General features: G+C 46.8%; 1 protein-coding gene and 1 pseudogene across 5 annotated transcripts; one reads left to right on the top strand and one right to left on the bottom strand.

Moving 5' to 3' along the window:
• Positions 1 to 544: 544 nt before the first annotated feature.
• PGPEP1 (pyroglutamyl-peptidase I) lies at positions 545 to 48,732 on the bottom strand. 5 transcript variants are annotated; one of them, XM_068536725.1, is made up of 5 exons: positions 48,615 to 48,732; positions 46,496 to 46,548; positions 27,857 to 27,973; positions 19,382 to 19,614; positions 545 to 1,471 (listed from the first exon to the last, which is right to left on the bottom strand). In XM_068536725.1, exons 1-5 carry the CDS (start codon positions 48,646 to 48,648, stop codon positions 808 to 810), a joined length of 1,101 nt encoding a protein of 366 aa, XP_068392826.1. In that variant the 5' UTR covers positions 48,649 to 48,732; the 3' UTR covers positions 545 to 807. The 5 variants fall into 5 exon arrangements, with proteins under 5 accessions (XP_068392826.1, XP_068392827.1, XP_068392828.1 ...); XM_068536727.1 differs by lacking the exon at positions 545 to 1,471 and adding an exon at positions 11,919 to 14,206; XM_068536729.1 differs by lacking the exon at positions 545 to 1,471 and adding an exon at positions 13,910 to 14,166.
• LOC137758733 (COMM domain-containing protein 10 pseudogene) lies at positions 25,580 to 26,211 on the top strand (annotated as a pseudogene).
• Positions 48,733 to 64,505: the final 15,773 nt, after the last annotated feature.

Consider the following 64,505-nt stretch of genomic DNA (forward strand, 5'->3'; position numbering starts at 1 on the left):
AAAAAAAAAAAAAAAAAAAAAGAGAAGGAAAGAAAAAGGGAGAAATCAAGCCATTCTCAGGTAAGCAAAAGTTGAGGGAGTTTGTTACCATTATACTTGCCATGCAAGAAATGCTAAAGGGAGTCCTGCCAGTTAAAATGAAAGGACCCTAAACAGTAACTCAAAGCTGTATCTAAGACTTGAAGGGAGAAGTAAATAGTTCTACAGTAACAGTTGGAGACTTCAATACCCCACTTTTAATAATGGATAGAACATCTAGACAGAAGATTAAAGATATGGAGGATTGAGCAACTCTCTAAACCAACTAGACCAAACAGACATCTATAGAACACTCCAACAGCACAATACACATCTCTATCAAATGCACATGGAACACGCTCCAGTATAGATCAGCTATTAGGCAAAAAAGCAACTCTCAATACATTCTTTGGCATCATTTAATTTTAGTTTTTATTGAAGTATAGTTGATGTACAATATTGTATAAGTTACAGGTGTACTCTCAAGAAATTTTAAAAGGCTGAAATCATCTCCAGCTACAATGGAATAAAGCTAGAAATCAATAACAGAAGGAAAGCTGGAATGTTCACAAATATGTGGATATTAAACGACACACTCTTCTTTTTTCCGCTGCAGAAAGTTTTATTGTATCCATTTGGTCCAAGGCTTGGGAGAGGGCTCCAGGGTGGTTAGAAAGCTGCCTAGTGGCTGCAGAGACGGGCTTCAAGCAGAAGCCCTGACACCAGAGGGGCTCCTCAAAGGCCACTGGGCTCCAAAGGCTCCTAGTCATGCTTGAGCGTGAGTATTTCCTAGAGATACTTGCCCAGCCCAGCCTGGGGACCAGCCAGCCTGTGGAGGTTGGTCAGGTGGTCACCCATCTTCTTGATGAGTTTCACCTCCTCATCTAGGAAGTGGCTCTCCAGGAAGTCACAGAGGTGGGGGTCTGCATGGGCAGAACCCAGGGAATGCAGACCCAAAAGGGCCTGGTTCAGGTTCTTCTCAGTGAGAATGGCGTCTTCCATAGCGTCCTGGGTTTTACCCCACTCATCCTGAGGTGGCTTCTGCACATCCTGGAAGAGGGCGCGGCCGCCGCGCTGGTTTTGCATTTTCAAGAGACACTCGGAGCCCTCGCACTTCTCTTCGGCCAATTCGAGGAAAAAGTGGCCCACGCCCTCCAGAGCCACATCGTCGGGATCAAAATAGAAGCCCAGAGAGAGGTAGGTGTAGGAGACCCACAGATGCGTGTTGACCAGGCGGTTGATGGCGGCCTCCACCTCAGTGGAATAATTCTGATGAATCTGGGAGCTCATGGTTGATCGGTAATAAGGAGTTAATCTCGAAAAACGGTGTTGGCTGGTCCCGGTGACCGAGGATAACTGAGTGGCTGATTCTGAAGATTGCGACTGGAAAAAATGTTGGAGGGTGGTCAGAGGCTGGAGCAAAGGGTGTCCCTGGGTCTGTTCCATCCAAACACTGTTAAAGCAAGAGACAGATGCACGGGACTGCTGAGCACACTGCTAACACACTCTTTTTTTAAAAAAAATTATTATTTATTTATTTATTTATTTATTTATTTATTTGGCTGTGTTGGGCCTTCGTTTCTGTGCGAGGGCTTTCTCTAGTTGCGGCAAGCCGGGGCCGCTCTTCATCGCAGTGTGCGGGCCTCTCACTATCGTGGCCTCTCTTGTTGCGGAGCACAGGCTCCAGATGCGCAGGCTCAGTAGTTGTGGCTCACGGGCCTAGTTGCTCCGCGGCATGTGGGATCCTCCCAGACCAGGGCTCGAACCCGTGTCCCCTGCATTGGCAGGCAGATTCTCAACCACTCTGCCACCAGGGAAGCCCCTTACACTCTTAAAGAAACGATGGATCAAAGAAGAAATCACGAAAGAAATTGGAAAATACTTGGGGCTGAATGAAAACAAAAATACAACACGTTAACGAACCAAACTTGGGTCCGCTCGCCCACGTGCAGTAAAGCCAATCTATTGACACCAGGTTGTAGTGAAGGACAGTGCAGTATTTGTTGCAGGTACCAAGCAAGGTGTCCAGGTAGCTAGTGTTCAAAACACCTGAACTCCCTGGTGGCTTTCAGGGAAAGGTTTTTAAGGACAAGGTGAGGGAGGGGGGTTGTGGGTGTGTGATCAGCTCATGGACATTCTTCTGATTGGCTGGTGGTGAGGTAATCGGGAGTCAACATCATCAACCTTCTGGTTCCAACTGGCCTGAGGTCTACGTGCTTGTGGGCAGCATACGGTTACCCTCTTCCACCTGGTGGAGGTTTCAAGTATCTGAAAAACAGCTCAAAGGACGTGGCTCAGAATATTATCTATAGCCCTTGAGATGGAACTAAATGTTCTTGACTTTGCTTAATGGCTAAACTAGTATTATTTTGCCTTGCTTGACTGTTTTCCCTCCTTTCTGCATTTTCTCACTTCTCTGATTAAATTTATGCTTTGGAACTTGAGGAAGGCCTAGGAGCCTAATGTTCTTCTACAGACAAGAGGCAGGCGGAAGACATGGTGGGGTCATGGGGGGAGGGGTCTGTCCCAGGAAGGCCCCATAGGGTCCTGGTCAATTATAAACATACTAAAAGTTATCAAGAACCTAACTTTATACTTTGAAGAAGTAGGAAAAGAGGAGTAAACTAAAATCAAAGGTAGTAGAAGTTAGGAAATCATAAAGATTAGAGCAGACAAAAATTAGAGCATAAAGATATAATAGAGGGACCTCCCTGGTGGTGCAGTGCTTAAGACTCTGCCTGCCAATGCAGTGGACACAGGTTCGAGCCCTGGTCCAGGAAGATCCCACAGGCCGTGAAGCAACTAAGCCCGTGCGCCACAACTACTGAGCCTGCGCTCTAAAGCCCGCAAGCCACAACTACTGAGCCTGTGTGCCACAGCTACTGAAGCCCATGCGCCTAGAGCCCGTGCTCTGCAGCAAGAGAAGCCACAGCCATGAGAAGCCCGCGTGCTGCAGCGAAGAGTAGCCCTCCCGCTCGCCGCAACTAGAGAAAAGCCCGCAAGCAGTCATGAAGACCCAACTCAGCCAAAAATAAAAATTAATTAATTAATTAAAAAACAAAAAGAACCAAAAAACTTCGGGATTTCCCTGGTGGTCTAGTGGCTAAGACTCTGCGCTTCCAACGCAGGGGACGCGAGTTTGATCCTTGGTCAGGGAGCTAGGATCCCATATGCCACGCTGTGTGACCAATAATAATAATAATAATAAACCTTCCAACAGAGAAGTCCAAGACCAGATGGCTTCACTGGTGAATTCTGAATCATTTATGGAATAATACCAATTTTTATCTAATTCTTCCAAAAAATAGAAGGGGAAGTGACAGTTCTAACGAGGCCAGAATTACTCTGATAGTAATGACAGGTAAACATGTCGCAAGAAAAGAAAATTACACACTGTGAGATAATAGGGAAAAAAAAAAATGTATATATATTGGTCTCTGCCCCCGGTTCCTGGCACAGAGCTCCTGAAAACCTTGTAACTTCCTACGTGATAAGAACACTAAGAGCATCTTTTGTTCTAATATTTGGTCTTTGACCCTAGTTCCTGACACAGAGTTCCTAGATCCTCTGGAATTTCCTGGGTGATAGGAGTGTCTTTCGTGGTAATGACGGGACTCTGGGTGGGCTTGTGGATGGCTCCTGGATTGGGGCTGGTCACCAGAAGGGCCAAGCCATGAATAGGAGTTTGGAATTTTCAGCCACACTCCCTCCCCCACCATTCTCCAGAGAGGGGGGATGGCCTGAAAATGGAGTTAATGATTGATCATGCCTACGTGATGATGCCTCCATAAAAATCCCAAAAGTACCGGGTTCAGAGAGCTTCCGGGATGGTGAACACGTGGAGGTGCTGCAAGAGGGCATGGAAGCCTTGCGCCCCTTCCCGGATGCCTTGCCTTCCGTATCTCTGTATCCTTCTCATGTTCTTCTTCTTCTTCTTTTTTTTTTCTTTTTTGGCTTAAAACAGGAGCAATTTATTTTCTCATAGTTCTGGAGGATACAAGCCTGAAATCAGGGTATTGATAGGGCCATGCTCTTTCTGAGATCTATAGGGAAGAATCCTTTCTTGCCTCTTCTAACCTCAGGTGTTTGCCGGCAATCCTTGGTGTTCCTCGGCTGGTAGATGCATCACTCCAATTTCTTTTTAAATTTAATTTAATTTAATTTAATTTAATTAATTTATTTATTTTTGGCTGCGTTGGGTCTTCGTTGCCGCGCGTGGGCTTTCTCTAGTTGCGGTGAACGGGGGCTACTCTTCGTAGCGGTGCACAGGCTTCTCATTGCCGTGGCCCTCATTGCGGAGCACGGGCTCTAGGCGCCCGGGCTTCAGTAGTTGCGGCGCACGTGCTTAGTTGCTCCGCAGCATGTGGGATCTTCCTGGACCAGGGCTCAAACCCCTGTCCCTGCATTGGCAAGGGGATTCTTCACCATTGTGCCATCAAGGAAGTCCCGAGATACCATTTTATACCCATTAGCATGGCTATTAGCAAAATAACAAGTGTTGGTGTGGAGAAATTGGAACCCTCTTGGACCTCTGGGGGAAATGTGAAATGGTGCAGCTGCCGTGGAAAAGTCTGGCATTTCCTCAAAAAGCTAAACACAGAATGACCATATGATCCAGCAACTCACTTCTGGATATGTATTCAAAAGAATTGAAAGCAGGGACTCAAACTGAGCTTGTACACTAATGTACACAGCAGCACTATTCACAATAGCCAAAAGGTGGAAACAATGCAAATGTCCACCAATAACTGAATGGATAAACAAAATTTGGTATATCCACACAATGGACTATTACTCAGCCATAAAAATAGAATGATGTTCTGATCCATGCTACAACGTGGATGAACCTTGAAACATTATGCTGAGTGAAATAAGCCAGTCACAAAAGGACAAACATTATATGATTCCACTGATATGAAATGTCTAGAATATGCAAATTCATAGAGACAGGAAGTCGATTTTAGGTTACCAGGGGCTGGAGGAAGAGGGGGGAGAAATGAGGAATTATTGCTTAACAGTTACAGAGTTTCTGTTTGGGGGGTGATGGAAAAGTTTTGGAAGTAGATAGTGGTGACGTACTATGTGTACGCTCAACATTTCAGATGTACTTAATGTCACTAACAGTCCACTTAAAAATGGTTAAAATGGCAAATTCTATGTATGTTACATATATTTTACCACAATACAAAAATGCAAATTAAAAAAACTTTATAAAAATGGTATCACACTGTTACAATTATTTTCACTCAAGGGTCTAGATTGGAGATTTTTGCCTGCAAGTCTGGCTCATCTTTTTTCACTGCTGTGTAGTACTCCACCGTAAGAACACACCCTAACATTTCCCTAGTTTCCAGCTCCTTCTTATTATGAACCATGCTGCTGGGAAGGCATGCACATGTAGGTTTCTCTGGGGTTCACACTAGGACCAGGAGGGAGGGTCCGGCCATCCTCAGCTATGTTAGCATGGCCAAATGGTTCTTCTGAGTGGTCAAGCCAAGTCCCACGCCCGTCACCAGTGACTCTGTCCCCTGCCTAAGAGTGAAATGGGATCTCAGTGAATTTTTTTCCCTGATGACTAGATTGAGCTTCTATTTATTGGTTGACCTGGGTTCATCTTCCCAGAATTGCCTTTTCATGCCTGTACTGCATTGAATAGTATGTCCCCAAATTCATGTCCACCAGAACCTCAGATTGTGACCTTGAGGGTCTTTGTAGATGAAATTATTTACATTAAGATGAGGTCATACGGGAGTAGGGTGGGCCCTAAATCCAATGACTGATTACTTTGTAAGAGGCCACATGAAGATGGAAGCAGAGATTGGAGTGATGCAGCCACAAGCCAAGGGACGCCGACCAGTGCCAGAAGCCACCAGAAGCCAGGAGAGCGGCCTGGGACCAATTCTCCCTCACAGCCTCCAGCCCTGCTGACACTTTGATTTGGGACTTCTGGCCACCAGAACTGTGACAGAATAAATTTCTGCTGTTGTAAGCCGGAAATGTTAAGACCCAGTTCGTGGTCATTGTTATGGCAAAAACAATGCCATCTGCCCATTTTTCTGTGTGGTGTTTTTTCTTTCCGTCTAGTGTGTCTGGTGGAGTGGGGGCACTTCATATGTCCTGGAAGCTATACCTTGGTCAGTTAAATGCATCGCAGGTATCTCCTCTCTGTCCCTGGCTTATCTTTTCAAATTCTTTATGGATTTTTTTGGTGGCCGAAAGTTTGAAATTGTGACTGATTCCAAAGGACTGTCCCAAAAGTATTCATTTTTTTCCTTGTCAAGAGCAGGTTTTCATTGTTCAGGCAGTTAAGCCCGGGGTATAATTCTCTCTCTACCGTGATGCTCCCAGCCGGCCGTGACTTTCCTGCCTTCGGGGTTTGGGCCTCTGCCAGCGCCCCTTCCTCTCAAAATCAGATCTCAGTGACGGAAGAATGGGGACAGCTGAGTGTGAGTCAGCAGGGCCCGGGCTGCAGGGGGAGCGGGGGACGGAAGTGGTCGGCTCCGGCCCTGGGACCGGCTGTGCGGATTCCTGGCTGCGGGTGGTCACCAGCACAGCCCAGGCCAGGCAGGAAGTGGGTCAGCTGAGGCATCAGGCTTGGGGCCCCACATGCTCACTGCCCAGAACCCCTAACCCCCCCACCTCCCGCCCCCGCACACCCCCCTCCAGCGCCCTGGTTTGCATGCCTGCTCCGGTAATGGTTTCACTGACCACGGTGTGCATTTATGGAGCGCCTGCTGTGCGCTAGGCCCTGGTTGAGTGTGGACCCCCAGCCCTGGCAGGTGGCTGGGGAAATCAGTTCCCTGACACTGGGGGAAACTGAGGCCCAGAACAGGGCAGCCCTGTGCATGACTCACACAGCGTGGTGTCCCAGTCACCCAGCATCCCAAATCCTCCTTGGCTGGCTGGGGCCCTCTCCACCTCTAGGTGTCCTCACCCTAAACATGACAACTTAGAAGAAAAAACAGCTAGGAAGTTTCCACATTTTCTCTCTTTGCCTCCCTCAGTCCCTCTCTCTCTCTCCCTTGTTCTCTCTGCATTTCTGTTTTTCAGTTTCTCACCACAACCCCCATCAGTGTGTGTGTGTGTGTGTGTGTGTGTGTGTATGTGTATGTGTGTGTTGGGGGTGGGAGCAGCCTGAACGCACCCCTCCTCTCTTCCAGGGGACCAGGACATGTCTGGGCAGGTCTGGGCACTCCTTGTAGAAACTGCTGAATGCCTAGTGGCAAGATGCCAGGGCAGGAAGTAGCCAGTAGGAAGGTTGAAGAGGGTGTGCGGGAAGGCCTAGTTTGGGATTTCTGGTGTGGTACTTTGCCCTTCTTACCCCCACCCAGGCCTGTCACAATCAAAGTGTCCCAAGATGACCTCAGCATCTTCCCCCAAAACTTTGGGTTTTGAGGGATGCATAGGAGTTCTCTAGGTGTAAATGGAGGAGGGGAGACTTCCAGGCAGAAAAGACAACCTGGGGTCAGCAGAGACAAGGGAAAAGGGGTTCAGATGTCCAGCAGAGGAGTCTGGCTTTCTCCTGTGGGCCAAGGGGAGCCACCGAGGGTGTGAGAGGTGAAGAGGGGCCCAGGCAGATCCCTGGAACGGGATGGACTCTTGTCTGAGACCCTCACCTTTAAGACCGAGAACATCCAAGCCAGAGCTGAGGGAAACTCTGTTGAATGGGGCCAAGGCTTACCCTTGAATGAGCCTCCCTGAATATGCCTTACACCCTTCAGCTGCCTATCTGTCCCCCATCACAGCTGGGACCCCTGCACTGTATTCCCAGCCTGGGAGCTGCTGGTTTCCTGGTGTGTCCCCAGTCCAAAGCCCAGAGCACAGTAGGTAATTTATAAGTTCCTGGAGCAGCCAAGAGGAGATGGGGCTCTAGAGGCAGCGAACAGGCAGGGTGGGGGCCTCAGCTGGAGGAGGTGCCTGGCCTTCAGGGGCGTGTCATCCCCCTTCCCCTCCCCGGAGGCTCCTGCACCTCCCTGCGCCCCCTGTTGGCCTCAGAATGCAACACCCAGCACTGACCCTTCTCCTTTCTCCTGTAGCTTATTGCACACCTATTACGTGCCCAGTGCTGTTCTGGGTGCAACAGACACAGGGGACCCCAGACAGACCTGCCTGTCCTCCGGGACTCCCATAGAACTAGTCAGTTACTACCCAGAGTATGTTGGCATGGGGGTAGGGGGGAACCAGGCAGCTATGGGAGGCGGAAGAGGTACCTGGACAGCCAGGAGGGCTTCCTGGAGGAGGAAGTAATAGTAGTTGTACTTATTAAGTACTATGTGCCAGAGCTGTAAAAGCAGAATCTCACTGAACTCTCACACAAGGCCCATGAATATGGGGAACTGAGGCTCAGGGAAGTGGGCCTCAGATCGTCCCCAACCTCTCAGCTTCTCATAGCCTTTGGAATAACACCCAGACCACTCGCCAGGCCTTGAGACGCTGCGCCATCAGCCCTGCTACCCCTCCCACATCCCCTCCACCTGAATCACCCACTCCCCTCCACACACAGCCTCCCCTCTTGGCCTGCAACTTGTAGGGTACAGTTGAGGTCAGGGGGTTTCTCTCTGGGCAGCATGGACAAGGGGAGGCGGGGGTTCCCGTTGAACCAGGGAGGTGAGGGGAGATCTCCAGGATTTGGGAAAAGGATCCCCCATGTAAAAAGGACACAGCCCCTTCCAGTGATCACAGGAGCATCTATATGGTACACCTGGGACCCTGCTCACACCCCGGGGCCGTGGAAAGAGCCAGCCTTAGAAGCAAAATCACCGTGCTATAGACACCTCATCTTGGGGTGCAAAGACCTTGGGGGCTCAGGGACTTGGAGGGGGTACCCCCTCCCCTGGGACCCATGTTCCCAAAGACAAGCCATTTCCTTACTGCTGAAGCCCCTTCTTCTTTGAAGGCCACTGACTCTGGAGTGTCCCCATTCCTGCTGAGGACAGACACGGGGGGATGACCGAATCCTGTTTCCAGTGTTCAAGCTGCTCAGTCCAGAGAAGCTGGCTTGGGTTCACATTCCCGCCCCTCGTCTCCTTGGGACAAGGGGCCTCAACTGACAGAGCCTCAGTTTCCCCAGCTGTAAAAGGTGGTAATACACCTTCCCCACAGGGGAATTCTGCACACGCTGGGGGGTCAACATGATCACGATTCAAATCCCACCCCCCACACCCCCTTGCTGTGTGACCATAGGCAAGTTACTCAACCTCTCTGTGCATCAGAACCAAGGCAGTGGGTTGTAGGAGGTAGAACACTCAGTACAGAAATCCTCTCATCATTATCCATTCAGCACACTCATTGCAGTGGCCACACACCAAGTACCAGGTCACACACCAAGCACCAAGGACAGAAATACTGGTGATTTGAGGCCCCCTCTGCCAGTTGATGACCCCAGGTTGAGGATGACCCTGGCGGATGCCAGCTTCTCACAAAGACACACAAGAAATTGCATATTTCAACTGTTTTATTTGCTTTCTGGGGTGTCAAGTTTGGGGTCTCCCAGGGCCCAGCCCCCAGCAAAGTCTGGTAGACCCTTGCCCGGCCTGGGGTCCTAGACACAGGGCTTTCAGACAAGGCACTCATAGGAGTCTCCCTGGATTCAGGGAGAAGCCACCCCGAAGCTGCAGGGGCTGGACCCTCCTTTGGGGACAGAACACAGGGTCACCTTCAGCAGGAAGGGTTTTTCCTAGAGAGAGATTTAGGACAAGATAGAAACCTGAGATGTTAAGGGAGCCCTGGAAACATGCCTGGGCAGGAGGAAGGCCAACTCTGTTTCCCACGATCCAGATGGGTCTCCCGTGGCATCCAGCCAGGCCTTGGGAGCAGAGAGCCCAATTCCAAACCGGCTTTCTCTGGGATTTCCTCAAAGTGTGCAGGACACAAAAGCCACTGGCCCCAGGTCCCACCCCTGCAAACGGCTTGGGTGAGGCCGGTCTGGGCAGCGGGGAACCAGGGCCTGGGGGTGCTTCTCTCTTTCCCATCCTGTCCCCTTTCTCTGTGCCCCATGTGTACTGCAGAGGCAGGCACTTCTGTGGGTCTCTGGGCAGCTGAAGGGAAGCCTTGGGTGAGGAGAGGGAGGAGGAGAAACAGATTTTAAGTGGGGGGAGCAGCTCGGGCTGGACTGGAGCCCTTGGAGGTCTAGGAGCCCCTGAAACTCAAGCTGTGACAACTGCCCCTAAACTGGAGGACAGGATCTCGTAGCAGGTATGCCCAGTGTCCATCCAAGAACTAACTTTCAAGATGTGGATTTTTGGCAAATGTCCTTTCCCCTCAACAGCCATTCTGCTCTGGGTCTGAGGGGGACCCTGGCCTTTAACACACTTCCTCACTGCAAAAGTGGAGATGTTTTTCCTCCCAGGGGCAGCCCTGGTCCCTTTACGAGGCACTTGTTCCATGAGAAGGGAAATTTAATTAGGGATATAAAAACAAAGCCCTTTTTAGCTCCCCACAAGTCTGTGGAGGCCATGAGACTCTTGGCCACGAGGGATGACCTGACAATAAGGCAGCTGCCTCTGCCTGTATGACCACCGTCAGCGCCTCACGCTGGCTGCAGGCTTGAGAAGGCTTCCAGTGGTCTCAGGGCAGAGGCTGGGCCCTCAGAGAAGAATGGGGCTTTGTCCCACCATCCCCGAAGGGGACTTCTGGGTTCAGACACTCCAAGAGGTGAAGAGGTCAAAGGTCAACAGTCTAGACAGTGGCAGCAAAAAAGAGGCCAGTGTGGTGGGTGGATTTCCACGAGCAGCTCCCCTCCCCCTCCTGGTCACCCCTCGGGGGAACAGGCCTGTGGGTGTACATGCACACCCACTGGCCTGGCTTCCTGGCAGAAACTTCTAAGATAACAAAAAGGCATCAAGAGTATACTTTTCCAGTCGTCCCCTTAAGCAGGCCCTTTCTGTTCTAGAAGTTTCCACGCCAGCAAAGAGCAGGGTAGCTGAAAACTATTTTTCTTGCTGAAACTATCACAATCTGACCTTTCCCCAAAGACCTGGCACCGACTGGGGAGCCATGACCTCTGCCCGCCACCCCCTGCTGCCCCACGGCCCTGTCTCTCTCAGTGGCCAGGAGACCTTGGCTGTTCCTTGATTGGACCAGGTGAGCCAGGTGGCACCAAGCCCAGTCCACCAACTGGAATTGCTGCTTCTTCTCACCTTTCTTTCTATCCACTCTGTCTTATTTCTTTTTCGAGCTGCATACTCATACGCAGACCACCGACCTTCTTTTTGGTGGGAAGGGGGCAGCCAAAGGGGCTTAGAGAAGAATAAAGTTATAAGGTGCAGAGGCTCTGGCACCTTAAAGGAGATGCCATCACCCGACGCCCAGATCACTGTCTCTGCCCCCATCCCCCACCTCAGTACCCTCCACAGGGCTCACCAGAGAGAGGCCCCATCCACTTTCCTATGAGTCCACCCCCAGCACCACGTCTCACCTTTCCCCCACCAGCCTTCCCACCACATCCCTCAGCCCATCCCTCCACCACTAACACTCACTGCACCCAGCCCTTCTGGCGTTGCTCACCTCCGTACATGCCAAGCTGCACCCACTTCACAGGCTCATGCCTTTCCCTATTCTGTGCCCCCGACAACCCAGACCCTGAAATGACATGGCAGAAGGAATGAGACCTGGTCCCCCTCTTCTCACACAAGGACATTTTTGTCCGGGACCCAACAAATGCAGACAGATATACCATGGATTGAATGGCTGAGTTTGCCCCAAAGAAAAAGATAAAAGTAATTAAAACAGGAAAATTTCAAAGCTGGCAGGGAGCGAGTGAAATGTTTAATGGCTATCTGATCAAATAAAAATGAGCTGTGTGCTCTGCATCATGAACAAGGACAGGGTTCTGGTTTGACTTGATGAGGAAATCTAAAACCATTGCAGGAACACAAAAATGACACACACACACTCGACAATGATCAGACAATAAATTATATCTCTAAGTTGCTAAACCACATGGCGCTTTAAACAGAGAATAGAAGGGAGCACAAAAGAAAGATGAAAATGCAGAGTTTGGGAATGGTGTGTCTGGGTTCCGTGGGCACCCAGCTAAGCTCAAACCTGGCTCACTTCCAGTCTTCCCTCCCTACTCCAGCTTGCCTAGATCCATTTCCTCCTCAGAGCCCCACAGATCAGACCTTTAGAGAACAGAGCTAGTTAGAGCTAGATGCCATTCTTAATAAGACCTCTGGGGGACCCCCTGGCCTTGAGCACCCCCGCATTCAAAAGAGCCACAACCGCTGCTCACAGAAGCCAGCTGAGTGAGTAGATGCCATGACATCTTATGCTCCAGATTTCTCAGGAGACTGCAAACTCGGACCAGGGATGTGGAGGGGGCATTTCTGGCAGAGGGAGGGCTGGCATGGAGAGGGGAGCTAGGTCCTGATCATTTTACCCTGCGGGCCATGGTACAGAGCCACTGCCATATGCTGACCCCACGTCACCCACCTGTGCCCACTTTTCCCCTCCAGAGAAAGCCCAGGACTCAGAAAATGCATTTCACTCAGAAACCTATCAACCTGGTCTCCAAGAGACACAGCAGCTCAACGGAGGCAGCAACCACCCTGGGCATCAGAACAGGAGGGAAAGAGGGCGAATGTTTAAGAAAACAAAACAAAACAAAAATCTCAGCTGTTTTCAAAAGAACTGCATGCTGGGAAACACCAACATGATCCAACACAGCATCAGACTCCAGCACGCTTCACACTTAGTGAAGCGATAAAACTGCGTGTTCTCCAAAACAATAGAAGAATACTTCCAAAATGTGTGTTTTCCTCACGGTTGCTTCTGCCACCCCCTCTGTCCGATGGGTGTCAGGGTCCAGCTGAATTTAGTTGCCTCCTGGGAGATGTCACTCTCACCCCTGCTGGTAAGTTCAAAGTCACCGGGGAGTGAGATAAAAATTTACCAGGGAGTGAGATAAAAATTTACCGAGCCCTAGGCGCATCCAAAAACCAACTACACGAAGCCTGCTGGCTGCCCCACCGCTCTCCTGCTCAAATACACCAGCACACACGGAGCTCAGCCCCCAGACTCCATTTTGGCCCTCTCCCCTTAAGGAAAACAAGCACCAAGACTGAAAATCCAGGTCAGATGTGGGGTAGGTTTGCAGCTGCTACACATTTTTACATATTAAAAAAAAAAAAAAAAAAGTCATGTGCATGTTGAAATGAGAGTCTGCCTTCCCACCGGCAGCCTGGCCCCAGTGGCCCCGTGGGTACAGCTCACAGCTCGGTCGTTGAAAGGATCAGCCAACCCTTTCAGTCTCTTGGGGCACCAGCCACCCCCGACTCCCCGTGGTCTGGCCATGGGCCCAGTGCCACCCCGCCACGAGCAAGGGGACCTCAATGTCACTCCCAAAACAAAGATGTAGGTCCAGTGTTCAGGGCAGGAGGCAGAAGGGGCTGCACCCCAGGAAAAAGAAAAGACACTTTTGTGTTTGGCTAAAGCCCGCGTTTTAACCAAAGGGAATATAAATTACTCTGTGCCCAAACTAGCACTATTGTTTTTAAAAAGAGAATAAGAAAGAAAGAAAAAAGCCATGCCAGATGCCAAGGTGGCCCTTGCCGGGGCTGTCCAGGCTGCTGGGACATGGATCAGGGTAAAGAGTCTCCATGAGGCTTTTACATTTGGGAAAAAACAGTCACGGACGGAGGGAACTCTGGAATCCCTCCACCACAGACTTAGAATGGCAGGTAGCCCCAGCCATAGGATCGCGGAAGAGAGACACCTGATAGGGGTTCTCTGCAGAAATCAGGACCTCCCGGCTTCCTGGCTGCCACAGCTGTATCCCCAGATGCAAAGAGAAATAGAGAAAAAAATCTTCACTGTGGCCTTCAAATCAACCAGTGCTTTTGCAGAGAAAAAGGGAGAGGAGGTGTGTAAGTTGGCATATTTGATCCAAAACAGATCCCCAGCTGATGGGCTCGTCCTTTCCGGTCAGGCCCCAGAGGGCGGACGTGTCTCTCAGGGTCCCTGGCAGAATGAGGTCTTGGGAGGCCTGAGCAGCAATCAGTGTTTGTGGCAACAGTTGAGTTTGCCTTCTGACTGCTCTAGGACGTCCAGCATCTCCTCGATGATGGCCCGAAGTGCCCGGCCCAGCTGGTCTGCATTGTAGGGCTTGCCCAGAGGGGGCACGTGAACAAAGGCTGAGCGGCCGTGACTCTGGTACAGAGAGGTATAGTAGGCGAAGTCGCAGAGGTACCTAAGCCACAGGGCGTGGGGGATGGGAGGGAGACCAAATGGGGTCAGAGAGTGAATGTTCCATCGAAATCCATCATAAGACACCCCCCCGCCCCAACCTCACCAGTCATCCACAAGATGGAATACTGCTTCTCCCTCCCCAGGCCAGCAAATAAATAAATAAATAAATAACTCCAAGTGCTGGGGTGTATGTGGGGAAGGAAGCAGTGTGAGATGTTGCTGGTTGGGATGCAAATTGCCCCAGGGGAGGGCAATCTGGCAGGCTACAAAAATTACAAATGTGCAATATTCAATACTTTGTGATAAACCTTAACGGAAAAGAATATGAAACAGAATATATATATATCTCAATCACTTTGCTGTACAGCAGAAATTAACACAACATTGTGAATGAACTATACTTCAATAAAATTTTTTTAAAATAATTTTCTTAAAAATTACAAATGCATAGACTTTATGACCTGATGTTTTGAGTTTTTAGACTCTATCTCAGGAGCCATCTGCACAAGAGCACGAGAAAGATGAACAAGGTATCTGCTGCAGCATGATGTGTGAAAGCGGAAAAACAGGAAGCAACCTGCTAGGATCTGAATGTCCCCCCAAATCCCCTCCCACCCTGTGAGGACATGGCCAGAAGTCGGCAGTCTGCAACCTATAGGAAGGCCTTTATCAGAACACCGACCGCCATGCTGGTGCCTGGATCTTGAACTTCCTTGCCTCCACAACTATGAGCAGTAACTTTCTGTTGTTTATAAGCTGCCCAGTCTGGGGTTTTTTTTGGTTATAGCAGCTCGAACAGACTAAGACACCACCTAAATGTCCACTGAGAGAGGAGTGGCTTAATAAACTCTGGTTCATCTGCACAGTGGAATACTATGCAGCCGTTTACAAGGCAGGCAGTGGAGCCACAGGAAGACAGAACTCACTAAGACCCATGTCACATGCCCACAAGTGAAACCAAGGAAGGGAACTCTCATGAAAATGCACACCACGTAACCCCATCCACATGAAAGCAAAGTGAAACAGGACAAAATTCGAAAGTAGTATGCCAAATGTCCTCATATGTATGGAAACATATGTGTGGGTGAGTAGGAAGGGTCACAATTTAAATCTCTGATTTAACCGAGGGATCCCTGGGGCGGGGAGGGGCGGGGGGAGGAGAGAGGGCAAGAGAATCTTTCACAACAGGAACGTATGAGAATATATTCTAGAATTATCTGAGTAACTTAAAATTAATTTCAGGGGAGTTCCCTAGTGGCCTAATGGTTAGGGTTCCGGGCTTTCACCGACAGGGCCCGGGTTCAACCCCTGGTCAGGGAACTGAGATCCTGCAAGCTGTGTGGCGCAGCCAAAAACAACAATAAAAATCAGTTTAAAAAAAAGACTGAGGGTTTCCCTGGTGGTGCAGTGGTTGAGAATCTGCCTGCTAATGCAGGGGACACGGGTTCGAGCCCTGGTCTGGGAAGATCCCACATGCCGCGGAGCAACTAGGCCCGTGAGCCACAACTACTGAGCCTGCGCGTCTGGAGCCTGTGCTCCGCAACAAGAGAGGCCACGACAGTGAGAGGCCCACGCACCGCGATGAAGAGTGGCCCCCGCTCGCCGCAACTAGAGAAAGCCCTCACACAGAAACGAAGACCCAACACAGCCAAAAATAAATAAATAAATAAATAAATAATTTAAAAAAAAGACTGAGCCCACGTGCCACAACTACTGAAGCCCATGCATCTGGAGCCCGTGCTCTGCAACAAGAGAAGACACCGCAATGAGAAGCCTGCGCACCGCAGCGAAGAGTAGCCCCCGATCGCTGCAACTGGAGAAAGCCCACGTGCAGAAAGGAAGACCCAGTGCAGCCAAAAATAAATAAATTAAAAAAAAAAAATAGACTGGTGGGAGGGGGAAGGGGCAATATAGGAGAGGGGGATTAAGAGGTACAAACTATTAGGTATAAAATAAGCTACAAGGATATATTGTACAACACAGGGAATATAGCCAATATTTTATAATAACTATAAATGGAGTATAACTTTTTAAAAATAAATTTATTTCTTTCATTTTGGCTGCGTTGGGTCTTCGTTGCTGTGTGCAGGCTTTCTCTAGCTGCGGCAAGCGGGGGCTACTCTTCCTTGAGCGGGCTTCTCATTGTGGTGGCTTCTCTGGTTGCAGAGCATGGGCTCTAGGCCTGCAGGCTTCAGTAGTTGTGGCACACAGGCTCAGTAGTTGTGGCTCGCAGGCTCTAGAGCGCAGGCTCAGTAGTTGTGGTGCACGGGCTTAGTTGCTCCGCGGCATGTGGGATCTTCCCGGACCAGGGCTCGAACCCGTGTCCCCTGCATTGGCAGGCGGATTCTTAACCACTGCGCCACCAGGGAAGCCCAGGAGTGTAACTTTTAAAAACTGTGAATCACTGTATTGTACATCGGTAACGTATACTATTGTACATCAACTATACTTTAATAAAAAAGTAATTAAGGGACTTCCCTGGTGGTCCAGTGGTAACGAGTCTGCCTTACAATGAGGGGGACGCAGGTTCAATCCCTGGTCAGGGAACTGGGATCCCACATGCCGCGGGGCAACTGGGCCTGCACGCCACAACTACTGAGCTCAGGAGCTTCAACTAAAGAGCCCAAGTGCCACAAACTACAGAGCCCACATGCCCTGGAGCCCGCGCGCCACAACTAGAGAAGAGAAAAAACCCGCACGCCACAGCTAGACAGAAGCCCACGCATCACAATGAGAAGAGCCCGCGCGCGGCAACAAAAGATCCCACGTGCCACAGGGAAGATCTCGCATGCCGCAATTAAGACCTGACGCAGCCAAAATTAAATTAAATAAAGAAATAATAAATAAATCTTTAAAAAAAATAATAATAATTTAAAAAAAAAGACTGATGGTAAATTCAGCCACTTCTTCATTCTGTCAACTGAATTTGCTACCTGCCGCCTTTGGACTGGAGAGGTGTACAAACTGTTGAGAAATCAAGGTACCTGGTGTTGAGAGGGCATAGAACAGAGAGGTCTGGGAGGCTGGGAAGTCCTTCCCAAGGGGGCAACATTTTGGAGTTAAGACCTGAAAGAGGTATTATCAGAGGGAGGTGAGCTCTGGGCAGAGGTCTTAGCATGTGCAAAGGCCCTGGTGCTAGAGTGAGCTTGGTGTGTTTGAGGAACAGGAGGAGCCTGGTTTGTGGGTCTGGAAGGCAGTGGTGAGGCGAGAGTGAAGGCAGAGGAGGGTGGAGAGGTGGGCAGGGGCCAGACCACACAGAACCTGTGGATGCTGGAGAGTTGGGATTTTATTCGAGGTGCAGTGGAAGCTGTAGGAAGAATTAAGCAAGTTAGGGACATCATCAGACTTAAATTAATAGAAGACCCTCTAATAGGCTGAATAGTTAGTTTCTGCCCCAAATCTATGTTCATCTAGAACCTCAAAATGTGACCTGATTTGGAGATAGGGTTTTTGCAGATGTAATTAGTTAAGATGAGGTCATAGTGGTTTAGGGTAGGTCCTAAATCCAATGATTGGTGTCCTTGTAAGAAGGCCACATGGGGACTTCCCTGGCTGTACAGTGGTTAAGACTTCGCCTTCCAATGCCGGGGGTGTGGGTTTGATCCCAGGTCAAGGAGCTAAGATCCCATGTGCCTCGCAGCCAAAAAACCGAAACATAAAACAGAAGCAGGGACTTCCCTGGTGGCGCAGTGGTTAAGAATCCGCCTGCCAATGCAGGGAAAAACGGGTTTGATCCCTGGCCCGGGAAGATCCCACATGCCGCAGAGCAACTAAGCCCATGCGCAACAACTACTAAGCCTGCCTTCTATAGCCTGTGAGCCACAGCTACTGAGCCCACACACCACAACTACCGAAGCCCATGCCCCTAGAGCCCGAGCTCCGCAGCAAGAGAAGCCACTACAATGAGAAGCCTGCACACCGCAACGAAGAGTAACCCCCACTCGCTGCAACTAGAGAAAGCCCGTGTGCAGCAACGAAGACCCAATGCAGCCAAAAATAAATAAATACATCTATATTTTAAAAAAAAGGGCTTCCCTGGTGGCGCAGTGGTTGAGAGTCTGCCTGCCAGTGCAGGGGACACGGGTTCGAGCCCTGGTCTGGGAGGATCCCACATGCCGCGGAGCAACTGGGCCCGTGAGCCACAACTACTGAGCCTGCGCGTCTGGAGCCTGTGCTCCGCAACAAGAGAGGCCGCGATAGTGAGAGGCCCGCGCACCGCGATGAAGAGTGGCCCCCGCTCGCCGCAACTAGAGAAAGCCCTCGCACAGAAACGAAGACCCAACACAGCCCTAAATAAATAAAATAAACAAATAACCCTTTAAAAACAAAAACAAAAACAGAAGCAATATTGCAACAAATTCAATAAAGGCTTTAAAAATGGTCCATATCAAAAAAATCTTAAAAAAAAAAATAAAAGAAGTCCATGTGAAGACACACACAGGGAAGAAGGCCACGTGGAGATGAAGGCAGAGATTGGGGTAAAGCACCTCAAGCCACGGAACACTCAGCGTTGCCAGCAGCCCCCATAAGCCAGAGAGACATGAAACAGGTTCTCCCTCAGAACCTCCAGAAGGAACCAACCCTGCTGACACCTTGATTTTGGACTTTTAGTCTCCAGAACTGGGAGAGAATAAATGTTTGTTGTCCTAAGCCACCAACATGGTAATTTGTTATATATAGCAGCCACAGGAAACTAATATAGACACTGACTGCTTAGGAGAGAAGGACTGTCAGGGTTGGGGTAGAGGTGGCAGGAGGAACAGCAGGGAGACGGCTGGAGCAACGTGCAGGTGGGAGATGCCAGGATCCACAGTCCACACACCACGAGTTCCAGAAGCAGAATCCGTGGAACCCGTTTTATATATATATACACACACATATACACATATATACTTAACTCTATGCCTCATGCACGGTGAGGTTTATATACTGTGAAATTCTATGTAAAAATATTATGTATAATACTGTTAAAATATCCCATGCTTAAAAAATATTATCCCATGCTTTAATCAGGTGGTAAAACAATTATGTTTTCAAAAGTGAAAAAGAAAAAGTGAGCGCTTGGCCCAAAGAAGCTAAAGTCAAACACACTTGGCTTGTTCAACACCCAGCCTGGGCTGATGTAGGAGGGAAACCCCTACTCACACCTACACCATAGGGCCCCATGGTGCCTTACCTGCCGGCATCTTGTGAGATGGTCACTGACACATCCAGGCCCAGTGTAGTAACCCTCTTACATACAGCGTCCATGTCAATGATGGAGTCAATGCTTTCAGGCCCATCCTCCACACAGCACTGGGAGCCGGGGCAGAATCGGCAGTTGTCCAGCCCCTTGTAGCCCTTGTTGTGCCCGCACTTCTCCAGCGTGACTGTGGTCGCCATGCCTGACACCCCCACATGCACCACCAGCTGCAGACAGATGGGCAAGGCTTAATAGGGTCTGGTCATGGGACTGGGAGTCCCCCCAGGCCAAGGAGAGGGCAGCATCCTCACAGAGCTCTGCTGGGGGTTACGTGCTTTCTGACATCTTGCTGCTGGAATAGACCCTACAGTCACTCTTACAGAAAGGTGTGCCAAGTGAAACATGCAAGAATGTGAAATATGCAAGGATGCTCATTGCAGCTTTGTCATTACAATCAAATATTGGAAACAACTTAATTAGCCATTCACGGTGAGGTGGGGGGGTTGGATAAATAAAGTATGAGCTACTTTGTAGCTGTTAACATGCCCAAGGCAATTCTGTATGAAATGATCTTCAAGACATATTGCCAAATACAAAAGGCAAGGTATAATTTCCAGGAATCTAACCTAAAAACAATCAAAGAGATAATAATTTGCCAATGGTCACTTCAGCGTTATTTATAAAAGTGAGGAAAAAAACCCCAAAACATAGAAATGACTAGCATGCCCAATAATAGGAGAATGGTTGTATTAATTACTAAATATTACCCAGCTGTAAAAATAATGTTAAGGGAGAATTTTTAATGACCTGCGTGATTAAATGCTCATGATAACATATTTATAAGAGGCAGGATACCAAACTGAATACAGTTTAACTTCAAATATTAATTATTTGTGTGTATGTTTATATACAGAAAGGACGCTGTAAGAAAATATGTGAACATTTGAAATACAGACTGATGAGCACACTGTGCCATATGGCAGTCACAGGACACATGTGGCTATTGAGCATTTGAAATGTGGCTGATACAAACTTTTTTTCTATGCATTTTCTTTATTTGATTATTGGTTATTTCCCTACGGTGATATATCTCACAGTGACTTTCTTTTTTTTAACATCTTTATTGGAGTATAATTGCTTTACAATGTTGTATTAGTTTCTGCTGTATAACAAAGTGAATCAGCTATATGTATACATATATCCCCATAACCCCTCCTTCTTGCGCCTCCCTCCCACCCTCCCTATCGCACCCCTCTAGGTCATCACAAAGCATCGAGCGGATCTCCCTGTGCTATGCAGCTGTTTCCCACTAGTATATGTATGTCAGTGCTACTCTCTCACTTCGTCCCAGCTTACCCTTCCCCCTTCCCATGTCCTCAAGTCCATTCTCTATGTCTGCGTCTTTATTCCTGTCCTGCCCCTAGGTTCATCAGAACCATTTTTTGTTTTTTAGATTCCATATGTATGTGTTAGCATACGGTATTTGTTTTTCTCTTTCTGACTTACTTCACTCTGTATGACAGACTCTAGGTTCATCCACCTCACTACAGATAACTCAATTTCATTTCTTTTTATGGCTGAGTAATATTCCATTGTATATATGTGCCACATCTTCTTTATCCATTCATCTGTCAAGGGACACTTAGGTTGCTTCCATGTCCAAAAATAAACACAAAATGGATTAAAGACCTAAATGTAAGGCCAGACACTATAAAACTCTTAGAGGAAAACATAGGCACAACACTCTATGACATAAATCACAGCAAGATCCTTTTTGACCCACCTCCTAGAGAAATGGAAATAAAAACAAAAATAAACAAATGGGACCTAATGAACATTAAAAGCTTTTGCACAGCAAAGGAAACCATAAACAAAACGAAAAGATAACCCTCAGAATAGGAGAGAATATTTGCAAATAAAGCAACTGACAAAGGATTAATCTCCAAAATATACAAGCAGCTCAATATCAAAAAAACAACCCAATCCAAAAAATAGGCGGAAGACCTAAATAGACATTTCTCCAAAGAAGATATACAGATTGCCAACACATGGCTGATACAAATTGAGATGCCAGTGCAGCACACACACCAGTTTCAGAGACTGGGCATGAAAAAAGAATGTAGGGACTTCCCTGGTGGTCCAGCGGTTAAGACTCCGCGTGTTAAGACTCGACTGCAGAGCACGGAGATCTCACATGCCGCGTGGTGCGGCTAAAAAGTACCAAAAAAAAAAAAAAAGGAAAGTAAAATGTCTCATTAATAACTTTTTAAATGTTGATTACACATAGACATAATATTTTAGAAATAAGGGGTGACATTTAAGATATTATTAAAAATAATTTCACTATTTCTTTGTATGCTTTTTTTTTTTTCTGGCCATGCGGCTTGTGGGATCTTAGTTCCCAGACCAGGGATTGAACCCGAGCTACGGCAGTGAAAGTGCCGAGTCCTAACCACTGGACCAGGGAATTCCTTCTTTGTATGCTTTTCAATTGTGGCTTCTGGAAAGTTTAAACTGTCCTGTGTAGCTGGCATGGTAACGTCTAGCGGGCCATGGTTCTCAAGAACATAACTAGCCAGGAGCGGGGGCTATGCTACTGGAGGCCTAGCACCCACACTGTGTTATCTGGTGTTCCATAAACCAGTGGAGCACCAGGTAACACTGTAATTCCTGTGAATGCAAAAACAAAATAGCAGCTAGCTGTAGTATAGAGGGTTGAATGGTGACTCCACCACCACCACCAAAAAAAAAAAAAAAAAAAAGAAAAGGAAAGGTATGTCCCTGTCCTAATACATGGAAACTGTGACTGGGACCTTATTTGGGAAAGGGTCTTTGCAGATGTAATTAAGTAAAGGATCTTGAGATGAGGTCCTCCTGGATTATCTGGATGGGCTCAAAATCCATTGACGAATGCCCTTAAAAGAGACACACAGAGCAGGGACAGAGAGAGAGGAAAGGAGAAGGTCATGTGGAGACAGTGGCAGAGGATACAGTGATGAGGCCACAAGCCAAGGAATGCCTGGGGCCACCAGAAGCTGGAAGAGACAAGGAAGCATCCTCCCCTAGAGCCTTTGGAGGGAGCCACAGCCCTGCTTATGCCTTGATTTTGGACTTCTGGCCTCCAGAACTATGGGCTTATAAATTTCTGTAGTTTTAAGACACCTAGTTGGCAGTCAATTGTTACGTCAGCCACAGGATGCTAATCCATGCAGTACGATGCTTAAAAAGTACTTGCGGGGGCTTCCCTGGTGGCGCAGTGGTTTAGAATCTGCCTGCCAATGCAGGGGACACGGGTTCGAGCCCTGGTCTGGGAAGATCCCACATGCTGCGGAGCAGCTGGGCCCGTGAGCCACAACTACTGAGCCTGCGCGTCTGGAGCCTGTGCTCCGCAACAAGAGAGGCCGCGATAGTGAGAGGCCCGCGCACTGCGATGAAGAGTGGCCCCCGCTCGCCGCAACTAGAGAAAGCCCTCGCACAGAAACGAAGACCCAACACAGCCAAAAATAAATAAATAAATAAATTTATATTAAAAAAAAAAAGTACTTGCGGGTGAGCACAAATGTGTACGAAGATGCACGTGTACGAAGAAGTTGTGAGTGATGGCAATAGCCACGGTACCAGTTAACCACTATTAAGAGCTTATTATAGGGACTTTCCTGGTGGTCCAGTGGGTAAGACTCTACGCTCCCTATGCAAGGGGCTCGGGGTTCTATCCCTGGTTGGGGAACTATATCCTGCATGCATGCCGCAACTAAGAAGTCCGCGTGCCACAACTAAGAAGTCCGCATGCCACAACTAAGAGTCCACATGCCGCAACGAAGATCCCGTGTGCCGAACTAAGACCTGGTGCAGCCTAAATAAATAAATAAAATTTTTTTTTTTTTTTAAAAAGAGCTTATTATAGACCAGGGGTGAGCCTGCCCCCAGAGGGTGTTTGGCAACATCTGGAGACATTATGGGGTATCAAACTGAAGACACAGCGCTCCTGGCATCTCATGGGTGGTGGTCAGGGAGGCCGCTCAGCACCCTACAGTGCACAGCACAGCCCATCACAGAGAAGGCTGTGGCCCCAGTGTGGCTGAGAAACCCTGGGGTGGGCTGAGAACTGTTTATTGCCCTACTGGCCTCATCTCTCTCATCCCCACCACAAACTCATGATGTTAGTCCTTGTGATAGCGAGATCTATAGTAAGAGATATATACTTGTTGGAACTTCCCTGGTGGTCCAGGGGGTGAGACCCCATGCTCCCAATGCAGGGGCCTGGGGTTCGATCCCTGGTCGGGGAACTAGATCCCACATGCATGCTGCAACTAAAAGTTCGCATGCCATAGCTAAAAGCCCGCATGCCGCAACTAAGACCCGGTGCAGCCAAAATAAATAATTAAATATTAAAAATGAAAAAAAGAAATATATATCTGTCCTTAGTTCACTATTCCTGGCACAGAGCTCCTAAAACCCTTAGAGTTCCCTAAGTGATGAGAGCAATAAAGGTGTCCTGTTTTGTTAATTTTTTTTTTTTTTTTTTCTGCTGCATGGCATGTGGGATCTTAGTTCCCTGACCAGGAATCAAACCCGTGCCCCCTGCAATGGAAGCATGGAGTCCTAACCACTGGACTTCCAAGGAATTCCCCTGTTTTGTTAAGGAGGTAACTTTTGGAAAGCACCTTAGAATGGGGGCTGGTTGCCAGGGGAACCAACCACATGATTAGAGGGTTGGAACTTTCAGCCCCATCCCCCTACCTCAGAGGAAGGGAGAGGGCCTGGAGATGGAGTTCAGCTGGGGAGAGTAGGGCACTCGGGAGGGTGAAGCAGCTCTGCACATGTTCCCACATACATTGTCCTATGCATCTCCTTCATCTGGCTGGCTGTTCCTGGGTTATATGCTTTTATAATAAACCGGTAATCCAGTGAGTAAATGGGGTTCCTGAGTTCTGTGAGCTGCTCTAGCAAATTAAGGGAACCCAAGGAAGGGGTTGTGGGAACCCCTGATTTATAGCCAGTTGGACAGAAGCACAGGTAACAACCTAGACCTAAGATTGGCATCTGCAAACTATTTTATATAGAATGGATAAACAATAAGGTCCTACTGTAGAGCACAGGGAACTATATTCAATATCCTGTGATAACCATAATGGAAAAGAATATTAAAAAGAAGAATATATATATGTATAACTGAATCACTTTGCTGTACAGCAGAAATTAACACAACATGTAAATCAACTATACTTCAAAAAAAAAAAAAAAAAAGATTGGCATCTGAAGTGGAGGGCAGTCCTGTGGGATGGAGCCCTTACCCTGTGGAACGCGATTCTATCTCTGGGTAGGTAGAGTGTCAGAATTGAGTTGAATTTTAGGACCCACAGCCGCTCTCCAAGAATTGCTTGGTGTGGGGATAACCCCACCCACGCACTGGAATTGGGTGGTAGGATTTTAGTACTTCAGTCACCCCTTGCTTCGGTATCCACAGGAGATTGGTTCCAGGTTCCCCCCCGTCCTCCCTCGGATACCAACATCTGGGGACGCTCAAGTCTCTTATCTAAAATGGCGTAGTATTTGCATATAACCTACTGCACATCTTCCTGTATACCTCAAATCATCTCTAGATTACTTATGATACCTAATAGAATGCAAATGTTATATAAATAAATAGCTGCCAGCTCAAGGCAAATTCAAGTTTTGCTTTTTGGAACTTTCTGGATTTCCTTATTTATTTTTTCTGCACTGCATGGCTTGCTGGATGTTAGTTCCCCAACCAGGGGTTAAACCCGGGCCCCCAGCAGTGGAAGCATGGGGTTCTAACCACTGGACCACCAGGGAATTCTCTGGAATTTTTTTTCAAATATTTTTGATCTGTGCTTGGTTGATTCCTGACTATTATTATTTCCACCTGTCACAGGAGGAAACTGAGGCACGGGGAGCCCAAGGAGCTTCCCTGAGACCTCACAGCTCATCAGTGGCAGCCTGGACCCAAAATCCTTCTTCTTTATTCCTTTCTATATAGTGAGACATTTTTAAGACATGTTCAGGCCTTAGGTTTTCTTTTTAACTAGAATAAGGCAGGACTATATAGACAGTAGAGGCAAAAGCTCATTCACAGAACCTTCAGTCACATCTCACTGAGCCTCCAGGTCCCCCTCTGTAAAAAGGGACAAATTCTGATTTTTAAAAAAAATTTTTGAGGGAGCTTCGAGGATGGCGGCATCCACGGCACTGATCCTGCAGGAGAGCCCCAGCATGAAAAAAGCAGTGTCGTTGATAACTGAAATAGATATAGGAAGATTTCCACGATTGCTCACCCGAATTCTTCAAAAACTTCACCTGAAGGCTGAGAATAGTTTCAGTGAAGAAGAGGAAGAAAGACTTCAAGCTGCATTTTCTCTAGAGAGACAAGATCTTCACCTAGTTCTTGCAACAATATCATTCATTTTAGAACAGGCAGTATATCACAACGTGAAGCCAACTGCTTTGCAGCAGCAGTTAGAGAACATTCATCTTAGACAAGACAAAGCAGAAGCATTTGTCAATGCTTGGTCGTCTATGGGTCAAGAAACAGTTGAAAAATTCAGGCAGAGGATTCTCGCACCCCACAAGCTGGAGACGGTCGGATAGATGGCAGCTTAACCTTCAGATGGCTCACTCTGCCCAAGCAAAACTAAAATCTCCTCAAGCTGTGTTACAGCTAGGAGTGAGCAATGAAGGGTCGAAGAGCCTGAAGAAAGTTCTTGTGGAATTCAGTCACAAGGAATTGTTTGATTTCTATAACAAGCTTGTGACCATACAAGCACAGCTGGATTCCCTTACATGATGCTCTCGAAGACTTGTTTCTCCATACACTCCTGCCACCTTATTATTTTGCATTGAAGATAAACTGCCAGGTTGTGTTTTCTGAAGGATTCATTAGCTTTCTTCTTGTAAATTATATGGCTTATTGCTCCTTCTCAAAATAACAGCCAAGGAAGATCATTGTCCTGAGTACTGATGTTCTAATATACATTCTCTAGTTCTGTGAGCCAACAGCAAGCACTTGTTAAGAACACTTCTGTTTTAAAGGAAACAAAAGTGAGTATCATATTGTTTTTACTGTCCTATTTTTGCTTTATTGCCTGACCTTTTTGTTTTTTACATACCTGATGATACTTTTATGTATCAAGAAGGGTCCATGGATACAAAGTGTAATGTGTACCTTAGAACACAGAACTTCATTAATTACATTAATAAAAATAAGAAAGTAGCCACATTCAAAAAAAATTTTTTTTATTGGAGTATAGTTGATTTACAATGTTGTGTTTCAGGTGTACAACAAAGTGAATCAGTTATACATATATCCACTCATTTTTAGATTACTTTCCCATATAGGTCGTTACAGAGTATTGAGTAGAGTTCCCTATGCTATACAGTAGGTCCTTATTAGTTATCTATTTTATATATAGTAGTGTGTGTATGTTAATCCCAACCTCCCAATTTATCCCCCCCACCCACCCCTTACGGGACAAATTCTACTTGAGGTGCAATGAGAGGGCTTCTTAGAAAGGAAGATGCCTCCAGCCAGCCCTGGAGAATCTGAAACAGCAGGCTAGGGTAGGAAGCTGCGTGAGGCCCCTGCAAAGGGGACTGGGATTGCACCTGTCAGAGATACCAGTCCAGGTAAGTTCCCAGATGGCTCCTGCCCAAGGTCTTGGCTGGGCAAAAACTACCTCTGGTGGGAGGGTGTGGTTCCTGCCTGCCTGGCCTCCATTCCATCACATCAGGTTAAAACCACAGCTCCCTCCCACAGCTGTTTTCCCTTTGTGGACCACCCTCCACTTCTTCTCATTCTAGGAGGTTTGGAGAGAGGTGACACCACCCTCTGGCCACCAGAGTGGGCATGTGGGACTCGGGCTTCACAAATCAGAGCATTCCTTCTTCCCCAAGCATAGTGATTGGCTCAGGGACTGGCCTGTGACCCAAGCCGGCCAATGAGAATCAGCCATAGACTCTGGGGAATTATTTGGAGGAGAGGTGTTCTCTTTCTGCTGAGCGGCTGAGTTGGGAGGATATCAGCCAGCAACCACCTATCTTTGCCAAAGCAAAAGCAAGGTGGAAAGCAAAGCAAAGCTACGTGGTCAAGAGAGGAGGCTGATGACATTGGGTGAGCACCTGAATCAAGCTACACCTGAAGCATACCAACATTTGTGCTCAAGCTGGGTTGAGGTGTGATTTGACTGTCACTTATAACCAAACAGGTCATGACTGATACAGAACTCACGTGGGACAGAACCAGGCTCTGTGAAGTTCCAGGTGTTTGCTTTCCTCCCTCACCTCTAAGGGTAACCCAGGAAAGTGTGGCGCTTTAGGAAATAAGGCTGTGGCATCAGCCATGTGATCAGAGCAGGAACAAAGTCACACAAACCATCCATGTGTGGGGCACCCACCTGCAGGTCCTGATGGGGAAGCACCTACCTTCACCCCACTCATCTTTGCCCCATTTACCTGTGGACTGTGCTTCTCCCACAGGGCGGGGATGAGCCTCTGGACTGTCTTGTACTCCACTGGAATCTCATACACATGCAGGTCCACGCTGTCACCGAGCCCCAGCTTCTCCAGCTCCTGGGAGCAAGAGCAGAGGAAATGTGGCATTAGGTCAGGGCTGCAGGGATAAAGAGATCCCTGGGGACAGAGTGACCTGTCTTCAGAAGACAGGCGGGGTTCCTGACTCACTGTGCAGAGCGGGAAGGCACATGTGCTGGTCGATCCCAAAGCTCCTCCCTCAGCCCCTTCCCCACCCACTCTCTCAGCATCTCCGTGGGCAACAGCATGATACCACGGCCTCTGAGGCTAGTCTCCTGGATTTGAACCCTGCCTGTGGGGGGGAAGGGCAGTGACTTGGGCAAGTCACTTAACCTCTCTGTGCCTCAGTTTCCTCATCTGTAAAATGGGGATAATAAAGTACTTACTTCACAAGGTAGTTATAACAAATGAAGGAACTAATTCACGCTAAAGAGTTCCAAGCAATGTTTGGCATACTGTAGGGACTCGAATAATGTTGACTACCATTACTACTATTATTTTTGTTGTTTGTTATTATGCTCTCCCTTTGTTACACCTGTTAAGAATTATTTATAGACTTGGTGCATGGTAGATAGCAGGGTCTCAACATACATTTACAGATGGACCCAACTCCTTAGGGAGCCTCTAACCATCTCAGGAATGAAGGGGTTTAAGAATATCATGAATTATAAACAAAAATGGGCTATGATGATCCCAATGTTCATAGCAGCACTATTTACAATAGCCAAGACGTGGAAGCAACCTAAATGTCCATCAACAGATGAATGGATAAAGAAGATGTGGTATATATATAAATGGAATATTACTCAGCCCCAAAAGAGAGTGAAATAGGGACTTCCCTGGTGGCACAGTGGTTAAGAATCCGCCTGCCAATGGAGGGGACACGGGTTCGAGCCCTGGTCCAGGAAGATCCCACATGCCGCGGAGCAACTAAGCCCGTGCACCGCAACTACTGAGCCTGCGCTCTAGAGCCTGCGAGCCACAACTACTGAGCCCACGAGCCACAACTACTGAGCCCACGTGCCACAACTACTGAGCCCACGTGCCACAACTACTGAAGCCCGTGTGCCTATAGCCTGTGCTCCGCAACAAGAGAAGACACTGCAATGAGAAGCCCGCACACTGCAACGAAGAGTAGCCCCCGCTCGCTGCAACCAGAGAAAGCCTGCACGCAGCAACAAAGACCCAACACAGCCAAAAATAAATAATTAATTAATTTTTTAAAAAAGAGTGAAATAGGGACTTCCCTGGCGGTCCAGTGGTTAAGACTCCACTCTTGCACTGCAGGGGATACAGGTTCGATCCCTGCTCGGGGAGCTAAGATCCCACATGCCTGGCAGCCAAAAAACCAAAACATAAAACAGAAGCAATACTGTAACGAATTCAATAAAGACTTTAATAATGGTCCACATTAAAAAAAAAAAAAAAATTAAAAAAAAAAAAGAGTGAAATAATGCCATTTGCAGCAACACGGATAGACTTAGAGATTATCATACTAAGTGAAGTCAGTCAAGCAGAGAAAGACAAATACCATATGATATCACTTATATGTGGAATCTAAAAAAAAAAATGATACAAATGAACTTATTTACAAAACAGAGACAGACTCACAGACATAGAAAACAAACTGACGGTTAACAAAGGGGAAAGGGCGGGGAGGGATAAATTAGAAGTTTGGGATTAACAGATGCACACTACTATATATAAAATAGACAACCAACAAGGACCTACTGTACAGCACAGGGAACTATATTCACTATCTTGTAATAACCTATAATGGAAAAAATCTGAAAAAGAATATGTATACATAGGTATATACACATATATGTATATATAAATATATATCTGGGAAAAAAGGGCTATGATGGTGCACCACATGTGCACTCTTCTGGGGAAACACGGACGCTTTCCTCAGATTCTCAATGTGGCAGAGCCCATGACTGGCCCTCCTTCCCCCAGATGGCCCACAGCCCAGAGCACAGCAGACCCAGAACCAACTTTCCCGGAGGAATGATGATCCTGGCAGCTCTGGCGTCCAGGGGTGGGCAGAGACGTTCAGGGATGAAGGTTTCAGCTCAGTATCAAAAACTGAGCATTGTTCATGGTAAAATTAATACCCCAAATAATGATTATCGGTCAGGCTGTTTCAGATTATTCTCAGATCTCATGCAGTAATTTGGACATGCTACCACTGGTGGATGTTACAGAGTTCTACGGGCAGGTCCCAGGCGAAGCATTTTTTGCATCTGGCCTTGCCGAATTCACTAGAGGTGAGCTCTTATCTTTTTTTTTTTTTTTGCCATGCTGCGCGGCTTGTGGGATCTTAGTTCCCCGACCAGGAACTGAACCCAGGCCCACGGCAGTGAAAGTGTGGAGTCCTAACCACTGGACCACCAGGGGAGTCCCTAGAGGTGAGTTCTTGCATCTCCTGCAGCGGCTGCAGGATTTCTTTCTCTGGTTGCCTTGACCTTGCTACCCACGCTATCCCAACTCTGCGCCCCACTGACTGCAGTTGCTCTGGAGAGTATCCGATGCCTGGAACGGCAGGTCCTTCCTCACTGATAGATAATTCCAAATTGCTCCCCAAAGAGGTCACCTGGAGACAAGGACATCTGGAGGGTAGGTGGGGCGAGGCAGGTGTGTGTGCTGGGGGAGTCTCAAATGCCAACACCAGGATCTGGGACCCCAGCCCTCTTGCTAAGCCCAGTTACGTGTGAGATCAGGAAGCCCTCCCCACCGGACAGAAGAGGGCAGAGCGCAAACCTGCACGGTGCACGGTGAGCTGCAGACACTGATGGGTAGAGGGCTGGGGGGGAGGGTGGTTATATTTTGTGTGAAATCTATTTTAAAAGACGCTGAAGAGAAAACTTTGTAAAATATTTAACTTCTCCCACAATCATTTTTCTTGGTCACTAATATTTTTATTCTTCATGCTCCTTTGTCTTCTCAACTCCCTGGACTGTGGTGATGGGAATCAGAGGGGACTTTCTTCAAAGGGTTTGTGGATTCAGAGACGAGGCAGGCCTGGTGCTCGCTGACACACCACCATGATTCCTACCTGACCGTATTGTTTTTTACACCATCGAACCCCTGAGAAGCGCTGGAGGTTTTAGATCTGTGCTCCCTGTTTCCATTCCCGTGATTTTATCAATATTCACCCTGTTTGTGCATGCTGCACGCCCGGAGTGATTATTTTGAATGGCCACACATTAAAAATAATAGGATGTTATAGACCACTGTTTGCTTGACGTTTGTTGGATACACCCAAGTTTTGTCTGGCAAATTGATTTGGAGACCAAGCCCCATCTCCTCCCCAGCACTGCCCCAGCCTCTTGTCCCCCAAGGCAGCATCTAAAATCACAACGCAGCCTTTCCCTGCTTCCGCCCTGCTGTGGCTCCTGCCACGCTCAGAATAAAAATCTCAACTCCCCACCATGGCCCACGATGCCCTGAGGGGTCAGGATGCTGCCCTCCTCTCCCTTTGTCCCCCTTTTGCTCACTTCCCCCAACACAGCCTCCCACATACCAGACTCACTCCTGCCTCAGGGCCTTTGCACTGGCTATTCCCTCCGCTTAGAATGCTCTTCCCATCACTTTCCGGTCAGTTGACTCCTTAGCCTTCATGTCTTAGCCTCCCAAGAAGACATTCTGGATGCCCAGCCTGCTTTACATGCTCTCTCGGTCCCACAGGTCAATGTCCTGGCCACGGCGCAAGATGTGTACACATTAGGTGCTGGTGAATGTCGGCTGAACAAGTGAGCAGTTCAAGCTTGGACTGAGAGCAAATACAGACCCAGGTGAGCCTGGGCAAATACCCGACCCTCCTGAGGTGCCTTGTTTTTCTTAACTGTAAGTGGGGGTTTGGACTCACTGCTGGCTGTGACCCCTTTCCTTTTCATCCTTTCCTACATTTAAAAGTAGCTCCTCACTATTTGCAACAGCTGAAAGGCAGAGACAGCCCAAGTATCCATCACTGGATGAAAGGATATAAACAAAACGTGGTCCATCCATACAGTGGAATATTACTCAGCCATGAAAAGGAATGAAGCACTGACACATGCTACAATGTGGATGAACCTTGAAAACATCATGCTGCATGAAAAAAGCCAGACACAAAAGGTCACATATTATATGACTCTGTTTCTGTGAAATGTCCAGAACAGGCAAATCCACAGAGACAGAAAGCAGATCAATGGTTGCCAGGGGCTTGGGGACTGGGGATGGGGAGTGACTGCTAACGGGGACAGGATTTCCTTTTTGGATGATAAAGATGTTCTGGAATTAAACAGAGGTGGTGGTTGGACAACACTGTGAATGTAATAAATGCCACTGATTTGTACACTTTAAAATAGTTTTATACTATGCAAGTTCATCTCAATTTTTTAAAAAAGGAAAAAGCAGCTCTTAATTGCACGGATGGTGGAGGGTAGGAATCAGGAGTGGAGCCTCTAAAGCCAGGTGACCAGGTTTGTTCTCCCTCCCCTACCCTCACTCCCTGGCTGGGTGACCCTGGGTAAGTCACTCAACCTCTCTGTGCTTTAGTTCCCTCATCTGTAAATGGGTGAACAGTAGTACCCACGTCATAGGGAGAAAAAATAAAACAATAGAAGAAACTAGAAAAAATAAAACAATGTTAACTTATATTTTAAAACATTAATGTGTTTCCTTTTAAAAAAAAAATCCAAGTGACTTTTTCTGCCTAATATGGAATAAGCGAAAAAAAAAAAAAAAGACAAAATGTGTAAAATAACAATTTTCAGACGTGGAGTTGAGGAGTCAAAGCTGAGGTTCTAGAAAGTGTAAGAAGGCTACAGTTTGCAGAGTGGAGTCCTGGACAGGAGGTACCTGGGGGGAAGAGGAGGTAGGGGGAGGGAGAGGAGGGGGGAGGGGAAGGGGAGGAGGGAAGTAGGTACAAAGGAGAGAGTGGGGAGAGAGGGAGAGAGGAAGAGAGAGGGAGAGAGAGGGAGGAAGAGAGAGAGAGATCAGTCTAGAAGTTGATCCAGAGATCTTTTGAGGGTCCGAGGCCTGATGGGTTTACACGCATGCAGAGGCCAGGGATAGAGCCACTTGAAAGGAACAGAGGGAACAAGCCTCCGAGCTCACACCGGGTTGGAAATACTTGTTCCCACCAGCCAGAGTGGAAAAACTTCACAAGGAAGTGGAGAAAAATTAGCCCCAGAGTGAAGACTGCTCTGGTCCTGCCTAACAAAACTGAACAGCAAGCCTCAAAGGAACTATTTCCAGTAGCTTAATTGTATCCCAGAACAAAGCTCAAGAATATTTTGAGGAAATACAGAAGTATACAGCATGCCACAAGGTAAAATTCACAAGATCTGGCACCAGTTGAAACTTACCAGGCATGCAAAGAAGCCAAAAACTACCACCCATAATGAAGAGAAAGATCAATCAATAGAAACAGGACCGGGGGCTTCCCTTCCCTGGTGGCGCAGTGGTTAAGAATCCGCCTGCCAATGCAGGGGGCACGGGTTCAAGCCCTGGTCCAGGAAGATCCCACATGCAGCGGAGCAACTAGGCCCGTGAGCCACAACGACTGAAGCCCGAGCGCCTAGAGCCCAAGCTCCGCAGCAAGAGAAGCCACTGCAATGAGAAGCCCGCGCACCTCATCAAAGAGTAGTCCCTGCTCGCCACAACTAACGAAAGACTGCACGCAGCAACGAAGACCCAACGCAGCCAAAAATAAAATAAATATTTTTTAAAAAGAAAGAAAAAACCCTGCTATGTAACTATTGTAAATATAAATTTAAAAAAGAAAAGAAAAGAAACAGGACCAGGGAATTCCCTGGTGGTCCAGTGATTAGGATTGCACACTTTCACTGCCGATGGCCCGGGTTCAATCCCTGGTCAGGAAACTAAGATCCCTCAAGCCACGTGGCACGGCCAAAAAAAAAAAAAAAAGAAAGAAGAAGAAAAGAAACAGGACCAGAAACAACACAGATGGTAGAATTAGTAGATAAGGAAATGAAAACAGTTGGTATATTTTTAAAAAGCCAGACAGATCAAGTTTGAAGCCCCCTCACCCTGAGTCTGGGTCCCATTCCCATACTTCAGAAGAAGATACTGTTAACAGCACACACATCCATGCAGACCTATTTCTATCGCTTCTACACACCTATCTGAGAAAACACATAGTATTTATGTTTACATCTATTGCATCCTTCAGCAACTATGCTTTCTCCACTCAGCAGTTGGTTTTGGAGATCTAGCTACATTATTATATGTAAATCTTGTTCCTTCCCTTTTCCCTGCTGCATAATATTCCATCTCGGAAATTAGCTGGATTTAAACATTCCCCTACACTGGAATATTTAAGTGGCTTCCAATTTTCCTCAGTTTTAAGCCATACTGCAGCAAGCATCCTTGTGCACATTTCTCGCACCCATGTGTGAAGCATAAATGCTAAAAAGTGACCTAGTTGCACTGCAAGATCAGAACATGTATGCTAGTGAGTGATACTATCAAATTGAAGACTGCTTTTCTTTTCTTTCTTTCTTTTTTTTTTCTTTTGGCCACACCACAAGGCTTGCAGGATCTTAGTTCCCTGACCAGGGATTGAACCCGGGCCACAGCAGTGAAAGCCCAGAATCCTAACTACCAGGCCACCAGGGAACTCCCGAAGCCTGCCCTTCTGACCTCAGACTCAGTATATACTAGAGGCAGGGGAAAAACTTAAGGGTTTATAAATGAAACTTCCCTTAATCCCCAAAAGGAGACCCAGTGAGCTCTTTTCCACCTTAAAAACAAATTCAATGGCACCAAAAGTACAGACAATAAAAGAAAAAAATAGAGAAATTAAGATTTCATAAAAATGAAAAAAAAATTGTGAATCAAAGGACGCAATAAATAGAATGAAAAAGCACCTGGGGTGAAAGAAAATATTTGCAAACCGTATATCTGACAAGGGATCTATATCTAGAATACAGTTGACCCTTGAACAACACGGATTTGAACGGCACGGGTCCACTTATACGCAGATTTATTTTCAACAGTAAATACCTCAGCACCACACAATTCGAGCTTGGTTGAATCTGCAGATGCAGAACTGTGGATATGGAGGAACAAAGCATATGGAAGACTGACTGTAAGTTACAGACGGGTTTTCCACTGTGCAGAAGGTTGGTGCCCCTAACGCCCAAGTTGTTCAAGGGTCAACTGTATATAAAGAATGCTTACAACTCAATAATAATAATAATAAAAACCTAACAACTTAATTTTAAAATGGGCAAAGGATATGAATAGACATTTCTTCAAAGAAGCTATACAAGTGGCCAATAAGCACAAGAAAAGATGCTCAACATTATTAGTCATTAGGGAAATGCACATCAAAACCACAGTGAGATATTATTTCACACCCACCAGGATATCTTAAAAAAAATGGAAAGTAACAAGTGTTGGCAAAGATGTGGAGAAATCGGAACACTTGTTCACTGCTGGTGGGAATGTAAAATGGTGCAGCCCCTGTGGAAAATAGCTTGGTGGTTCCACAAAAAATTAAACAAAGAATTACCATATGATCCAGCAACTCCACATCCAGGTATGTATCCAAAAGAACTGAAAGCAGGATCTTGAACAGATATTTGTATATCCTTGTTCATAGCAGCATTATTTACAATAGCCAAAAGATGGAAACAACCGATATGTCCATCAGCTAATGAATTGATAAATAAAATTTGGTATATCCATACAATAGAATACTCTTCAGCCTTAAAGAAGAAGGAAATTCTGACAGATGCTACAACATGGATGAACCTTGAAAACATTATGCTGAATGAAAGAAGCCAGACACGAAAGAACAAAAGCTGTATGATTTCACTTATATGAGGTCGCTAGAGCAGTCAGATTCATAAAGACAGAAAGTAGAATGACGGGCACCAGGGACTGGGGAGAGGGGAGAATGGGCAGTTAGTGTTTAATGGGGACAGGATTTCATTTTGGGAAGATGAACAAGTTCTGGAGACGGATGATGGTTATGGTTGCACAACAGTGTCAATGTACTTGATGCCACTCAGCTGTACACTTACAAATTGTTCAAATAGTAAATTTTATGTTATGTATATTTTATCACAATTTGAAAAAGAAAAAGCAGGAAGCTACAGTCTATACCCATCTCCTTACCCTTGAATTGCTCCCTGAACACAGACCCTAAAGGCATCTGCTGTGTGCTGACACCAGGGGCTCTCAGGAGCCTGTTAAGATTTTTTTTTTTAACGTGAACCATTTTTTTAAAAGTCTTTATTGAATTTGTTACAATATTGCTTCTGTTTTATGTTTTTGTGTTTTGGGCCATGAGGCATGTGGGATCTTAGCTCCCCAACCAGGGATTGAACCTGCACCCCCTGCATTGGAAGGCAAAGTCTCAACCACTGGACTGCCAGGGAAGTCCGTCAGGAGCCTGTTAACAGGAAGACAAACAGCTTCCCTCGGGCCTCTGCCCCTGAGTCCAGGATCTGAGCACATTATTCCCTGCAGCCCAAGCCGTTCCCTGTGCACCAGACTCTCTCCATTGGAGATTTTGAATTTGGCTCTTTACCAACTGTACTTCATTTGTTGAAAGCTGGGAACTGTCAGATTCCAATTTTAAATCCTCCACAACTTTCTGGAATTCCTTTCTGCCTTTTCTCTCAATCTCAATGGAAAACCTAAAATCTACAGAGTATGGGACTTCCCTGGAGGTCCAGTGGTTAAGACTCTGAGCTTCCACTGCAGGGGGCTCAGGTTCAATCCCTGGTTGGGGAACCAAGATCCCACCTGCCGTGCAGCACGGCCAAAAAAAATAATAAAATGAAATGAAGTGAAATAAAATAAAATCTACAGAGTAAATATCCACTTCCAAGCCCTCCACACACACATAATTTGCAGGAATTTCAAATTCCCAACGGCCTGGCCAGGAGGAAGGACCCAGATATGTGAAGGCACCCAATCTGGGGTCCTCCTCATTTCCCTTAAATGATGAATTGTGTCCCTTTATCAGGATCTTGAACATGTAGGGGAAATGGGGTTACACAAACTTTTCATTTTTAAGAAAAGTGGGGACTTCCCTGGTGGCGTAGTGGTTAAAAATCTGCCTGCCAATGCAGGGGACACGGGTTCGAGCCCTGGCCCGGGAAGATCCCACATGCCGCGGAGCAGCTAAGCCTGCGCACCACAACTACTGAGCCCACGCACCACAACTACTAAAGCCCACGCACCTAGAGCCCGTGCTCCACAACAAGAGAAGCCACAGCAATGAGAAGCCCGCGCACTGCAACAAAGAGTAGCGCCCGCTCGCTGCAACTAGAGAAAGCCCACGCGCAGCAACGAACACCCAACGCGGCCAAAAATAAAATAATAAATTAATTAATTAAAAAAAAAAAAGAAGTGAGTTTTCCATAAAGTCATGAGCTTAGAGGCACAGAACACCTTTCCCCAAGCCCCAGACTATAGGCCCATCATGCTCAGCTCCGTTTCCCCAGTGGAGCTAATATTACTTAATATTTTTCTCAAACTCAATCATTTCATTTTTTTCCCTTAAATAAATGTAGCCTCATCCCTAGGTGACAGTATCCATGAAGTTACAAGACGTGATGTGCTAGTTATATATGCTTTTTCTAAAACACATTATATTAAATACAGAGCCGGGCTTCCCTGGTGGCGCAGTGGCTGAGAGTCTGCCTGCCAATGCAGGGGACACGGGTTCGAGCCCTGGTCTGGGAAGATCCCACATGCCGCGGAGCAACTGGGCCCGTGAGCCACAATTACTGAGCCTGCGCGTCTGGAGCCTGTGCTCCGCAACGGGAGAGGCCGCGATGGTGAGAGGCCCGCGCACCGCGATGAAGAGTGGTCCCCGCTTGCCGCAGCTGGAGAGAGCCCTCGCACAGGGACGAAGACTCAACACAGTCATAAATAAATAAATAAATAAATAAAAGAACGTGAATTTCTTTAAAAAAATAAATAAATAAATAAATACAGAGCCACCATAATTTCACGTTTGCCCTATATAGAGTGTGTGTATACTTTTCATGTATGAAATATTTCAAAAATAATTTAAAGCACTTCTCTCTTCCTCCAAAAATATTTTTAAGTTATTCCTTTTAAAATTAACTCAAGTTAAAAAAAAAAAAAAAAAACTAACCCAAGTAGATAAACAACAAGGTCCCACTGTATAGCACAGGGAACTATATTTAATATCTTGTAATAAAATATGATGGAAAAGACTCTGAAAAAGAATATATACATATACATATATACACGCGCACACACATATGAATCACTTTGCTGTACGCCAGAAACAAACACAACATTGTAAATCAACTACACTTCAATTTAAAATAAATAAATAAATAAATAAATATTGAATAAATAAAAAGTAACTCAAGTAATTTTTTTGAATACATTGTTTGGACTCTGTCCTCAGGCTAAAGACAAAAAGAACCATAAGCAAATACTAAATTCTAATAAGTAGGCTTTCTTTGGGGGAAGCATGAGTAGGTAATTCTGAAATTCCTTTCTGTTTATTCTAGGATTGATCAAAGAAGTGAACACACTGGGGATCATGAGGGGAGGGGATTCACAATGTCAGAGGAAGGAGTCACAAGTCTGTGGTGTTGGATCAGAATTGAAGGCATCTGTGCAAATTCCAGGGTTTTGATATAGAAATGGGTGCTGGTGTGTGTGTTTGTGTGTGAATGTACACACCTCTGCTTTCCAGTTCTGTCAACTGCCAGAGCTCAGAAGCGATGATATCCTAGTAGCAGTGAGCACACCCAGCTCCCAGCTTCCAGCTTTAACTATCATTCTCTGCTAAAAGAATGAAGGTTTTCTTGGAGAAGCTGCTCATTTCAGGGATGGGACAGGGAAAGTACAAAGGTGGACCCAGAATTCCTGTAAGACCCAGCAATTCCCCTCTTGATACACACACATACCCCTAAGAGAAATGAAGACCTACATGCACACAAAAACTTGTATATGAATGTCCATGTAGCATTACTCATATAACCAAAAGGTGGAAATAACCCAAATGCCCATCAACAAATAAACAAAACATGGTCCATCCATACAATGAAATATTACTCAGCCATGAAAAGGAGTGAAGCATTGATTCATGCTACAACAGGGACGGACCTCAAAAATGTTATGCTGAGTGAAAGGAGACATAAAAGGCCACGTCTTGTGATTCCATTTATATGAAATGTCCAGAAAAGGCAAATCCATAGAGACAGAAGGTAAATTAGTGGTTACCTGAGGAAAAGGAGGAATGGGAGTGATAGTTAATGGGTATGGGCTTCTTTTGGGGTGATGAAAATGTTCTGGAATTAGATGGAAGTGATGGTTGTACAACTCTGTGACTATATTATAAACTGTTAAATTATACACTTTAAAAGGGTGAATTTTATGGTACATGATTATATCCCATAAAATTGTATCTCAGTTTTTCTTAAAAGCATACAAAGCATCTGACATCCAATACTCAGGTAGAAATCAGAAAAATGCGGGGGGAAGGATGCCCTACTAAATGCAGTGTAGTGTCCTGGATGGGATCCTGGAGCAGAAAAAGGACATTAGTGGGAAAACTCGTGAAACTCGAATAAAGACTGGAGTTTAGTTAACAGTAATGGACCAATGTTGATTTCCTCATTTTGAGATATGTAGTCATTATGTATGTTAACACTAGGGGAAATCGAGTAAGGGGTATGTGGGAACTCTTTGTATTATCTTTGTAATTTCTCTGTAAATCTAAAATTATTGTGAAAATACATGTGAAATTGACATGCATACACTGATGTGTATAAAATTGATGACTAATAAGAACCTGCTGTATAAAAAAATAATAATAAAATTCAAAAATTAAAAAAAAGTAATACTAAACTTTCTTTGGGTTATTTGTATGGAAATATGTTAATATAAATGTTTCAGACATTACATGAAATTCCTAAAAATCTTATATGTTCTGGTATGTTATAAGTCATAATTCTAGTTATTACTTTAAAATGTGTATCTCAGAAATAACTAAATTTCCTTGTCAACTGCATTATTATGAACTTTCATCAAATCTTTAACCGTGGTCATTTTTAAGTCTTTTGTCATTTACAGACAGTTCTGGGTGTACTCTGATGCTTTTGCAAAAATGCTCCTATAAAAGGGTTTCATCTTCAAGGAATTCATGGCAAAGACTCTGACAAGTGCAGGTTTCTGGTAACTGACTATACTGCTGAACTGAATGAATAAGCATTTTCAGAACTCTAACGGAAAACTGATGAATTCATAAAAGTGCTAACAAAAGATCAAGATGAAAAAAATTAATTACATGGGACTGAGTGAACTGATGAGGATGTTTATAATTGTTGTGAATTTCTGTTTGAATAAAAAAAAAATGTTAAAAAAAAAAAAAAAGCATTTCCAAAAAGTGAGCCTGAAACCAAAAAGGAAGGAAGTGCTCAAGAATGATAAAGGAGCCAGCCTGAAGGGGCTGCCATGTGCCAAATCTGGGACAATTTGAACATCAAAATTAAGAGAGTAAGACGTAATAACCTATACAGGAAAAGAATCTGAAAAAGAAGAGATATATGTATATGTATAACTGAATCACTTTGTTGTACACCTGAAACTAACACAACACTGTAAACCAACTATACTCCAATATAAAATAAAAATTAAAAAAAAAATTAAGAGGAAGAGGTTATCATCTGTTGAAGACAGTCAGTACCCATGAGTCCATGCAGATACAAATAAACTCACAGAAGGTCATAAAAAGTGTCGAAGGAAAGATGGAATTAGAAAACCATCATTTGGCAAGCATCATACTAAAATAATAACTGATTCAGGTGAGACTCACCAGGGGATGCTAATATGGTCTCAAAGTATCTCTCTATGGGATACTTTTTCATCACAAAGGGCAAGATAGTAACTTTGCCAAGAAGAAATCCATCAGACCTCACCTTTAGCAAGTGATCAAGGTCAATGATACCAAGAATGAGACACATCAATATATCCAGTGCCTCCTGATATGATGCACGGAGAAGGACACAACATTACTTCTGTGGGATTCCTGCCCCAAATACACACACAGCCTCCATCTAGTCATGAGGAAAACACTGGAGGAGCCACCCTGATGGACACTCTCCAAAGGATTGAGCAGTTCTTAGCAAACATGTCATGCCATGAGACACAAAGGAAGACTGAGGAACTTTCCAGACCACAGGGGATTAAAGAAATGGGACAACTGAACCCTACATATAATCTGGAACTTTCTTCCGCTGTGAAGGACATTAACAGGGTGGTTGGCAAAATCTGAATAAGTGCTGTAGATTATAGAATTGTATCAATGTCCAATAAGTTTGATTTTGATCACTGTGCTGAGGCTGTGTTTTAGGAAATACACGGTGACTTATTTAGGGATAGAGGAGTATCATGTCTGCCAACTGACCCCTAAATGACACAGAGCATGACAGTTCCTCAAAATATTAGACACAGAATTACCATAGGATGCAGTCATTCCACTTCAGGGTGTATACCCACAAGGCCTGAAAGCAGGATCTTGAAGAGATATTTGTAGGCCCATGTTCATGGCTGCATTATTCATAAGAGCTAAAATGTAGAAGCAACCCGGGTGTCTACTGACCAATTAATGGATAAGCAAAATGGGGTATATACAGCTTGAGACCAGGCAATGGGATATAAATCAACCTTCAAGAGGAAGGAAATTCTGACACGTGCTACAACACAAATGAACCTTGAAAACATTATGCTAAATGAAATAAGCCAGGCACAAAAGCACAAAACTGTATGCTTCCATTTATATGAGGTCCCTAGCGTAGTCAGATCCAGAGAGACAGAAAGGATAATGTGGTAGTTGCCAGGGGCTGGGAGAGTGAGGAAAGAACAGTTAGTGTTTAATGGGGACAGGGTTTCAGTTTAGGAAGATGAAAAAGTTCTGGAAACCAATGATGGTGATGGCTGCAAAACAATGTGAATGTACTTAATGCCACTCAACTGTACACTTAATAATGGTTAAGGTGGTAAAGTTTATGTTATATATATTTTACCACAGTTTAAAAAATGACTTGGAAGTCAAAAAATTTTTTAAACTATATTTATCTACCTACCTATTTATCTATAGAGAAAGAGCAAATGTAATACAATGTTAACACTTGGGGAATCTGGGTGTGAAAGCACTTCTTTGTCATCCTCTCCTGCCATGGCTGGGAGGAGAAATCTCCAGCAAAGACCTCTCAGCATAAGGTAAATAATCTCATCTATCTTTACATCCTGTCAACCACGACCCCACTTTTTCTTACCCTCCTGTCCCCCACAGCTTGAAATTTCCCTGCCCTCTCCCCCGTTTCTTTTCCCCATGGCCCTGGCAGCGCTTTCTGGCAACATGTTGAAAGGCCAGTAATGAAAAGAATCCATCTCCCAGGTTAAGTGAGGACTTAAAAGGATCATCTTTATTTGTTCAGAGTTTCACTCAGGGAGTTGGCCCCAAAGCTGTCCACGGGACAGGCCACCCATATGCCCAGGCAAGTCAATTTGGTGGAAGAATCTCTATGGGCGGGGGGGGGTGGGGTACTGAGGATGCTATTAACTCGGTTAGTGACCAAGCCAAGGAACCCTCTATACGGCGCAGTAACCCTCCCGGTGGCCACCATGCCATGTGATACGCCAAGGTCGGACCCCCAGCTCAGGGCAGCAGCCCCGCCTCATGGATCCTGTCTCTGCCCCTCTCCCTTCACCCAGCAGAACAGGCGCTACATGCTGAGCACCACTGCCCGCCCAGAGTAACTCAAGGGTCTCTCCCACTGGGTGATGTTTACCAAGCATCAGTGGGAAGAATCGCCCACATCAACTTTTGATGGTAGGAAATGACCTGGTGCCACCAGGGAGCCATGGAGTGAGTCACCTTCTTGTCCTAACCTTTCCTCCTCATGTCCTCTGGGTCCCCACCTACCCCCTCCCCATCTGGGGGAAAAAATAAACTAAGAAACCCACCATCAAAGAAATACACACACCCCATGGCCAGCATCCCCACAGAGAGGTGTCCACATGCTCGCCAGAGACCCTGAGAGGGGCATCCTTGTTGCTTTATTCTTGGGGAGCAAACCCTGAATCCCCCAGTGTCAGTGCCAATGGGAGGAGGGGTGGGTCGGGAAAGGAGACAGTTGTCCCCCTGCCACACACACACACACACACACACACACACACACACACACAATACAGGCTAAGCAAAAGCAGCCGGCGCCAGAGGGACACAGAGGCTGTGCCATCCCATTCATTTGTTTGCAGCCTGAGACCAGGCAAAACTCATCTGTGGTGACGGAGCTCAGGAGGCAGCTGAGGAGTGATGGGGAGCGGGGGGTGGGGTGGGGAGCAGGAAAGAATGTTCTGGGTCGATGGGAATCAACCACCTTGATCGAAGTATTGGTGACATGGGCATAAATACTTTTCACCAAAGTCATGGGGGCACTGAAGATCTGTACATGTTTTTATACAAATGATTCCCCAATTTTAATAAGGGCCATGGTGGGGGAGGAGCAGCTATCCCATTCATCTTAAGTTAAGAGAAGTGGGTGGCCCGTAATCAAGCTAAATTCTTGGCCTCTGACCACTTTCTGCTCCAAAAGGGCTGGACAGTTCTCCTGGGGGGAGGGTAGCAGCGCACCCCAAGTCCCATGACAATCTGCAGCGAGCACATCCGCCAAGCACAGACTGTGAAAGTAACGGGGCTTGTGCGCCCCAGACAACACATTGTCTACACCCCATCTACCTGACAAGACCCCGCCGCGCGGCTGCGTCTGACCGATTCCCTTGACCCCATAACAAAGACCCCCTTTGTTCCCTGGTTAATATCCTTAGCAGGTCTGTCTAGACTCACTGTGGCAGTAATTGTCCTGTGATGTCACCAGGACCTGTGACCCGACTCCTCCTTGCCCCACTTGGGCAGAGAAGGCTACAGATGGCCCCAAGCCAAGGGGGTCCAAGCCCTCAACACCCACCTGAGCCTCCTAGGGCGAGAAAGACCCGCAGCCAGCATCCCACTCCCACCACCCAAGAACTGCGGGGAGACAGGACACTCGAAAAATGCAGTCCCTCCTGTGTGGGGTGCTAGGGGCAGCGGCATTTTTTCCTGGGAAAGAGGAAAGGAGGGGTGCCCCTCTGTCCCCAGAACTCCCACCTCCCGAATGTGGCTGGTGGGAAACAGTTCACTCTCTGCTGGCCAGTTCACCCAGGGCATGAAGAAGGAAGGTCAGATAAGAGAGAGAGGAGAGAGACAGAAAGAAAGAGAGAGAGAGAGAAGGAGGTGGGGGGAGGGAGAGAGAGAGGAGGGAGCAAAAGACAGACATGGAGAGAGACACAGACTGGGAGAGTGAGAGACAGAGACAGGAAGAGACAGAGACCCAGAGAGGCCATGAGAAACTCAAAGAGAGAGAGACAGTGGGGGAGAAAGATACATGGAAAGAGACATGAAGAGAGAAGGGGAGAGACAGAGACCCAGAGAGAGAGAGAGACAGAGAGAGACACCCAGAGAGAGACTGAGAGTGACAGAGAAACAGAGAGAGACAGAGAGAAGGGGAGAGACAGACAGAGAGAAGTGAGTTAGTTGGTCCCTGGCAGAGGAGGAGGAGTTCCTTCCACAGGTGGCAACTTGAGCTTCAGAAAAATCAGTCGGGACAGTAAGTAACGGCTGCTCACCCCGTCTCACCAAACACCCATCTTCAGCTTGAGGTGACAGACATCAATGGTTGCCTGCAACTCATGTCTGGATCACACCAAGAACACTCTGAGGCATATTTTCTTGAGGGATGGATTTGACCCATCCAATGACTACACCCTTTCCACGGGCAAATCTGTTTTATCCAGAGAAACTGAAAAGCACCACCAGAGGCTCCTAGCCACCCCATGCGTGGATCCGGCAGATGCTCTGCTGTGCAGAAGGCATGGGACCCAAGTGCAATTCCATTGACACCAAGCTCTAGAACAGGTAAAACGCACCTACGGAGGCCATAAAGTCAGCAGAGAGGTTTACACCTGGGAGTGGGGTTGGCGGGTGCAGGGGGAGTAGCTGGGAAAGGACACAAGGGGCTTCTGCAATGGGGACGAACAGAGAAGGGGCTGAGAATGTTCTAGGTCTTGATCTGGACTCAGGTGCTGCGGAGGTACAGACGTGTAAAATTTCATGGACGAACACCACTGTGCACACTCAGGGTACGTACACGCAACTCCAGTTTTTTTGTTGTTGTTGTTGTTTTAAGGGAAACAATTGGATCTGGGAAGGTTGGCATTTTTTTAGCTGGGGAATGGTGGAGAATTCTCCCTTCTTGTCTCATAAAGTTGAGGAAGAAAACTGAAAGTCTTCTAGAGGTGAGGTCTGGAGAGATGGGTGACTGAAATATAAGGGGTATTTCCCCACCGGCAGCAGGATGAAAAGCTGCCATCTTCCACCATCCGAGTCCCAAAGCTAGGAGGGATTTCCAAAGATTGTTTAACTGATTTTTCTCCTATTTAGATGCAGATCATAGTGTCTGGGGCCCAGGAATTCAGACACACGGCTTTGTGTCCACTCAGCCCCGTGAAGACTCCTGTCTGAAACTCGCACAAAGCCAGACACACACGTCTTCAGAAACACGCTGTTTCTTTTTTGTCTGGGGCTCCAGGGAGCGGGTGCGATGAGCAGGGCCTCAGACATGCTCCCATCTGCGGAGTCCCGGGGATCCTGTCCCTCTGTTCTGCTAGCAAAGTGGGGTGAAAATTTTTAAAAAGGGAGAGGAATGTGGCCAAGATTTTGAGGTCTGGAAGAAGGGTAACAAAAAAGGTGGGGCACCTCAACTGGGAATAGACACACTGAGGTTTCAACTTGGATTTTTCTCCAACTTCAGGGCTCTGGAGTGGAAAGCAGGGGATGCTTTAAATCAAGCAGCTAATGGGCTAGGATTAACACTAGTTTGGCTCCGGTCCGTGCAGATCTGATTTATATAAGGAGAAAACTTTTCTCTCTTTCTCTCTGCCCATTGTTCCCCAGTCTGTCCCTCCAAATGTCCCAGCTGACAAAGAAACTGGAAGGCTCAGGACAGCGGGAAAGACCTCCTCCCCCGCAACATGCAGCCTTTGCTTCCTCCAGCTGCCAGGAAGCAACACTGAGGGTCACTGCACCCCCTCTGCAAGGTTAATACATCCCCCAATATCCCTGCCTGTTCCCCAAAAACCTGGCTGTGGCATGGGATACTTCCGAAGAAATGCCACTCTGGTTTCTGAGCTGGATGACCTCAGATAACTCTCTCTGTGTCTCAGTTTCCTCATCCATAAAGTGGGCACAAGAATAACTGCACCTAAGGGTTGTTGGGAGAATTCAGCAAGCTGGGCAGCAAAAAACCGCTTGGCGCACAGCAAGCACTCAACAAACGCAAGCTACAGTGGTAACTATCTTAGAGGAAGTGTATATCAGACTTAAGTATCTCTCAGGAAGCTTCACGGGAGACGGTCTCTTCGTAGGTTCCTTCCTTTCTTTGGTGCCAAGTATTTCCAGGGTGAGCCCAGCCCCAAGCCTGATTCCTCCCCTCTGGATCCAGTTACCTGGACTGCAATCCAGCTGGCATTCACAGTGTGTTCCCCAAAAGGGCCGAACCCTGAAAAAAATAAGAAAAGCAGCATGTCACCACCCAGCAGCCCCTCCTGGCCTGCCCAGGGCCAGGCTGCTGCTTTCATCCAGGAGAATGGAGCAGGGAGCTTCGGGAGCAGCTGCCACCTGGGACAATGTCGGGGGCCTGGTCCCAAGTTCTGGGGTGCACCCAGTGTCCCTTCAGAGCCCTCCACCACACAAACTTGTCTGCTCTTAACAGAAGCTGTGAGTCCTTGGTCGTCCTCACTTTCACCTGACCTTCATGCCCAGCAACAAGCCAGTGCCCTCCTTTTGCCCCAGAAAAGGCTGGCCTTGTTCCCTTCCCAATTTCTTCCCCTATCCTTGACCCCCAAATATAATTTTATCATTGTCTTTGTGCCTCTCCCCTGGACTCTGGAACTTCAGGGCCATAGGCGGTCTGTGAATCATCGCCTGATAAGGAACGGCCCTTAAGGGATGCAAGTGGGTATCTCCCAGGTCAGGCTGTCCAGACGTCATCCCACCACCCTCCTCCCTACTCACTCAAACTCCAGGCCCCATTTACAAACCAAATTCTCACCTGAGGATGTGCTAAGTGCTCTGCATGCCCTGTGGCATTCAGCCTCCCTGTGCCTCCCTTTCAGGCAAGGGTGTTTCCTGGGCCCATTTTAGAGGAGCCAGGACTGAGGTACAGAGAGGTGAAGCCAGCTGCCCAAGGTCTCACAGCAAGAAGATGGAAGAGCACGACGGATTTAAACACAGACCCAGGAGAGTCTGTGGCCTCCCTCTTCTAATCGCCCCAACACACCACGTAAAAAATAAACCTCTCTAAGAAAGCCTGTCATTGAACAGGTCACTCCAGCTGGGCCAAGTGTCCCAAGTGGTATCACGGCCCTGGGAGGGATACTGTTCCCTGGAACAGCAGGGGGCCCCCAAGTAGGGTCAGAACCTCTCCACCCCTTTCCTCCTCCTGCATGGACCAAGTATGAGTCCCAGCTCAGCCACTTACAAACAAGGTGACCTCTGTGAGCCTCAGTTTCCCCCTCTGCAAAATGGAGACTGTAAAGATTTAATGAGCTCATGCAAGAAAAATGCCCAGTCCCATGGCTGCCTGCTGAGTCAGGACTAAAGTAATAAATAAGCAAATATAGGAGGGCTGCAGGGGAAAGTGACCCTCTGGCAACTTGACACACCTGTTTGTCAGATAAGTGGCTTCTTCCATATTCCTGGAAATTCGAGGACCAGCCCAAACCTCCCTGGACCACAATGTACCTGCTCGAACCTTAGCTGGATTTCTCACTCTGACCCCTCCTGACAGGGTCAAAATACCGCACCCCCCCCATCCCCCACCCCGACCAGAGGCCTGGCAGAAATTGACCGCACACGAGGCTCCGAGGTGGAGTCTCCTAGAGGAGAAGCAGTTAGTTTTGGGGAGTCGGTGACAGTGGGGCGGGGGTCCGGCATCACCCAGAAACAGCCCGGGCAGGAAAGATTTTGACCAAGACAGTCCTTGGGACAAGCGGAAGAACGGCCGGGCACCCGAGGTTCCCCGAACTTCACCTGCCCCTGCCTCGGGGGAGCAGCCCCCCATTAGCGCAAGACTCGGGGAGCAGTGGCTGGCAAGAGATTAACTTGTCACGGGGCACTTCCTGCCCGCAAATCGGCCTTTGTCCCCTGGGACAGAGGGTGGTGACAAACCCGACCTCGGGAGGGGCAGGGAGGAGTCCAGTCCAGCCTGCCGGCCGGGTAGACACAACAAACAGGTGCCCGGAGGATCCCTGTCCCCGACTGGGGAAGGAAGGAGGCCAGAGGGGCTTGCTCCGTGTGGGGCACTTGGCAGGACCCCCACGTCCTTGCCTGCCCCGACTCCTGACAGTGGGACCACAGGGGCGCCCCCTTCTCCACTTTCTCTGTCGCGCGGACTGAGCTGGGCTCCCGTGGGCGATGACATCTTCCAAACCTGGGACGACTTCTAGCACCTGCCCCACCCGCGCCACCGCGCTTCTTCCGGCCCCGCTGCCTCCGGAGCCGCCCGACCCGCCCCAGCCACGGGCCGCCGCTGCCGCGGCCCCCATCAGCGCACTACCCGCGTACCCGTCACCACCACCGCCTTCCTGGGCTGCTCCATGGCGGGCTCAGGCTGCGCCTTTGACCCACTCCTGTCCGGACTGGCGAGACCTCTGCCGCCGCTGCCGCCGCTCAGCCACCGCGCCGCCCCGCCCCAAAGCCCAGCCCCGCCCCGCCCTGGCCCCGCCCCCGGCCGGGCCGCTAGGCGTGCGCGTCCCCGCGACCAAGACGCAGAGTGCACGCCTCATCCCGAACTCTCCCCCCGGTAGTGCGTGGTTGCCCCCACTCCCCAGCCTTAGTTTCCCCACCCGTAGGATGGGGACAGTTCGTCCTGCAGGCTGTGGCCGCTTGAACTCGAGTCACGCGCTTGGGACGGAGCCGGTTATTCATTCCACAATGTTCACCGATCGCTTGCTGTGAGTTATATCGGTGCCCCCCACCTCCCTGTGAGCAAGGCTCCATTAGTCGGCCCCTTTTACAGATGAGGAAACTGAGGCATAGTTCGGAAGGCCATTCACCTAAAGCCTCCTGGGGTTACAGATGCGGCATTCAAGCCAGGAGTTTGAGGCGGGGATGAAATAAAGTGAAAACCGGGCACCCACAGCTGGGTGGTGCCCAAAGCAGGCTCCTGTGTTGCTAAGGAGGCTGATGTGGCCCCAGAGACCTGGGCCTCCCCTCCCTCCTTCTCCCCAATACACAGCTGCTCTAGACCCAGCAGTCCTCCAAGGGCCCACCCAACACAGTCCCACCTTAGGGCCTTTGCACTTGCTGTTTCTTCTGCCTGGAACATGCCCTACAGGTTCCTGCAAAACTAGTTGCTTCTTCAGGGCTCAGCTGGAACATCACCTCCTCCTAGGGGTCCTCCTCACCCTGGCTGAAATCCCCCACCCCAACTCACCACCACCCCAGTAGGTCCATCTCATTTCCTTGTTTCATCCTCTTCCGAGCAGCAATCACATTCAGAAATCATTCCTTTATAGGCACTGCTTTTTTTTTTTTTTAATTTTATTTATTTATTTATTTTTGGCTGCGTGTGGGCTTTTTTCTAGTTGCGGTGAGTGGGGGCTACTCTTCATTGTGGTGTGCGGGCTTCTCATTGCGGTGGCTTCTCTTGTTGCGGAGCACGGGTTCTAGGCACGTGGGCTTCAGTAGTCACGGCACGCGGGCTCAGTAGTTGTGGCTCGCGGGCTTAGTTGCTCCCCGGCATGTGGGTTCTTCCCAGACCAGGGCTCGAACCCGCGTCCCCTGCGTTGGCAGGCAGATTCTTAACCGCTGCGCCACCAGGGAAGCCCAACACTGCTTTTCTGGTTTATTTCCCATTTCCTGCCCTGACTTCCAGAGCAGGGTTATGTCTCCATTAGAGCCTTGTGCCTGGCACACAGTAGGTCGCCAACCCACATTCAGCAGAGGCCAGCATTCTTCCTAAAATAGCCAAAAAATACAGCTGAGTTTCTGGCCACATCCTTAGAAACAGGACTGGACCTTCGACGTGGGTCACTGACATCTCATTCCAAGCAGCCTTGGCCCAGATTAGTCAGGGTGCTGACCAAGGACCGTCTGCCTCTGGCCCAAGCCTCAGAATATCCAAGGCAGTGTTCTCTGAACTGCCCAGGAGCCTTGTTTGCAAGCTCAGACCAGAGGTCACACACTCAGTGGCTATTTTGGTCTCTGGCAGTTTCAGGTAGAATTCAGAAAATCTGAAATCCAGCCTGGGCCAGCTGTGGGAGCAAGACCTCAGCCAAGTGGAAGAAAAGAACAGAAGAAAAATCTCACCAAGAATCTGGTTTTATAACTCAAACATGTAATAAGTGTCTGGTACAAAGTGCATGCATTGCTAGAAGCTGGGTATGTGAAGAGAGGGAAACCACAGAGGGTTTCATTTTCCCCCCCCATCGCACTGGGAAAAAAAAAAAAAAGAGGAAATTGATGACACCGAGTTAGCGGTGATCAGAAAAACTGCGTCACATGCTACTGCCGAGAGTGACGAGGGTAAAAGTTAGCATTCACTGGATGCGGGCCCTGTTTAAGCACATCACTGATGTTCTCTTTTTTGATATCACAAATCTTTGGAAGGAGGAACTATTCTTATCCCATTTTGCAAGTAAGGAAAAGGGACCCAGAGCAGCTAAGCCACTCGTCCCAGGTCACACATGGAAGGGGCTGGGATTTGGATCAGAAATAAGTGGGTGAGTCCTTAGGGAAGGAAAAGCAGGACCAAAGTCCTTAAGGAAGGACAAGCAGGGCCAAAGAAAGCTGGCTAGAGGGGCCAAGTTGTGTGTTCACAGTCTGGCTTTGCAACAGTGTAACGAGCAGCTCAGTGCCTGTGAGGGGTTAGGTGAAGGGAGGGGAAGGGATGGAGAGCTCTTTATTTAAAAAACCAAGATGGTTACATTGGAAAGCCAAGTGCAGTAAAGTGGTGCAGCTACTGTGGAAAAGTTTGGCAGTTCCTCAAGAAGTTAAACATGGTTACCATAGGCCCCAGAAATTCCACTCCTAGGGATAAAGCCAAAATAATTAAATAGGTGTCCAAATATTATAGGCGAAAGTTCATGACAGCACTATTCACAATCGCCAAAAGAAAAGAAAACAAATGTTCATCAACAGATAAAGAAACAAACCGTGGTCCATTCATACAATGGAATATTACTCAACAGTGAAGAGGAATGAAGCCCTGACACATGCTACTGAGTGGATGAACCTTAAAACACCAGGCTGAGTGAAAGAAGCCAGACTCATAAGGCCACATACTGTATGATTCTACTGATATGAAATGTCCAGAACGGGCAAGTTCATAGAGACAGAAAGCAGATTAGTGGCTGCCAGGGGCTGCAGGAGGGGAGATGGGAAGTGACGGCTAATGGGGACAGGGTTTCTTTTGGGGGTGACAGAAGTGTTCTGAAACTGGATAAGAGGCAATGGTTGCACAGCATGGTGAATGTATTTAATGCCACTGGATCATATACTTTATTTTTTTAATTTTATTTTTATTTATTTATTGGCTGCGTTGGGTCTTCATTGCTGCGTGTGGACTTTCTCTAGGTGTGGCGAACAGGGGCTACTCTTCATTGCGGTGCGCGGGCTTCTCACTGCGGTGGCTTCTCTTGTTGCGGAGCACGGGCTCTAGGAGTACAGGCTTCAGTAGTTGTGGCTCACGGGCTTAGCTGCTCCTCAGCATGTGGGATCTTCCCAGACCAGAGCTCGAACCCGTGTCCCCTGCATTGGCAGGCAGACTCTTAACCGCTGTGCCACCGGGAAGTCCCTGGATCATACACTTTAAAATGGTTGAAGTGGTAAGTGTTATGTGTATTTTATCACAATGATTAAAAAAAAAAAAACAGCGTGGAAGCATTGATGGAATGAAAAACAAATGTCAGAGTAAGAAAAATGTGTTTGCAAATGCAGAAAATATCTGAGGAAGGAAGAGTAAGAAATTGATAACAGTGGGGGCTTTGGGGAGGGAACCGGGATACGGGGGAGGTGAAAGTGGGGGTGGAGGGGAGACACCCTCAGCATTTCTTCCACTGTGTACATACGTGGACTACTCAGAAATAAAAGATGAGGGCTTCCCTGGTGGCGCAGTGGTTAAGAATCCACCTGCCAATGCAGGGTACACGGGTTCCAGGAAGATTCCACATGCTGCGGAGCAACTAAGCCCATGAGCCACAAGTACTGAACCTGCGCTCTAGAGCTCGCGAGCCACAACTACTGAAGCCCGCATGCCTAGAGTCCATGCTCCGCAACAAGAGAAGCCACCGCAATGAGAAGCCCGCGCAACAAAACAAAGAGTAGCCCCTGCTCGCCGCAAATAGAGAAAGCCTGCACACAGCAGCGAAGAACCAACACAGACAAAAATAAATAATAAATAAATTTTTTTAAAAAAGAAATAAAGATGATACACTCTCTTTTTTAAAAAACACCACTCGATTTTTAAAAATTGTGGTAAAACCATAAAATTGACCATTTTCAAGTGTACAGTTCAGCAATGTTAAAAGTACATTCTTCACATTGCTGTGCAACCAACCTTCAGAACTCTTTTCATCTTGCGAAACTGAAACTGTACCCACGAAACAACTCTCCATTCCCCACCCCACCCCAGCCCAGCCCCCGGCACCCACCATTCTACTTTCTTTCGCTGTGAATTTCACTACTTCTAGGTATCTCATATGAGTGGAATCATACGGTATTTGTCCTTTTGTGACTGGCTTATTTCACTTAGCATAATGACCTCAAGGTTCATCCATGTAGTAGCATGTGTCAGAATGTCCTTCCTTTTTAAGGCTGAATAATATTCCACTGTATGAATGGGCCACATTTTGTTTATACATCTATCCATCAATGGACGCTTGGGTTGCTTCCACTTTTTGGCCATTGTGAGTAATGCTGCTGTGAACATGGATACACAAGTATCTTTTTGAGATCCTGCTTTCAATTCTTTAGACCATTCAACTTTTCTAACTTCCTATTTGGAAATATTTTAAGACTGACAAAGTTGCAAAAATAGTTCCCACTCCATGGACACTTAACTAAACCATTGTCAAAACCAGGAAATTGGGGCTTCCCTGGTGGCACAGTGGTTAAGAATCTTCCTGCCAATGCAGGTGACACAGGTTCAAGCCCTGGTCCGGGAAGATCCCACACGCGGCAGAGCAACTAAGCCCGTGCGCCACAACTACTGAGCCTGCACTCTAGAGCCTGCGAGCCACAACTACTGAGCCCGCGTGCCACAACTACTGAAGCCCACGCACCTAGAGTCCATGCTCTGCAACAAGAGAAGCCAACGCAATGAGAAGCCTGTGCACTGCAACGAAGAGTAGCCCCTGCTTGCTGCAACTAGAGAAAGCCCGGGTGCAGCAATGAAGACCCCACGCAGCCAAAAAATTAATTAATTAATTAATTATTTTTTAAAAAAGCCAGGAAATCGATGGTACGATGTAATGGACTCAGGTACCACACCTTACTTCCCGGAGTTGTAAAAACAAACAAACAAAGAAACAGAACAAAACAAACAAAAACATTTTCATTTGTGAAGAATTTTTCCTCTTAAAATTTCTATGCAATTTTCTTAGGGAGAGACTGGAGGGCAGCAAGGATGGTGGTTAGAGCCAGCTTGCCTGGGTTCAAATTCTGCCTGGCTCCTCACGTGGTGCCTGCTCTCAGATGAGTTATTTTCCCATTCCAAACCTCAGTTTCCTCATCTGTAAAATGGGGATCAAAGAGTACTGGGGCCCCAGTGAATCCTGGGAAGGAAGGTAAAGTATATAATAGGAGTATTAGCATGGATAACAATGTGGTCACACAGAATGTCTTCATGGAGCATCTTTTTTTTTTTTTTATTGATGTATAGTTGATTGACAATGATGTGTTAATTTCTACTGTACAGCAAAGTGATTCAGTTATACATCTATATACATTCTTTTTCATATTCTTTTCCATTATGGTTTATCACAGGATATTGAATATATTACCTGCACTGTACAGTATTTTTTAGATAGAATGCACTGTTTGCATATGGAAAGATGAGTGTGATGTATTGCTTAGTCAATCAACAAACCCACAGTCTATCCAGTTTCTTCCACATGCTCTCTCTCCATGCCATCTCCAATCGCTCCTAACACGTGTCACTGCTGTAATTTCACTTTTATTCATACAGTTGTGCAGCTGCCGACTGTCTCCCTCTGGACTGTGAGCCTGGGAGGGCAGGGACCTGATCTGACTTGGTCACCGCTGCGCACAGGGGCCAGCACGCATCGGTGCTCAATAAATATGCTAAGTAGGGCAGAACCCACCATGCTGGAGGTTGGCTTGGGAAAGAAGCTGCATTTCTCTGTGGGCTCCCACCCTGACAGCACTGGGAGATTAGGGGCTCACAGCCACAGAGAGCCAGGTGGGGGAGGCTAGGACTGGAGCTGGGTTCAGATCCCACCCCTGGGATCTCCAAGACTCTTCACATTGCCAGCTCCTGCTGGGTGTGGCCTTGGGGGAGGTGGGAGAGAGTGGAAGCCCGTGGGACCCCATGGCGCCTTCTTGGGGCTCCTTCCTTTTGGCTCTGCCAGCGTAGGGACTGGATGGGCCTTTTGGCCGAGTTAGGCAGAGTGACATCTGGGTAGACGTGCGCGTTTAAAAGGGTGAATGCCCCTTTTTCTCCAGGTGGTCTTGAGATGCGTGAGTCCTTTCAGGGGCTCAGACTAGAAGATGGAGGGGGTGCTTTTGTTACTGAACCAAACTTGGGTCTGCTCACCCACGTGCAGTAAAGCCAATCTACTGACACCAGGTTGTGGTGAAGGAAAGTGCAGGGTTTATTGTAAGGTGCCATACAAGGAGAAGGGTGGCTCTGGTGGCTTGTGCTCAGAAACCCCAAACACCCAGAAAGGTTTCAGCGAAGCATTTTTAAAGGCCAAGTGAGGGAGGTGGGTCGCAGGGTATGTGATCAGCTTGTGCTGATCCCTGGCGGTCCAGTAGTTAGGACTCTGTGCTTTCACTGCTGAGGGCGCAGGTCTGATCCCTGGTCAGGGAACTAAGATCCTTCAAGCCACATGGCCAAAATTTAAAAAAAAAAAAGAAAGAATAAGAAAAAAAGAGAAGATGCATATAGTTTTCTAGCAATTTTCTTTTTTTCCTGTACTCCTTTTGCGAAGTGGGTTCTGGTAATCCTCAGAAGCTGTGAACGTCGTGGCAGGAGGGGGAGGTGGGGGAAGCAGTTTCCACCTGCAACTTAAAACAGAAGAAAACAAAATTAAGGAAGATAAATCTTTTTTTTGTTAAAGAACTTACATTTTTAAAAAATATTTGTTTATTTATTTATTTGGCTGCATTGGATCTTCGTTGTGGCACGCAGGCTCTCTAGTTGTGGTGCAGGCTCTAGGGCGTGCAGGCTTAGTTGCCCCGCAGCATGTAGGATCTTAGTTCCCCAACCAAGGATGGAACCCACGTCCCCTGCATTGGAAGGCAGATTCTTAACCACTGGACCAACACGGAAGTCCCAAGGAAGACACAACTTAACGCTCTAATAACCCAACACAGCCCTCGATGTTTCCCCTGGTGGTGCTTGTGCCCCAGGAGCACTTGATACTCAGCGATTGGTACTGATGGGGAATGCACGTGTGGTGCCTCAGTTTCCCCACCTGTCACGTGGAGGAAAACCCTGGAAATACCTCACGGGTTGGATGTTGGGATTCAAGGGGGAATTGAGTCCTTAGCCTGCACAAGCAGCCCCAACCTCCACCTCATCCTCCTTGTCCTCGTCGTCCTCCTCTTCTTGATCACAATTAACTTTGTACAATGCATCTCAACATAACATCATAACCTGTCCTACACATAGCATGTGTGTCACGTGTGATTTTATTTTTATTGAAGTATAGTAATTTACAATGTTGTGTTAGTTTCAGGTATACAGTGAAGTGATTCAGTTATATATATAATATATACATATTCTTTTTCAGATTCTTTTCCATTGTAGGTTATTACAAGATATTGAGTATAGTTCCCTGTGCTATACAGTAGGTCCTTGTTGTTTTCCTGTTTTATATATAGTAGGGTGTATATGTTAATCCCAAACTCCTAATTTATCTCTTCTCCCCACCCCCACTATCCCCTTTGGTAACCATAAGTTGTTTTCTATGTCTGTGAGTCTATTTCTGTTTTGTAAATAAGTTCATTTTTTTTAAATTAATTAATTAATTTATTATTTATTTTTGGTTGCATTGGGTCGGTTGCTGTGCGCGGGCTTTCTCTAGTTGCGGTGAGCAGGGGCTACTCTTCTTTGTGGTGTGTGGGCTTCTCATTGTGGTGGCTTCTCTTGTTGCGGAGCACGGGCTCTAGGCATGCAGGCTTCAGTAGTTGTGGCTCACAGGCTCTAGAGCTCAGGCTCAGTAGTTGTGGCTCAGGGGCTTAGTTGCTCCGTGGCATGTGGGACCTTCCCGGACCAGGGCTCGAACCCCTGTCCCCTGCGTTGGCAGGTGGGTTCTTAACCACTGCGCCACCAGGGAAGCCCAATAAGTTCACTTTTATAATTTCTTTTAGATCCCACATATAAGTGATATCATACGATATTTGTCTTTCTCTGTCTGGCTTACTTCACTTAATATGATAATCTCTAGGTCCATCCATGTTGCTGCAAATGGCATTATTTCATTCTTTTTCATGGCTGAGTAATATTCTATTTTATTTATTTATATATATTTGTCATATATATATATATATATATATATATATATCACATCTTCTTTATCCATTCATCTGTTGATGGACATTTAGGTTGCTTCCATGTCTTGGTCATGTGATTTTTTTAAATAAGCTTTTTATATTGGAGTAAGTTCAGATCTACAGAAAAGTTGCAAAGACAATACAGAGAGTCCCCTATCCCTTCACCCATATTCATCAAATGTGAACATCTTACATTATCAGTTGTATTACAGTAAGTCCCCTACATACAAACGAGTTCCATTCCAAGAGTGTGTTGGTAAGTCCAATTTCTTCGTAAGTCCAACAAAGTTAGCCTAGGTACCCAACTAACACCATCGGCTATATAGTACTGTACTGTAATAGGTTTGTAATACTTTTCACACAAATGATACATAAAAAACAAACAAAAAATAAAGAAAACACTTTAAATCTTACAGTACGGTACCTTGAAAAGTACAGTAGTACAGTACAACAGCTGGCATACAGGGCTGGCATCAAGTGAACAGGCAAGAAGAGTTACTGACTGGAGGAGGGAGAGGAGGTGGGAGATGGTAGAGCTGAAGGATCATCAGCATAAGGAGACACATTTAAAATGATGCTAGAAGACTTATTAAATCTTAATAGCCCTGTATCCATTAAGGCCTTTGAATTTGTAATTTAAAACCTTTCCACAAAGAACATTCTGGGCCCAGAAGGCATCATTGGTCAAATCCATCAGACATTTAATGAAGAAAAAATATCAATCCTTCACTAAATATTTTAGAAAAACAACAAAGAAGGAACACACCTAAACTCATTTTATGGGGCAAGCATTATGATACCAAAACCAGATCAAGATATTTCAAGAAGAAAAAACTAAAGACTGATATCCATCACTAATCTACATAAAAACAGGCTTAACAAAAGATTTACCAAATAAAATATAGCATTATAAAAAAGGATAATACATTGGGACCACGTGAGTTTCAGCAGAACTAAAATAGTGGCTTACCAATTAAAAAATGCATCGATGTAATTCACCACATTAACAGAATAAGGGAGAAAAAACATATGATCATCTTAATAAACCACATGATCATCTTAATACATGTTGAAAGCATTTAATAAAATGCAATATCCATTCAAAATAAAAATTCTCATAAAACTAGAACCAGAGAGAAATTCCTCAACCTGTTCAGGGTATGTATCAAAATCACATACAACTTCATGCTTAATGGTGAATGCTTCTACTCTATGATCAGAAATAAAACAAGATGTCCACTCACCAGCTCTATTCAACACTGTATGGGAAGCAACAGCCAAAGGGGAAAAAAATAAATGCCAGGGGTTTGGAGGGAAAGAGGGATGAACAGGTGGAACACAGGGGATTTTTAGGAGAGCAGAACTGTTCTGTACTGTAATGGCTGAGACATACCATGACATATTCATCAAAACTGTAGGACGTACAATGCACATCAAATGTACCACACTGATGCAAGATGTTAATAATAGGGAAAGTAAGGGGCACATGGGAACTCTCTGCTCAATTTTTTGGTATACCCAAAACTACTTTAAAATATCAAGTCTACTCATATATACTTAAATAAATAAGTAAGCAAATAAATAAAATGTGTGTAAGTATATAAATGTAAAAATGGTGAATCTAGTGAAGAGGGTGTTACTTCATGTTATTCCACTTTTCAAAATGAGAAGTTGTGAGAAATCTAAGGAATATATGAAGAAGTCTTCAAAATAATATTTAAGAATACATAAAATAAAATCTAAATATGTTAAAAAAAACCACTAGTGCTTAGGAAATCTATTGGAGGCAGAAGCAGTAAAGGGTAGTTTAGGGTTAGGGTTAGGGTTGGGTTAGGGTTAGGGTTAGGGTTAGGGTACGGCTTAGGGTATGGTTTAGGGTACGGCATCGGGTGTCGGTTAGGGTTAGGGTTAGGGTTAGTTTTAGGGTTAGGGCTAGGTTTAGGGTACGGGTTAGGATTAGGGTATGGGTTAGGGTTAGGGTATGGGTTAGGGTTAGGGTACGCGTTAGGGTTAGGGTATTTATTAAACCTATCCCACTCTCTAGATACCACTTAGCACGTAAAGGAATATTATTTGGGGTCCAGCCACGGAGAAGATTTTAGACACTAGGATAAGATAAAGAACACACACATTATAAATAAATCACATTAGGATTTTCTTTTTAACCTGTTCCTTAAAACAAAAACAAACAAACAAAAAACAAACAAACGAAAAATAAAACACTTTAAATCTTACAGTACAGTACCTTGAAAAGTACAGCAGTACAGTACAACAGCTGGCATACAGGGCTGGCATCGAGTGAACAGGCAAGAAGGGTGACTGACTGGAGGAGGGAGAGGAGGTGGGAGATGGTAGAGCTGAAGGATCGTCAGCAATAGGAGACGGAGGGCAAACTGCAATTTCACTCACACCTGACGCTGATGGAACACACGTTTGCATCTTTGAAAGTTTGCAACTTGAAGGTTCGTATGTATGGGACTTACTGTATTTGTACATCAAAGAAATCAACACCAGGGCACTGCTATCAACCAACCATCTGACCTTATTCAGATGTCACCAGCTCTTCCATTCATGTCCTCTCTCTGTTACAGGACCCCAGCCAGGGAACCCTGTTAATGTTAAGTCATCACATCTCCCCAGTTTCCTCTGGGTGGGATGGCTCCTTGAGGTTTCCTTGTTGCTCATGACCTTTGCAGTCTTGGAGAGGACTGGCCGGGCATCCAGCAGGATGCCGCTGATCTGGGTCTGTCTGATGTCCTTGTCATGATTAGAATGGGGTTATAGGTATTTGGGGAAAACCACAGAGGTGAGGCACTCTTCTCATCTCACCATATCAGGGATCCCTGTTATCCACATGACTTATCAGAGTGATGTAATCTGGATCACTTGGTTAAGGTGGTGTATGAGGTTCTCGTGGCTGCTGTATCAACTGACCACGAACTCGGTGGCTTAAACAACACAAATTTATTCTCTCACACTTCAGGAAGCCAGAAGTCTGAAATTAAGGTGTCAGCAGGGCCACGTTCCCTCTAGAGGCCCTAGGGAAGAATCCTTCTTTGTCTTGCCCAGCTTCTGGGGGCTCCAGGTGTTCCTTGGCTTTTGGCTGCATCACTCCAATCCCTGCCTCTGTCTTCTCTGTCTGTGTCTCAAATCTCCCTCTGCCTTCTCTTAGAAGGACATCAGTCATTGAGTTCTGGCTCCATCCTGAATTCCAGGTGATCCCAGGGTCCTTAACTTAATTACATCTGAAAAGACTCTTTTCAAATAAGGTCACATTCACAGGTACTGGGGTCAGGACTTGGACATGTGTTTGAGGGGCCACCATTCAACCCACTACGGGTGGTATGTGCCATGTCCCCACTGTCAAGTTACTATTTTCTCTTTTCTCTCTTTTTTAGAATCTAACCACTAAGCTCAGCCCACTGCCCGCTCCCGGGGGTGGGGGTGGGGGAGGATTTACATAAAATTTTTTAATGAATGGAAAATTTTCTCTCTAGTGGAGGAAACATAGCTTACTCAACCAGTCCACTGCTGTTAGACATTTATATTCTTTCTGCTCTTTTAGAATTGGCAACATTGTTGCAGGGTCTTGGTATGCAGCAGTTCCCTTCATTTGCAAGACCTCCTTAGTATAAAATTTCAGAAATGAATTACTGAGTTGCAGGGCGTGACACTTTTATGGATTTTGAAACATAATGCCATTTCTCCCCCACTTAAAAGAAAACATATGTCTACCAGTTTCACAACAACCTTGCCAGCATTGAGTTTTATGATCCCCCTCCCCCCCTTTTTTTTTTAAGTGGAGGATAGTGTATCTTTTAAAATTTGATAGGTACATTGGTTCACACTCTTTAGGTTTCCGCTGTCAGAAATACAATTTAAACTGGACTGGAAAAAAGTAGAGGAGTATTTTCAAGGGATAGGAAAGGATGACGATTTTCTGAAGCATCAGGTACAGCTGGATCCAGGATTAAACAGGGCCAAGACTCTAAAGTGAAAAGATGGCCATGTCTGTACCGGAATCACATTACTCCAGCTCTGCAATTCTAGGAGACTTCCAGGGAAGACCTCTGATTGGTTGAGCCTGGGCAATGTGTCCATGATGGGGGGAAGGAAAAACTGTGCTGACAGCCTAAAATAGCGGCCCATGCAAACTCTCACGTTGCTCCTACAAGTCAGGGTCAAGAAGGCTTAAGTGTGCAAACGAGCAATTACAGAGTGGTACAATTACAAGCCAGGTAATGATGAAAATCAATGCAAGGTACTGAAGTTCAAAGTATAAGAGAAGGAATGATTAGATTTGGGGGCGCAGTCATTGAAGAATTCACAGAGCAGCTATGCATCAGTGGAGGGCCTGCCAATTTCTAGGGACAGAGTCCAAACGCCAAGTGGATTAAGCAATAAAGACAACTTGTTGGGCTCATATAAGTGGAAAGTCGCACCTTATGACTTCAGATATAGCTAGATCCAGGGGCTCAAACTGTGCCTCTTTTCCACAGAGGAATTCTATGTTAGATTCAACCTGCAGAGAGCTTCTTCCAGAAGATCAATCGGGATGGCACTGGGCTTTCACTATTGCACTTTTAAAAACCTCTATGGAAAGCACTTTTCTCCCTTCTGGCCCTCAGTATCCATCCCAAGGGTGCGTCTAATTGGCCTTGGTTGGTCACTTGCTCCTCTTTAGCCAACGACTATGCCCAGGTGGACGGGGAACTCCGATTGGCCTCCCCTGTGTTGAAAGAGCTGACCAAATCTGCAGTAACCATAGTCCGCCACACGGGGTCACCCAAGCAGAATTTTCAAGGATGAATAGGAGTTTGTCAGTTGTGCAAAAGGAGAAGGACTGCACATAGAAAAGTCTAGAAAAGTCAGAACGAGGTGAACCAGCATGCAATTTTCTTCCTACTTCCACCACCATGTTGACGCTGGAGCACTTCATGTAGCCCAATTTCTGTTGTTTACATCAAGGTGGGCTTTACCCTTGGCAAATAAGGCTCGGCTGGTCACACTGATCCCTCTAGCCCAATCAGCATATCACTTTTGGCCACTTATTAGCATCCTGCACACTTCCCTGACCTCACCAGCACCCCTGGGAGCATCCCCAAGCCAATGATAGAGGGGAAAATAAACTCTTCCCTGACCCTGGGTGGGACCACTTTGAGACACAAGCTCTTATGCTGTCTCCCTAAGGTCCACAGCTGGACTAACCCTCAGGTGCCCACTTTGTCACCTGCTCATTGGCATCCGCTGCAGGGATCCTTCCCTCCCTGTCTCAGGTCTCCATCCCCAGTGGGGACTTCCTGGGGTCACCCCCTGAATACTCCATGTGTCCTTGAGTCCTCATCTCAGGGTCAGCTTCTGGGGAAGGGCAGACCCCAAACTAAGACATGAAGGACAACTGTGGGTCCAGGGCTACCAGGTGCTTGGCACTCTATATGGGTTTCACATGTGATCACTCCACACAGTAACCCTGATTTGCAGAGACGATCACAGACTGTCCCCGACTTATGATGGTTTGACTTCAGATTTTTCAACTTCATTATGTGCGAAAGCAATCATTCAGTAGAAACTGAACTTTGAATTTTGATCTTTTCCCGGGCTAGACATACACTCTCGTGATGCTGGGCAGCTGGCAGTGAGCCTCAGCTCCCAGTCAGTCATATGGTTACAATGGTAAACAACTGATACACTTAAAACTATTCTGTTTTTTACTTTCAGTACAGTGTTCAACACATTACATAAGATATTCAACATTTTATCAAATAGGTTTGTGTTTGATGATTTTGCTCCACTATAGGCTAATGTGAGCGTTCTGAGCACGTTTAAGGTAGGCTAAGCTAAGCTAAGCTACGATGTTTAGTAGGCTAAGTGTATTAAATGTCTTTTCAATTTATGATATTTTCAATGTATGATGGGTTTATTGGGACGTAACCCCATCGTAAGTCCAGGAAGATCTGTATTCCTGTTTTTTTGGTGTTTTTTTAAAAAATTTATTTATTTTTAGCTGTGTTGGGTCTTCGTTTCTGTGCGAGGGCTTTCTCTAGTTGTGGCAAGCGGGGGCCACTCTTCATCGCGGTGCGCGGGCCTCTCACTATCGCGGCCTCTCTTGTTGCGGAGGACAGGCTCCAGACGCGCAGGCTCAATAGTTGTGGCTCACGGGCCCAGTTGCTCTGCAGCATGTGGGATCTTCCCAGACCAGGGCTCGAACCCGTGTCCCCTGCATTGGCAGGCAGATTCTCAACCACTGCGCCACCAGGGAAGCCCTGTATTCCTGTTTTTAACGAGAAGGGAGAGGGAGAAACATGCCTGAGTCACTCAGTTCCTTCATAGCAAAGCCGGTCCCCAGACCCCTTTCCCCTCACCAGGTCCTGGAGGGGAGATTTTGGTGCCCTAAACCTGCCCAGTGGGAGGTGGCTGGGCCTGTGAGGTCCCATCCTCTTCTGCCCAGGTCTCTGAGACCTGATGCAGGGGAATCTTTTATTGAGAAGCTGAGCATCAGGGGGTCCCTGAGCTGGCTCTGAGAGGAATAGGGACTTTACAGCTGGAAGAGCTTGGCTCTGGGCTTGGTAAGAAAAAGCTCTCGGAAATTCCCTGGCCGTCCAGTGGTTAGGACTTGTCAGTTTCACTGCCGGGGCGGGTTCAATCCCTGGTCAGGGAAGTAAGATTCCACAAGCCACGTGGTGCAGTCAAAAAATTAAAAAGAAAAGAAAAAGCTCTCGGGTCAGCGCTGACACTAAGGAGGGCTGGAGAAGGGTAATCACTGGAGGAGAACACCTATGTCTCGTTTACAGACCTGAAGGTCAAGGCATCTGTGAAAGTCAAGGCAGAGGAAGGAACCCTCGATGGTCACCTAGCTGGACCTTTCCTGGAAATTCAGGCTGCAGATATGCTCAGAGTGTGTGAAAGTACATGCATGGTCACCTAGGAGACATGAACTATTCAAATAAATGTCTATGTTCAAAGGAATCATAGCTAATACTTGATGTAGTGGGTTGAGTATTGTCCCTAAAAAGAAATGTCCTGGCATATCTTGGATAACATAGATAAGTTCTAACCCCCATATCTGTTAATATGACCTTATTTGAAATAAAGTCTTTGCAGATATAATTAAGGATTTCAAGATGAAATTTATCCTGGATTTAGGGTGGGCCTAATAAGAGAAAGGAGTGTCCTCATAGAAAAGAAGAGGAAGATCTGAGACAGAGAAAAGCCATGTGATGTCAGAGGCAGAGACTGGAGTAATGTGTTTATAAACCATGGACTACGGGACTTCCCTGGTGGCACAGTGGTTAAGAATCCGCCTGCCAATGCAGGGGACATGGGTTCGAGCCCTGGTCTGGGAAGATCCCACATGCCACGGAGCAACTAAGCCCATGTGCCACAACTACTGAGCCTACGTGTGTGCTCCGGAACAAGAGAAGCCACCGCAGTGAGAGGCCCACACACCACAGTGAAGAGTGGCCCCTGCTCACCACAAATAGAGAAAGCCCGCACGCAGCAATGAAGACCCAACGCAGCCAAAAATAAATATAATTTATAAAAAATAAAAGATAAAAAGAAATAAATAAACCAAAGACTACAAGGATTGCTGGGAGAGAGGCATGGGATGAATTGTGCCTCAGATCCTTCAGAAGGAACCAACCCTGCCAACACCTTGATTTCAGACTTCTGGGTCAAGTTTTATGGTTTAAAGCCACCCAGTTTGATCACTCTGTT

Source organism: Eschrichtius robustus, chromosome 2, assembly GCF_028021215.1.
Source record: "Eschrichtius robustus isolate mEscRob2 chromosome 2, mEscRob2.pri, whole genome shotgun sequence".
Taxonomy (NCBI): Eukaryota; Metazoa; Chordata; class Mammalia; order Artiodactyla; family Eschrichtiidae; genus Eschrichtius; species Eschrichtius robustus.

Coding starts and splice junctions, on each gene's coding strand:
- PGPEP1 (XM_068536725.1), bottom strand. CDS start 48,648: ATGGAGCAGCCCAGGAAGGCGGTGGTGGTGACGG. Junction 27,974..46,495: donor CCAGCTGGATTGCAGTCCAG/GTAACTGGATCC, acceptor TCTTGCTCCCAG/GAGCTGGAGAAGCTGGGGCT. Junction 1,472..19,381: donor ATCTCACAAGATGCCGGCAG/GTAAGGCACCAT, acceptor TTGCTTTAACAG/TGTTTGGATGGAACAGACCC.